At 40.8% G+C, this 70,363-nt stretch overlaps 5 protein-coding genes across 9 annotated transcripts; all 5 read right to left on the reverse strand.

The window, feature by feature from the left end:
* Window positions 1-8,967: 8,967 nt before the first annotated feature.
* On the reverse strand, window positions 8,968-23,241 carry stk40 (serine/threonine kinase 40). 2 transcript variants are annotated; one of them, XM_080470997.1, is made up of 12 exons: window positions 23,015-23,241; window positions 22,311-22,398; window positions 19,522-19,648; window positions 18,956-19,041; window positions 18,188-18,331; window positions 16,977-17,201; window positions 16,606-16,658; window positions 12,069-12,184; window positions 10,612-10,756; window positions 10,173-10,292; window positions 9,920-10,004; window positions 8,968-9,710 (listed from the first exon to the last, which is right to left on the reverse strand). In XM_080470997.1, exons 2-12 carry the CDS (start codon window positions 22,335-22,337, stop codon window positions 9,492-9,494), a joined length of 1,347 nt encoding a protein of 448 aa, XP_080327123.1. In that variant the 5' UTR covers window positions 22,338-22,398; window positions 23,015-23,241; the 3' UTR covers window positions 8,968-9,491. The 2 variants fall into 2 exon arrangements, with proteins under 2 accessions (XP_080327123.1, XP_080327124.1); XM_080470998.1 differs by lacking the exon at window positions 22,311-22,398.
* A 2,765-nt stretch (window positions 23,242-26,006) lies between these two features.
* Window positions 26,007-32,577, reverse strand: oscp1b (organic solute carrier partner 1b). 2 transcript variants are annotated; one of them, XM_080472265.1, is made up of 11 exons: window positions 32,299-32,519; window positions 31,923-31,964; window positions 31,011-31,165; window positions 30,321-30,488; window positions 29,162-29,242; window positions 28,953-29,056; window positions 28,488-28,616; window positions 28,160-28,229; window positions 27,934-28,073; window positions 27,781-27,844; window positions 26,007-27,111 (listed from the first exon to the last, which is right to left on the reverse strand). In XM_080472265.1, the coding sequence occupies exons 1-11, from the start codon at window positions 32,408-32,410 to the stop codon at window positions 26,992-26,994; spliced, it is 1,185 nt and encodes a 394-aa protein (XP_080328391.1). In that variant the 5' UTR covers window positions 32,411-32,519; the 3' UTR covers window positions 26,007-26,991. The 2 variants fall into 2 exon arrangements, with proteins under 2 accessions (XP_080328391.1, XP_080328392.1); XM_080472266.1 differs by lacking the exon at window positions 31,923-31,964 and having other exon boundaries at window positions 26,014-27,111; window positions 32,299-32,577.
* A 655-nt stretch (window positions 32,578-33,232) lies between these two features.
* On the reverse strand, window positions 33,233-34,960 carry LOC308114983 (cornifelin homolog). Of its 2 annotated transcripts, none has more exons than XM_080472270.1 (4): window positions 34,839-34,960; window positions 34,100-34,254; window positions 33,873-34,009; window positions 33,233-33,611 (listed from the first exon to the last, which is right to left on the reverse strand). In XM_080472270.1, the coding sequence occupies exons 2-4, from the start codon at window positions 34,209-34,211 to the stop codon at window positions 33,507-33,509; spliced, it is 354 nt and encodes a 117-aa protein (XP_080328396.1). In that variant the 5' UTR covers window positions 34,212-34,254; window positions 34,839-34,960; the 3' UTR covers window positions 33,233-33,506. The 2 variants fall into 2 exon arrangements, with proteins under 2 accessions (XP_080328396.1, XP_080328397.1); XM_080472271.1 differs by lacking the exon at window positions 34,839-34,960 and adding an exon at window positions 34,441-34,464.
* Window positions 34,961-37,554: 2,594 nt separating this feature from the next.
* Window positions 37,555-41,518, reverse strand: mrps15 (mitochondrial ribosomal protein S15). The gene is made up of 8 exons (XM_080472272.1): window positions 41,254-41,518; window positions 39,591-39,653; window positions 39,429-39,504; window positions 39,266-39,314; window positions 39,045-39,129; window positions 38,889-38,947; window positions 38,145-38,336; window positions 37,555-37,884 (listed from the first exon to the last, which is right to left on the reverse strand). Exons 1-8 carry the CDS (start codon window positions 41,375-41,377, stop codon window positions 37,774-37,776), a joined length of 759 nt encoding a protein of 252 aa, XP_080328398.1. The 5' UTR covers window positions 41,378-41,518; the 3' UTR covers window positions 37,555-37,773.
* A 1,218-nt stretch (window positions 41,519-42,736) lies between these two features.
* csf3r (colony stimulating factor 3 receptor) lies at window positions 42,737-56,068 on the reverse strand. Of its 2 annotated transcripts, none has more exons than XM_080470773.1 (17): window positions 55,892-56,068; window positions 51,116-51,226; window positions 50,265-50,339; window positions 49,357-49,653; window positions 48,231-48,363; window positions 47,943-48,109; window positions 46,683-46,849; window positions 46,430-46,580; window positions 46,054-46,136; window positions 45,729-45,936; window positions 45,447-45,635; window positions 45,122-45,223; window positions 44,386-44,532; window positions 44,165-44,305; window positions 43,971-44,067; window positions 43,809-43,887; window positions 42,737-43,428 (listed from the first exon to the last, which is right to left on the reverse strand). In XM_080470773.1, the coding sequence occupies exons 3-17, from the start codon at window positions 50,326-50,328 to the stop codon at window positions 42,949-42,951; spliced, it is 2,505 nt and encodes an 834-aa protein (XP_080326899.1). In that variant the 5' UTR covers window positions 50,329-50,339; window positions 51,116-51,226; window positions 55,892-56,068; the 3' UTR covers window positions 42,737-42,948. The 2 variants fall into 2 exon arrangements, with proteins under 2 accessions (XP_080326899.1, XP_080326900.1); XM_080470774.1 differs by having other exon boundaries at window positions 51,116-51,221; window positions 55,892-56,048.
* Between the last annotated feature and the right edge of the window lie 14,295 nt (window positions 56,069-70,363).

Consider the following 70,363-nt stretch of genomic DNA (forward strand, 5'->3'; position numbering starts at 1 on the left):
CAGTAAAGTGCTAAACAAATTCCTCTTAAGCTGAACATACCTGGAAACAGCAAAATGTTGGATTTTTCTAAATTCTGGACTTTCTAAAATCATTTGCTGGTGTCCATTTAAAAACAACGTCAGGACATTACATGAAGGAACAAGCGCTTTAGCAGACAATTTGCTTGTGCGTAAGTCGGTAATCTAAGTCTCCTATTACTTTACAAGAAGAAATGCAAAAAGCGTTTTACTCTGAGGTGAGGAGGAGAGAGTACAGTTGAGGGAATTACAGTTGCTCCATCCAGAAGCCTACACATCCATGAATCTGAAGGAAGCCTGTTGGAGATCAATTCAGACGGAGCTGTGTCCCTGGACAGACCCACACAACACATGGCTCCTTGTTCACCTTGTGGCGGGGCGAGCGAGCAAGCGTTGACGGAGGAGACAAGAGCTCCCATTGACAGGGTCGCCCTCCTCACCGTGGGACCAGATGGTCAGAGTTAGCGGGCAGTTTGAAAATGACACAACTCGGCCTTGCAGCACGTCGGGATACCCACTCGGCTCCTGATGGAGGAAGTTAGGAGGCGAAGAAAAGTGAGACAGACAAGAGGAAACTCAAGGTTTGCTGAAGGCCAGTTGAAGACTTGTTTGTAAATGATGTAAAAAAAAAAAAAAAAAGAAAAAAAGCAGTTTGTAGGGATTCAAAAAGTTATTAAGATTAAAACAAAAAGAAAACGTGCCTCCCGTGTGGATGGCCGACCAGAGCGTCGCAAGCCTTCTGCTTCACGTCAAACTCCGACACAAGTCCCAAGACGTTGTCCTAAAAGAGACAAGAAACAGAGGTTTTGCTCTCAGAAACCGGGACGAGGTCACACAGAGAGACACAGCAGCTGTAAACAATCTTCAGGGCTCGCTGGTGGGTTTCAGATGATTATGAGTAAGAGGGCTGGTGCCCCGGGACCTCATGAAGCTTCAGTAATGACACCTCCTTTTAGCATTTAGACCCGCGTTGAATCCCAAACTGCTGCGTTGTGAATCACACAAGAATATTCATTTAAAGTGTGAAATTTAAAGCTAACTATTTCAGCTACTCAATACAAATAAATGAATCAAAGATATAAATTATTTCAGTCGTGATTTTAAAACTTTTTATAGTATAGATCTATTACCAGCAGATATTTGTTTCGCTTGGCATCAAACATCCTTATTGGTGCTTTTACTCTGGCGGTAACTTTGAATTTCACTGATCGAAATATATGTTTGCACATTGAAAGACTGAATAAAAACTTATCATATCATGTCATTTCAGATGAAATTGAAAATTAAGAGACTAATTATTTTTCTTAAAACACACTTTTCTTCGCAAATGTATTATAAATGTAACAGCGAACAATTGAAATCATTAAATAACCTTTTGTTTAAAAGACAAAGAAGGGCAAAGGCTTGATATTTCATATAGTTATGCTTTGGACCCCTAAAGGCCCTAACATTGACAGTATATGTTGAATTATAGTTTAATAAAAAATTTTATTAGTTTTGAAAAAAATCAGACATTCCACTATAAATTGGGAGTCCTGATCTGAAAACCTAAGAATCAATACAATGTGGGTCGCTTGTTTATTACATACCAAGAAATAAAAAACAAACAAACACCTAATATATCACTGGTTGACTGGGGATCAAGTTATATGAGCTGTGAGCTTAAGTTCTCATTTAAAAACTACCAGTCGTCTGGTTTAATTCTCAGAAGAGTGAGTCAACATGTTTCCCAAAAGTTTAAGAACCGCTTTGATTGAGAACTTCAATATTGTCAAACTTTATGGTCTCTAGTAAAACCAGTGAAGCCATTCTGTGTAGAAATTCGCTTGAAAAGCGGACAGGTTCAGTGCTCCAATCGTTACTGTCGTTTTTACTAACGTTCTGGAAAGTCGAGAAAGAAATAAATTGGTTCATCCTCGGAAACAAACGCTTTCTCCTCATTAGATGTGCCGGGAGTGTCTCCGGTCACATGGCTGTCCCATGAGTCTCCAGCCACAACAAGGTTTTCTCCTGCTGGCTCCAGCGTGTGCAGCCACATCCAAGTCGCTGTCTGCGACTGAATTAGGTGGCTCGCTTTCTTGTGGCGGAAATATTAGAAGTAGCGGTTTTGTTACCTCGTTTGTTTTATTGTGCTCCAATGAATGTTACATTAAAAGACCTCTTCCAGCGAAAATACGCCATGAGGCATGATTTGAAAGTCACATGACTCACTGCGGAGTGACGGAAAAACAAGAAAAGAGTGACAACGGGAAGGCTCCTCTGACAATTAAATTGTTTTTTTGTGTGGCCCCTTGCGGCAGTGTGCTGTATGTAAATAGGTTTGTCATGTTCTCTCATCTGTTTTGAGGCCAAACAAGATTGAAGATAATAATAATTAAGGGGAAAAACCTCTTTCAGATGTTTCATATGGGGACCGTATGCACTCACTGCTTTCAACGGCTTCAGCTCCCGAGTTATCCATGGATCGAAGTCTGCTTATCTTCCCGCCTCCATGAAGAGGCAGAAGAATCAGCTGGAAAGAAATGTTGACGTTTACTGGTCTGCAAAATGGATGGATCTTATTTTTATATGACAAATATAACACACCGTCATCAGGGTAAAGGGAATGCGCCTCACAACAGTCCAGCTCATGAGCTCTATTAGTGAGTGAACAGTCCCCAAATTTTCTACACAGCTTTATTTCATTCAGGGTCATCGGTGCTGAAGCTGAGTGTAGGTAAAGACATACACCTTTGGACAGGTCAGCAGTCCACAGCAGGCCTGAAACAGAAAGACTCCCATTCACATCAATAAGGAAGTTTGAGTCACCATTTGGCCTCAAATGGGAGGTTTTGGACTATTGTGTGAAAATGACTTTGGTAACTGTAAAAGTACTGAATTTCCTTTGTATACATTTAAAGGAATGCAGGTGAGGAAAATGCTTAAAAGACAGATACAAACTAAACAAAATTGTCTTTATTTAGTGATGCACGATTACTTTTTGAAGGCATTTTGGAACTTTGTTTGGCGAACGCAAAGACAAAAGAAATACAACAGTAGAAAACACTGTAAGGTCAATATAATCTATATTTCAATTCCATGAAGACTTGTTAAAGTTCAAGATAGAATATTGAAATTCTACCTTCATCTGTGTGCCCTTCCTGTATATTGAACATTATTTATTTCTCATGTCTAAAAATAAACCCTACAGAGTGGATTATAACATATCTGCCGTGATGCTGCTGATGTTTAATTTTTCATTGAATACCAATGAATTTGTTCTCTAGATCACGGAATTGTTCACTTTTAAACATAATTACTCAAAAGGAACAGTTGTGTAAGAGAAATAGCCATGTATGTAGACGACAAGCTATTGGGCAATAGTTATATATTTAACAACATTTGCATTAAAGAGTGCTTTTTAGTGACCTGGTTAAACATTAATCACTCACTTTTGTTATAATATAACAATATCACTGAATGATAAAAAAAATAAAAATCTATTATAGAAACAAATTGACTTGCCACCTCTGGTGGAAAAAGTGCCAGACGAGACGTTTGCAGATATTTGCAGGGTTGCAAATATCCACCAGACATCCTTCGCATGACTCTGAGTCGTGATTTATCAGGTTGTTGTAGGTCTAGGTGGCCTTTTTCACGAGGTTGTTACTCAATGTTGTAAAGTCACACGTTCTGTTATTAACAGGGATGTATCATAAATTGGATTTTGTGTGTGTGTGTCTGGGCTGGATCGGCCGTAAAGCCTCAAAATACCCGATGCAGCTGGAGTCCTACGTTCACACGTTCCAACAGACATAAACACATGAGTTATTGCTGCGATACTGATGCAGCTGTGCACTTCAATCTGTCCAATTCCTAATACATTTATTTTTTTTTTACCTACTAAATACAAAGCTACCAGTGAAATACACACAACCACACACACAGCCATAACAATAGAGCTGTGAAACACACACACACACACACACACACACACACACACACACACACACACACACACACACACACACACACACACACACACACACACACACGGACACACACATCTGGAAAAGTGGATCCCTGTTTATCCCTGTTATCCATGTCCAGCTGCCTTAATCCTGCTCGTTTCTTGTGAAACGGAATACGTAATACTCTCCAAGGTAATTAGGCAAGAGCATCGCAGATGTCTGACGTAGCCCTTAATGAACACTTGTTTGTTTGAAACACACAAGAATGCAGGATGGACCTCCTCGAGGCCAGCTGGTTGTAGTTTATGAGGACAAAGCATCAGTGGAACTTTGACCCCTGAAAATTTTTGCGGACTTTTTCCTCCCAGCTTGAGTGATGTTCTAGAAAAGAGGGGGTCCACGATCCAAGGGAACGAGAAGGGAGTGAAGGGTAACAATTTCCCTGAGTCAGTAGATGTTTTTTTTTTTTTTTTTAAAGGCTTTGATGAGTTTTCTTGTGCTTCTGTGCTCTTAATCAGTCCCTGTGAAATGCAAACACTCTGAACACTGCGTTAACACTGCAGAGCTGCCAACTCTTGAAATGGTTGCAAACTATGGGAATAATGGAGCGTTCGTCGACAAAACCAAACGGTTTCAAATGTTTTGGTGCAAAGTGGTAAGAAGAATACATCACTGAGATTTTATATCTCAGAACAAAAGCTTGAAAAATGAAAGAAATATGTGCCATTAGAACAGTATGCTATTTTTAGATCTGTCGTCTGGTGCAGAAAACCAAAAACAAAAACAAAAAACAAATCCAAGACAAAAAACTGCAGACACCCGCCCCTAAAAAAAAAGACAAGTCATTCATTTGTTGCATTTCTTTCAGCAGCATGTTTTGCACAACTTCATTCTACAGCTCTGGTGTTAATAGGACTTTGTCCACAGCTTTCACTACTGTATCACTGAACCACATCAACTGTCTGCTCCCTTCCTAAAACACAGCAATCACTGGTAAATAATTGACGTAAAACTATCTGTGATCAGCAATTAATAATGATGATTGTAATATCAATAATAACGGATAATGGTAATAATTATTGTTACCGTTTTTAGATTTTTGGATGACCCCCATAGTTATTATATTTATGTGTTTTTGGTTTTATGTGTTCTTTTGACAGATATGATTTATTTGGTTTCACAGTGTGTGTGACTTTGTATGTAATATTGTAACTAAAAAAAGGAGACCCCAGGCAGAATAGCTCCTGCAATAAGTCAGAAGCTGATAAAATGAACCCCATATTGTCTACACTCATGGTTATGAATTAAGCCCATTTCATAGTTTTCAGCTCGTTCTTGTTGCATTTAAAAAAACGATGTTTTATAGATACATTTTAGCTCAGTTTTGCATATAAAACTTATTCAACAAGTTTCTTTATCAAAAAATGAGTCATTCAACATCAGAATCACAAGAAAACACAAATGTCACTCTCAGCAAATCAGAAGTTGGCAGCAATTCTAACAAACTGGTTAAAGGGCCGATTCATGTTTCATGCAGCTCTTTTACATATCATATTCCCAAATTTAATCCGACGCGTCTGTGATGTGTGTTTTCTGGCCCGTTCAACATTATTTCTAATGGAGTCAATGCTTCGCTCAGGTGGTCATGCGTGCGTTTAAAGACCTGTGGTGAGGTGAGGTGGGGGCAGCACTGCTGTCAGAGTCAACAGGAGACTTCCTGTCTGAGCATGTCCACCTCAGCCAGGTCCAAAACCAAGCTGGCCACAAGAGTGAGGCAGCATAGACGCACAAAGACTCGCTTATTCTGTCCATCCCTCATAGCAGCACACACATGCGGAGGGCTGGCACAGATGTGAGGCTGGTTATTCACATCTGGTGGAGGAGTTAGTCCAATACAGAGAAAAATTCGTCTTGTGTTAAAAAAAGAAAAAAAAAGTCATCATTAAATATTCCAGTTGGCTTTTTAAAGAAAGTGCTCCACCTAGTGGGGGAAGCATTGAAACTCAAGACGTGACAAAGTTGAACTGTTTCCATATCAAAGTTTATTGCTGACATGCATGTAGAGATCTGATGAAGTAGAAAAATATGTTTTTTTTATACAAACGTGTTTTGTCATCTGTACAATTACGCAGTTAATTATTTTTTTTTTTTACTGTATTTAGATGCCCATGTCCAACCAAGCAGCTTACAACACATTGCCCCATTGGGTTTAAACTACACCACATTTCACATCCTACACCAAGTTTCCAGTTGAAACAGTCAGCAATATATCAGTTATATACTGACAAGTTTAAGTTCTGAGTGAAAAATCAAGAAGAAAAAAAACAAACAAACAAACAAACAAAAACAAAATAAACAACTAAAACTACTGATCCAGTAGGGGGGATAACTTATTCTTAATTTAGTTTGACCTTTTTTAGGACCCGAAGAGGCAATCATTCTTCAATTGTTATTATTATTTTGTAGCTCTGACACATCTTGCAAGTTCAAAATCATGCAACAGTCACATGTTTTACACAGAGTTTCACCTCACACTATATCCATGCTTTTCAGTCCACAATGCAGTCTACCAATACAACTCTGTAAAACAAACATTGAATGTGGTACAATCCACTAGCTAGGAAGTGAAACACTTTTATTTATTTATTTTTGATTAGTGGGGACAGATAACATCTACGTTAGAACTTCTAGTTTCTAATCTGTGGCTGTGTCTCGTAGTTGACGGTGCTCGACACTTCCCACAAACGATCACTTTGATGTCAGCGTTCGGCTACGGCGCTCAAGGACACCCTCCTCTGATGAACCTAAGACTACTACAATACTGCTGTATACCCATGGAATTCACATTGAGGTGGGAGAGAGCCTGTGGCTCTCTTTACATATTATTTTAGCCTCCAGAGGTGGTGGTTGATGGCCAACGTGGCCTAAAATACACGTCAATCGGCAGGTGTTGAAAACGAGTCGGTGTCTCACTGGGTGGACCTACGTACAATATGACTGGCGCAGTCACGATGGTAGATTATTTACATACTGACCAGAGAGTGCAGCCTTGTGTGGGGGCTCTGACAAAATAACAAAGACAAACTACAAAAACCCTCCCCATATAATCAAGTCCGCGTGCGAGTATCTTTTTATTTTTCGTTTATCTTTAAAAAATAGAACTATGCAAAAGTCAGTCTTGTTATTAGTGTAGCTTAAGGTGACCACAGATCTTGTGGCACAATGGCAAGAAGATAATCGAATAACTCCTACGAGGGGCGGGGGATGCTACTCGTTCACAAACGTGACTGAGGAGGATCAGAACCAGATGGCTAGAGTAGAACCATTGTTGGAATTAACAACACTTAAAGCTGAGAGCAGAGAGAGTTGGGGCTTGTTTCACTGGCAAAAGTTACACCAAGACACTTTCAGGGACATTTTTTTAACTGTCTACAATCAATGTCTGTGACACAAGCCCCAGTGGTTTGGGAGAAAAGGAAAAAGTCTACACAAGTGAATAAATAAATCAACATGAAATCACAAAAGGAACAACGACAACAACAAAAATTAGGAACATATTCCCGAGCCTATGTCCATGCAATCAGTTTGGATATAAATAGGAAGAAGTCTAAAGAGCTGAAAGCAGGTACCAATACGCAAAGGCAAGTTGCAGTATACAGATGCCTAACAGTCACTGGTTAGTAGCTTCGCCATGGTTTGAAGAAACACTTTGATAACAGAGAAGAACGTATCAAGAGCGGCAAGAAAACCCATCGACTTAACTTAAAAACGGGAGTATTATCATTGTTCTATGAAATATTACAGTATTGATTACCAGCCACCGGGCTACTGCGGAGCCTGCGCGGTGAGATAATACAAGCATGTACAAGTTGAGCTGAAGAAAGGGCTTGAGAATGACAGATGTGACTTTTGTTTCTTCCCATCTTAAAGCATTTGAGTCATCCCCTGAAACACTTGCTCAAGCCCCGTCTCAGCAAAGCCTGCTCTTGTTTTCACAGTGTCTGCCACCGAGGCAGGCCAGATAACAGAACACGATGATTGGAGGATAGCTTACGGGTGGGGGGTGGGGTGGGGGTCTGAGGATGTCGATGGGTTAACAGCTCGACAGCTCTGCAGACCCATTTTGCCTGGCCCGAAAAGACACGACATGCACCCGTGTGGATACTGCTGGAGTATCGAAGCGTAGAATGACAGTTCACATTCACACTGAAAAACACTTGTCCCAGGATCTGTCTTAATGAGGAGAAACAGGGAAGTTGGAGTACCTGGAAGCCATGTGATTCTGAATGAGCCTGTGGGTACCAGTTTCCTTGGCTGAGAGTGAATTTAAGACAAGATTTTTGGCAAGAGAAACATGACAGTGCCTGATCTTCACTATAGTGGCACCGAGGGAAGCGTTACCATCAACATGCCTTGGCAGGGGGGGATCCAACAGGTTTTCTCCATTCAGTTCTTGGCATTGTGACTTCCAGGTACCTCACACTAGCTGCCTAGATGCTAAAAATAGATTTTCCACAGGGAAGAGCGAAAGCAGGAGACGATGCATTCCACAAATATCAAAGATTGCCTGTACACACACTTTGATATTCAGGTATTTCTTCAATGCAAATATAGGGATAAAATGCTACTTATTAAGGTAAATATGATAAAAAAGCTTATTCAGATTTCTTTTTTTTTTTTTTCGAAACCACCAAAAAGGTTTCAAAGCATGATCACTCTGACAGAAAACATTAATGCTTTATGTCACTGGTGGCATCAAGACTCAATTGTTACAATCCCTTGTCTCAGAACAGTGAGCATGGTTTACCAACAGAGAAGAGAGACAGAGAGGTAGATTGATTTGAAGTCAGAGTAACAAACAGGACCAGGATTATTCTCAATAGAAGAAAACGGTGGAGAGGAAAAGGGAGGAGTGACAGGAGGAGAGTGGAATGGAGGTGGAGGTATACAGGAGTGACATCTGTGATCAAGCGATCTGACTTGAGGCAATACCAATCACTACAAAGGGAAGGGGGGGGGTGCTACATGACTCTGGTCCTGTATTGCTCAAAGGACCTAGAACTGACAGGGGGAAGTGTTACACCAGGGAAATCTTAAAGGAGGAGGAGGGGGGTTTCCAATAGTTTCTTCAACACTGCAGGCTATGCCTCGTGTTAGCGCTGCGAGTGCCTGTGCCATCAGGTTTGCTGCACAGTGAGATCCGACGGCGGCCGACCAGAGGGCGAGGAACCTTTGGTTCAGGTCTTCCTGCAGGCCGATCCATCTTTCACCAGAGGATCCAGACATGAAGAGTCAAGTTCTGGGTTGACCGTGTGTCATTGTGCCCACCTCGTGTCTGATCCACCGCCTACAACCCACCTACATATGGGGGCATCTGCAGCCCAGCTCGAGCTGGACCTCATGTATGCAAGTTCAGGTTTGGGGCTTATACTGGCGAGCCCTCTCTGGACTCTGCAGGGTTTTGTTTTTTTGTTGTTTGAACATCCTGGGGAGGCCAGAGAGGCTGGCATTGGTGGCTGGGGACTACTTCCGGAGAAATCGCTGTGCCAGTATGGCAGCATCTAGCGGGCTGACAGGCTGGGCATCATGGCCCAGACGCCTTACAGGTGGGAGGCTGCCAAACTGGCGCTTGGTGAAAAAGCTCTTGGCTTCATGGATAGTGTTCTTCTCTTCAGCCAGCAGCAGCTGCTGGCGCATGTAGTTCTCAAACTCGTACTGTGAAGACTCTTCTATCACTTTGGCCTGGGGAAAGAAAACATATTCAATTCAATGTGCTGCAGTTATTGTGTTAACAAAATAAAATTGAGTTGGAAAAGTAAGAAGTCAACGCTAAGCACTAGAATAAATTATTTTGAAGTCACCATTATCCATTTGAAACTGCATTAATAGATAATATGGTGCACAAGAGCAGATGTAACATGTCATTTCTCCGTCTCTCTCCATGACCTTACCTCTTGCAAATGTTCTGGATGATTGACCTGATCATCAATATCCGGAACTACCTGCAGAGGGCCACTCATCGATGAAACCGACTGCCTGTAAATACACAAACACAAGTTAAAATGGTGTGCAAATATGTTGTGACCAACAGAGGAATAAAAACAAGGTTGACAACGTTCATTTTTTTTAATTATCTCACAAAATAACAGTCTGCACAACATATTTGTTGCAGTTTTTCAGACAACCAGCAGGGGGAGGAATTACCATGAAGCAATGATGGCGCTGAGGGACTCCAGCACCTCTCCTGCAGTCAGTCTCTGCTGAGGGTCGAGCACCAGCAGCTTTCGAATGAGACACACCGTGTTTTCTGACACACGGCCATCCCTGTGAGAAGGTGAGGGACACACAGGTTTAATTCAGAAAATCGGTGCCACAATTGTTCCAAGTGTATTCTGGTAGATGAGATAGATCTGTTAAAGCGTACAGGAAAAAACCCAAAGAAATGCAACCGACACTGCAAATGATTAATTTTGTGTAAAGGAAGCTTGCCATCAGAATAGCAACAGCTACAATTATTTCCACTTAGTGTTACAAATTTAGACTGAAAGAACAGACTGTAAGCCATGCCCTTTGGATTTGTTGTGACGTCAGAGCAGTGCGATTCCACTTCTTTGATTCAATCACCAGCAGGACAAAGACTCACTCGGGGATGGAGTACTCAGCAGCTTTTATCTTGCGGAAGAGTTCTTGAGGTATGCTGTCATAAAAGGGGAACTGGCCGTAGAGCATGGTGAACAGGACCACACCGAGAGCCCACATGTCACTGGGTTTACCGCGATACGGTCGACCTACAGGGGGAACGGAGAGGGAGAGTCAGGATGTGTGTTTGACACAAGTAGATGGCTGCATAGTGGAGTTCAGCAGTGGCAGAGTTCACCCTGTGTGACTCAATTGATCAACCCTTGAACATGCTCAGTTCCTGTTGAGCCGCCGTGTCGAATGATTAACAACATGAGAAAACACAAACACGCAATGACTCCTCAAGCCATTGGATTTCCTAGGAAATCTCGTCACATGCCCAAAATTTGTCTCGGTAGAACTGCTTTAAAAAAAAAAAAAAAGTAATAAAAATGTAACCCCGTCCCAGTAAATGGAGGAGGATTTGGTGAGGGTGGAGCATCACGGCTGTGCATGACCATGGGCGGTGTTGTTACAGCCACGGAGGCAGCAGCAACAGCAGCAGGCAATTACGTTAAAGCTTGTCACACACACACACGCACGCACGCACACACACACGCGCGCGCACACACACACACGCGCACGCGGGGGATGGGAGGGGAAGGGGTAGATGGGAGTAGTTTCCCTCCAGTGAGTCATCAGTGCATGAGTCACTGAAGCTCTGTTTAATTGTGTGCCTGTCACGTTATGCTGATATACACACTGTGCTTCTATCTACAGCTTTCGCCTGCTCGGCGGTGAAATATTTTCCATTTCTTTTCCATCTCTCGCTTGTTGCTTTGGAAATCACTGTTTACACGGATGAGTCAATGTTCGAGCTTTAATATTACCGGGGTGCATTGCTCAGGTGAAAATGAATAACATCAAAGAATGTGTGTGTTTTCTTCAGACAAAGACAATGTTTCACAAAGGGGGAAGCAGATTCCTGTGCAAACACGTTGCGTATATGACAAAATGCAACATCACTGCGATTACAACAAGAAAAGCAGAAAGAAAGAATAAAAAAGAGAGCCATTTCTTGCTGTTGCTAGTCCGAGATTGCAACATTGCCTCTTTCAGGTTGCTTAATAACTGGGAAATCAAACAAGACCGACGGCTGAACGTTACGCAACACAATTACGAGAATCTCAGGATCCTGTCTGGAATCCAGCCCAGATCCAGGATCCCTCTTCTCACCAAATCCCTGACATTGTTTTGTTTTGTTTTTTTAAGATACATCAGGCATCTGTGCAGTTAATACATTGTACAATCGGGCTGTGCTCTTAACAGCGGGTAGTGATAAATCCAAAGCCATGTTGCTGGTTTGTATACCTGTGTGCACATGGACAGCCACTGAGAAAAGCTGAAGCAAAAGTGTGACTGCTGGAGTTACTCCATTGAAGTGACAAAAAAAACCACTTGATAACACATGTTTTCACTCACCACTCAATACATCGGGGCTGATGTAGGCCGGACTGCCTCTCTGGTCTTTGAGCAGGTCGTCTTCGCTCACCAGGTGCTTTCCCAGGCAGAAGTTGGTGATGGTGATTCGATGCGTCCTGAACACACACGAATACATATCTCATAATTCTGATCCAAATCCCTCAAAAATATTAGATAAAACTCTGGTCCAGTTTTTTTGAAAGCATTCTGTTCCTTTTTCTTTTTTTTTTTGAAAGAGTCTTTAAAGCAATGTGTAAAGACAGGCGAGGTTCAGAAAAGATTTATTTGATTTATCTATAATTTTTTAAATAAGCTTCACATCAAGTGTGAAAAGATGAAAACTACAAAAGCAGACAGACTGGAAAATGATAACAGAAGCCAACAATGTTTCTGATTTGGAAAAAGCCATCCGTTACGCACTTGAATACCTCCACAACTAAAAAACACACCAAATAATATTTCTCCACTTTCACTGGATCCAGCAGTCTGGCTCATCATACAAAAATCTAAGCAGAGAATGTGAAACACTGCAGCGCACACTCGCAGCTGAAAGCATGAAGTAAATACAGACTGACAGAGACAGGGGGAACGGGCTAGTGTGCCTTGTTGTTTTAATAACCGTATGGTTCAGTCAGCCTTAAAAATATGTATTGTTATCTCATAACAACCAGATGCAAAACAGAGCGTGCACACATCGTCTCGTTACACTTCCCCCATCCACTTTCATCAAGGTTGAGTTGTTCAGTAGATCATATGTGTAAATTATATTATTGCAGTGAGATTAAAGACTCCTTCACACAACGTTCCTAGATACAGGTAAAGTTGCTTTCATTTTGTAGAACTTTCTCCCTCATCTAGTACAATGTTTCAGTGGCAGCTGGCAAACAAGCAAGGAAGTTCCACTTTAAAACACTACCGTTTGTCAATTAGTACTAGAGAAAGTCAATTTTCGTTAACTTTGAAATTTGTATAAGCTTCATGAGTCAAATTCTAACAATGATGGTGTTAGGAAGCCTCTGTGGTCAACGTACAGACATTACATTTTCTGCCATCAATCCTGTGTCCCTAGTCCATCACAGGGCAAACAGAGTGACAAACATTCACATGTGAAGAAATTCAGAGTCACCAATTAAACACAAAGATGTGTTGTCGGACTGTGGGAGGAAACTGAAGTACCTGGAAGAACACCACTCATGCAAAGAGAAAACCTGCAAAGTCAACACGTTCAAACTGGAGATATACTTGCTGTAATGCAAGTGTGTTAACCAGTACAACATTGTACGGCCTAACATATTAATAGTTTGATTTTCAGAGATTGTACTGAAATGCAATCATGCTTTTATTTCCAACCAGAGGTTTTTTTGGATTTGTTTTACATGAGGACCATTAAACCTCTGAAGTTTCTGTGCAAAAAGCCTATTGTATTATATATAGCTGTTTTAAATATCTCAATTGGCAATAATTTCATTAGAAGCCCCTCAGGTTTGTATTTCCTCATCCATTGTATTATATTTCTGCACAATAAAACTAAACAAAAAAAAAACAACTATGCAAATCAACACCCAGGTTTCGTGGCCTGCAAATACCATGAGAAGACCAGGTGCTTCCAAACATGAAACCTGCTACTTTCAGGAGTGGCTTTTGATTATTTAGTTTCGGTGTAAATATGCTTTAAAAGTCAATATGATAAATTTAGTTTGCTTATGACGGAGTGAAACTTAACTGTACTGAAGCTGGGGGTCTATGGACGGAGTTCTCGTGGGGAAGTAAGACAAAGAGAAAAGCCACACTCTGACAAACATATGAGTCAACCTGTGGCTTAGGATAATTGCCTCGATGACTAATGCCTGCATGGCGACGGGCTGGCAAATGAATATATGAAGCACAGGAAGATTTAAAATATGTACACAAATGCGAAACTTCAAGAGCGCCCACACGATCACGCAACCTACCCAGCAGAAGCACATGCACTATGAGAAAAAAAGGAAAAAAAAAAAAAAAACTGCAGCCATGGTCCACAGCCTGGATCCTCTTTGGATCATGCTCTTCACCCACATCCGCTTTTTAAAAGGCCTGAGGTCAACAGCTTCCCCTATTCTTTCTCACTTTCACACCCTGCTCCATCACACACACACACACACACACACTTACTGCTCCCATTAGAGTGTCTGGAGCCAATTCCTCCTAAACACTCAATTTTCAACCAAAAGCTCTAATCTCGAGCTGACTCTGAGTACATTCACTCCACATAATTTCCAGCTTCTTATGTGATCCGACCTCCTCACCAGCTTTTGTCACTCAAGTCTCTATAAGCATACGGGGGCCTTGTGATATGCACAAGGATGGACGAGAGGAACAGAGCGTGATGCTTCAAGGACCCTCGACATAAAAGCTTCCTTTATGGAGGAGTCTGTTCCTTTGTCCATGTGCATCACGACCCAGGATTTCTATTCTTGCACCGGAGATTGGCTAAATGAAATTTCATGTTTGCCTCGTGAGGCAAGGATCCCCGAGGACTGAAGAGAGACCGCGCCATCGCTGCTTCCTGGTCATGTGACTGCCGGCAAAGTCAGGAAACCAGAAACCTAAACACCCCCCCCCCCCCCCCCCCCCCCCCCCCCCGTGACTTGTTCCCACCCCGCAGATGATGAGAAAGGAGGTTAAATACAGGGCAACTTCTGCATAGACCAGCCATTTCAATTTCCCAGAACTGTGAAGAACCAACAATTCAAGGGCTTTTAATAACCATTAGTATGGTTGATGCTTTATGGCATATTATGCTTACTACATGTGTGAACCATTTTTATATGCTATAATAGATCATTCCAACATCAATTATTAAACAGAATATGAAAAAAATAACTGCACTGAGTGTCCCTGTGATTGCTTTACATGCCTTATAAATGAAGATGAATTGGATTGGTACAATGTTATGAAGTGCACATCCATGTGTGGTCTTTAACCTTTGGGATACTGTTGTGTTGAGGAAGTCAATGCATCTCTCACATATGTCGTCAGTGACCCTGCAGATTGATTTATGACATCCTGGCTTTTATAACTGGTTCTGTCTCCGCAAGAGGAAATTGCATCGTTCTTGCATAAACTGCTGAGCTGTTTGAGGCTATCGGAGCATTTTCCCAGAATGACGGCAAGTAACAAGGGAGGAAAGGGGATTTTAGAATTGGTCTGCCTCGAAATGAACCATTTTCTTCCCACTCAGGCAGTGGATTTGTACACATAAAGGGTGAGGCTGTGAGGAAGTGCGTGAGAAGGTGAGTATGATGCATGCAACAGAGGATCAAAGTGCAACAAGAAAAATAAAAGGATATGACAAATGGGATGCATCAGAAAGAATATAGAAGCAGGAAAAGATTACAGTATTAAAGAAAACAGCAAAAAAAAAAAAGAAGCAGTGTATAAGGTAAATAACTACCGAGTGGGCACGTGTAAGTGTATGTGTGTGAAGTGTATTGTGGTGTGAGTCAGCTCAGAGCTATGGGGCCTTTGGCAGGCCTCTCTTTTGTCTCCAGCTGGGACGGAGTGTTCCGCTCGTCTGCTTCTCCACTCGCTACCCTCCTCCCCTGGTCCAAACACTCCTGTTTCATCACCACCACCACCACCACTACCTCTGCTGCTCGTGCAACTGGGAGTTATGGGCACAAGATGCAGAGTACCCAATGAGGTAGAGAACATAAGTCTGGGACATCTCAGTGCACACACTCCAAACATTGTGACAAGACAGTCCGTGGGTCATCTGATGTTTCTCACTTGTGCACGACGCAAGCATTCTCCATGTTTGGGTGTAAAGGTGCAAGAGCAAGTGAGTGTTGGAACATAGAGCCAATAGGCCAGCTTTAGTCATTCAGCCCTTCTCGATAAATTTGTGAGACATTCTCCAGAAGTGCACTTTTGTTAGGAGTAAAACTGATGCCAGCTCTCTCCATTTCTAAATTATTCAGTTTTGAAGAGAAATGAATGGGCTTTCGCTTCACTAAATGCATAAAGTGGTAAGAAGGTTCATAAAAGAATTTGTTTTTATTCTGCTTGACCCATCTGAACTGCAGCGCTTTGACCTGAGGTGCACTCAAACAGGGTCCTGTGCGCGCCGTAACATTGCTCATACACCCCCTAGTCCTGAACACAGTCCTGCTGAGAACAAAGCATTGGGACACTGTTGTTTTTTTCTCTCAACGGTGTCATTTGCCCTCCAATCCAAAAGTCCAACCACAGGGAATGAATCATCAGCCTTTACTTAACACACACACACACACAAAGCCAGAGTCAGGCACAAAAGAGCGGTGCTTCAACTTCCTGAGACTGATCTCACTCTTCGTCTAAGAATGTGACCTCCGCTTGGGTTTAAAGCTAAATGTACACTGGATACAGGCTGCTGGGGCCGGCTGAAGCCTCTAACACGTGTGCGCTGAGACAGAATGACTTGCTGGGAGAATAAAATGAGTGACTCTGTATAATGAGTGAGCTTATTGCCTCGCTAACTGACTAACAAGGCCTCATAAATGACTGAGAAATGTCTTACCGTTTATTCAGCACCATGTTTCCCAGCTTTAGGTCTCTGTGCACAATGTTTTTCTGCAGGCAGAAATAACAGGAGAAAAAAAAGCTTGGTCATGTTGTGCTTAGTGAATCATTTGTATCATAACAATCAGTTTGTCTCTGGGAGTGGCACACGGGCACGGGGAAATGAGTAATCAGAAGGATGTGCAACTCGCAAGAAATGGCAAAACAAATTCTCCTTCTGTTGACAGAAACTTCGTAGTACTATTTCAGAATTGATGAATGTGTGGAGCGCATTTTTCTGTGTTTTGCAAGTACGCTGTAGGGTTGTAAAAAAGAGAAAACATTCTTTCAAGACATTCTGCTTCTCATTAAGCTTAGTTCTGGACTCACCTTATGAAGGGCCTCCACCACACGCACCACATCGTAGAAGATGACAATGGCCTCACGTTCACTCAGCCGCTTCTCCTTGATAACATAATGCTGGAGGTTTATTAGATCTGCGGTTTTGTCACTGAAGTCGTGTGCACACAGGCAGTCCAGCACGAGGCAGATCCGCTTCTTCATCTTGCGCACTTTGTTTGCCTCCATGTCCTCCACGATTTCATAAGCTCGATCCTTGACAAGAATACCACAAAAGAGTGTGAGACGCGACTTTTTAAGTGGGGAGGCATTTGTGTTTAAGTGGACAAACTTTCAGAAGCATGCAATATAAATACTAGTTGAAGTAGTCACACATGCATCAAACAGAATGAATTTCTTTGCAGAGTTCATGCAGACCAATTTAAGGAGCCCATCAATCAACAGCCGGCATGGAGCCGATAGGACACTCCACACCAGGTGGTGGAGGACGAATGACAAAAGGTCATTCCTCTCCATTCAGATCCAGCCTACAGAGTCACCACTTCATGTTTATTGATTTCTGTATCAGATAAGTCATGTTTCTATTTCTTTCTTTCTTTAGAGGCAGTCAGCAGCTCAGGAAGAGCACATTATTAACTGGTTCTCTCACAGTGGATATGCACTATAACAATCCAATCAATATTGCAGGCCTAAATGAATCAGAGTACATGGTTCAATGTTGCTATTCTGAGAACACCGGCAGGCTGGAAAGAGAGACAAAGAAGGAAAACAGAGTGCGAGAGGGCAGATGGAACAATAAAGTTAGAGGAGGAGGCAGACGGGAAGACAGGTGAGGGGGGAGGGGTTCATTGTGAATGGATGAGGCTGTGAAAAGAAAACGACTGTAGGTAAATATAGCTTTTATTGGTACTCCCACTTCTCTATTGAAACAACCTTGATAAGAAAAGAACGAGCAGCTGGCTGGACTAATGATGAGCTCACTGCTGCTATTACCAAGCTGATAAGAGCGGCTCGTTTCTTGTGCTCGCATGGTGAAACCATATTCTAAACTGAACGCGAAGCGACAAACAGCAGTGTCACCATGGAGAAGTTTCTATCGAACACAATTATACAAAGCGGTCGCCCACACAGTGCTGAGCCACAGACCATAAATATGCAATGGTTTTCTTTCTCGTCAATTATATCAATTGGTTGGAGAGAAATCGATCAGAAAGAGAGGATCTCCGGAGGTGGCAGTGTACCTGGAAGAGGCCATGGTGGTGAACCACACCATCCTGGTTATGCAGCAGAGAAAGTAGGGAATATTCTGTGTGAAGAAGCATCTTCCCTTGCCTCTCCTCCTGAGTCTCCCCAGCGGAGTCCACTCGTTCCTCCAGCGTCAGGATCTATCGGGACCACAGACGAGGACAAAGCAAACGTTAGAGGTCACAAGACAACAGCTCCCAAAAGTGAACAGGCTAGTACAAGACAAAAGTGCACTTCTGATTCTGCATTAACTTGAATATTCATAGACTTGAACAAGGAGTTCTATTCTGTCACATAGGTGACTGAGCGGGACGGCAGTTTGTAACAGTTTCATGTCCTTCTGTGACGTAAACAAGCTGTGCAGTAGACACCGAGGTGCTGCAAACACGAGCTTGAGGAGAGGGTCGATCGGCGACTCACTAACATGGTTCTGGGGGTTAAAAGTTGACATTCCAGGTGGAGAACTGCCTTCCTTTTTTTCCTTTATGCCATTCTAAAGCTCTATAGCCATCTCACTGGTTTAACAGGATAGCCCCCATTAAACAGACAGCTTGTCTGAGGTTTTGTTATTTGTGCTAGACTGAAATGGGGGCAATAAAACAAACACCAACAATGAAGGGTCAAAGGTTCGGAGGTCTATACTGACATCCTAGCTATGTTTTGAATAATATAATCAAGTTTCCTCTGACCTTGAGTTAAAAAAAATTCACATAAAGCAAATGTTTCTTGTTTTTTTTTTAAATCGTGAACGGTGACAGACTTACTTTGAGTTGATAAAAATCATCGGTGCCGTCTTTCCTGGCCAGACATTGCACTATGCTTGGCACGGGTGAGTTGCCCAGGCGAGGCCCTGTCAAGTTCAGAAAAGTAACAGCTGCATGACCAAAAGGCAGGCTACATGCTGGAGTGTGTGCTCTCACTGCAACTCATTAAAGGCTGCATGTGCATCTACCCATTAACACCCCGAGTGTAATGTTTTCTTTGGCACACTGCATGGCAAACGATGGAAGGGTTGCATAGCAGAAAACACTGATGTTTCTGAGTATGGGAAACAAATAACCTGGCTCATACGCAGACTCAGACCTTTCTGACAAATGTCATGGGGATCAGCAAAATTCTTCACATTCTTGTCTCAGGCCGGCGTACACTTAGACATTGTACATCTCACTCTCACACACACACACACAATACTTTCCCTTAATTTCCTGAACTCACACAGGTTACACATGCTCACAATGTACATTCAAGCGATTCCTCGAAACAGATGTTTTTTGGACAGACTTTCATTTTCAAATGTTTAGAGTTCAGCAAACATTGGTAGCTTCCTTACCAAGGATGAAGGGCCCAGCTCTCTTGGCATTACTGCCGGATATCCCAGGACATTGGAGCTTGCTGGCCCTGCCTGATGTCTCTCCAGCCCCCCTCTCCGACGACCGCCGCTTGGACATACTGGAGCTCTATGGGGGCATAAATCTGATTAGTACAAGGGATAAAGATAGCCAAATTAAAGGGAAAGTGCATGTGTTGCAAGATGCAAACACTCAATCGATGTCAATAAATAACATCAGTAATTGGCCACCCACACCAACACAGTATAAATAGACATTAACAGGACTTATAATAAAGACTACCCAGAGCTTTAGCAGTGGTCCTGCAGGGTGATTAAGAGCACACTGATTAGTGAAGAGGTGGAGGAAAGTTGACTTCAGGATAGCTCTGCCTCCGGCCAGCCTGTTTTAAATACGCCTCCGTCACCTCAGTGTGAATGTGAGGCCATTACAAGTCCATTCAGAATAATGACTGCTGGTGTCAGGAGTAACACCTCCGATTCAATCTTCCCAACAGGCAACATGCATGTGCCACAATCTGCAATTTATGGCCCGCACTTCCATACAAATGCATAGCACTCGGCAGCACAAGACTTTTCAAACAGGAGAATTTATATTTAATTCAGTAATCTTTAGCTTTTCCTGTTGCAGTGGCCATGGGTTGAGAAAATCCTTCCGCACTTAATCTGCACATTTCATCTCAGAATCTGTATAGCCAGCTTATCTGGCTAGACCTTCCTCTGAAGGGACATACATGTTCGAACAAGGCTGAAAGAAACAACAAAAAACAAAACAAGATCTTACACTATGATAAGAAACTAGATTTACATGCCAGTGAAACCAGTGATACAGTGTGACACATCGTCATTAAACAACCTGCTCCAACTGCCATGACAGAGCAAATCTAACTCCCAGAATTCACAGAGCAAGAGGTATGCCTTGTTTACCGAGTTCCTATGTGCTGAAACCCCATCTGTTTCCCGTAACAGGGAAGTAGTGCCCTGAACCGAGAGTGATTCACCCTGCTGTCGTCCCGAGTTTCCAATGGGCAGATATCCTTAAATGTCCAGGTGATGACACCGATAAGAAAGTGGCCCCAAGGCTCTTACATGTGCATCATACCAACCAATAGAACACAGCCCTCAGGAAGCTATGCATGACAGACCGAGCCATGCAAAGTGACATATATCACAGATAGTTTTGCTGTGTATATTTCAGCCAACGACACAAGAGAAGTGAGTCAGACTAATGAAATCCAAAGCGCCTCATAAACTGCAAACTAGAGGCTGAGCTGAGAGCTGACAAACAACACAAACTCTTCAGAATATATAATCAGTCTTGAGGGAGCAACTAACCCCAGATAATGTGTTTCTTTATTTATCTATTTTTTTAAATGAATTGGGAAATTCTCCTATTAGAAAAACTAATTGTATGTCGCTCGCCAGTTGGCGTTTTTGGGCAGAGTGGAGGCAGGACAGTTGGCAGTCAGTATGGGCTGGTATGAATTCTCACTTCCATGAGGCTTTTTGTGATCCCAGACAGCAGACAGTGTCATCATCATGTCTCTCGCCCATCTGTCTCCATCTCCACTAGTCATCACCCACTGAGTCTGATGAGCTGAGGTTTTCTGACAGCATTTATGGCACAAGCCAGAGTGACACCAAGTGACGCTGCCAATAGTAAGAGAGCATCTTACTCCAGAGGATGGCAAAAGATGATCAGCAATTCATGAAACTCCTGGGTGGAAAATTATTTAACTTTTATAATCATCCAGCCACCAAAGCAAAGTGAACAACGTGCAAAGAGTTCCCATTGCTGTACAACAAATGTATTTTAAGCCACTGTAAATGCTACAAAAGCTGCAAGATGGAGTTGAATAAGCAGATTGAGCTAGAAGTTGCAGGCACTGTGCCTCATGTGCATTTATTTTTGTCTACATATTCATTTTACAAAAACAGGGCAATCCACACACCTTGGGCTTGCAACACTAAACTGAGTCATTGACAAAAACTGCCACACAACGCACGGCAAAAGGACTAAAGGCAATTCATCTAACTACCAAGAAAAAAAAAAAAAACAGCTGCAGTGCTGTGGAGCCAACCTTTGACACATTTAAAATGCAAAGGTCAATGTAACCAACTAATGCAGACTGACCTAAATGACATCAGCGTGATGACAGCACACAGCTATCCTTTTCTGACAGTGCTGTGCCTCTCTGCACAGCCAGCGATCTGGCAAGCAAGGCTGCCTCTGCCTGTGACTGTACCAGAGGGAGGACAAGAACAGATACAACCTCTGAATCATATCACACAAAAGGAGGAGAGACACGCTGCCTGTGCCCACGAGAAATGTGGGCTCCTTAAATAGTATCAGAACAAAACAACCATGTAGGTGTCTCAAGATCAACCCACCCAGACTCCATGCTACTTGTCTGGCTCTGCAAGACAAGCTGCTTGACAGCAAATCTCCCTCCCCCCCAAAAAAAAAACAACAAAAAAAAACAAAACTAGTATAAATGTGGACAAAAAAAAATCTAAATGGCTTTAGAGCAGGTAGTAAACACAAATGCCATGGAGATGGTGTGATCCATAACAATGAATTCAACCAAGAGACCGAAGGTAAAAGTCAACGGGCGGGAGGTAAACTCGAAGGTCATCCACATCGCAATCCCTCTGCTTTAATGAAATTCCACGTATGTGAGCTCACATCCCGTCGTTAACGCCACACTACAAGACTGTGGACACAAGGTCACGCTGGATATCACTCCACCAAAACAATTACAAATGCTCACCGACTGTTGCACGTTGTTTGGTGCCATTTTGCGACCACAAGGTCCTGGACAGTGTTGAGATTTTAGCAGCAGGGAACGTGAAAGGGACCTGTCCATGGATAACGACAACCTGATTTTAATTTTTTAAAAAAAAAAGAGCCACTCCACAGGCAGCTCACAACTTCTGCAGCCACACGACAATGTCTTTCACCCTCTACGTTAACTGACCGGCAGGCTTAAGGCATTTAATAACACGCATTAGTTTTCACTGGACGGCGTGCGTCAATATCAGAGTGGGGTGGCTATTTAAACAGGGACGACTTCACGTGATAATTCACGATGTTTATCTGTGGAAAGGAGCTTGTGTGCGCACACAAACTCGGTTTAACTGGAGGGGAAGCGTGATTAAATCCCCCGGCTGGACGCCCTGCTCCGGCTCGGGGCTCGCCGGCCACACAAAGAGGCGCACAGCAGTAACAGGGAGTTGGGCTTTCGGTGCAAAACTACACACAGACCAGCTGTTAGCCCGGCTGCGACCTCTTCAGCCCCGACCCTCGCGTACCAAAGCGGTTTAAATATGGTTGCTGGCAAGCGGCTGTCGCTTAACGACAAGCCGGGGGGGGCTTCGGAGCAGCCGGAAGGCCATTTAAACAAAGTAGGTAACATTACAGCTGGCTAGCAGAGCCAGGGAGCTAGATAGCAACGCAGTCCGCCACCTCGCTTACCTCGAGCCGAAACCGCCGGGTTTTAGTCTGCGCTGTCTCCTCAACACACGGACATTTTCTCCGGGTGAAGGCTGCGGTGGGTGCGCGGAGCCTCTCGCTCTGCCGGGAGAGACCGCAGAGGTCTGGTTTCGGGTTGTTTAGCCTCTGTTACTGAAATGAGCAATTAAGGAAAAGCCTCCGCTCCTCGCTGATCGCATCTTTCCACAGCGACAGCGCCACCTGACAACGGAAATGACGCACACGCCATGTTTGATTGACAGCAGTCGTCGGCCAATCACAGCGGCGCTCCGCCGGTGAACGGCTGCAGTGCACGGTGATGATGAAATTCCCTGCATAATAAAAGTTTCAAAATGAGACGCATTACATCATAGTTGTCTGCAAGTTTATCAGAGTGAAATGCAACTGACTGAGCAATCACAAACTTGTTAGCTGCCACGGTTGAATGCAAAGAAACCCCCATTAGGATATTGTAAAATACAATTCTACATTTGTGTGTATGCAATGTACAATTGTACATTGCATAAACACATTATTATCCACAGACTCAACAAAGAATGCTCAGCCATCTTTATTTTTTATTTTTTTTACTAAAGCACATGTTCAGAAATCAGAAACAAAATAATAAATTGTTCCTGCCACAGCATATCAACTGGTATTTCATGAAAAGTAAAATACTTGTGCTGTCCATAATCAGTTTAAAATACAATTGAAAATAAACTGATATTTAACAAAACATCAGTGATGTCTTCTAAAAAAAAGAAAAAGTCATCACGCATCAGGATTCAGGAATTAAACCCATAAAATGTTTTCATCTAAAACAAAAGCACTTAAAGAATATTATTGCGTGATTCCTCACCATGGGCTGCATGATGCGGCAGTGATTAGTGGTCTCACCTCACAGCAAGAAGGTCATCAGTTCAAATATTGGCTGGGGCCTTTCTGTGTGGAGTTTGCACGTTGCACTCCAGCTTCCTCCCACAGACCAAAAGCATGTGATTTAATCAGGGAGCCTAAATTTCCTTTATGTGAGATTGTGTGTGGTTGTTTGTCTTATGATAGACTGGTGACCTGTCCAGGGTTTACCTTGCCATCACCCATGGATAGCTTTGATCCCCTCCAGCACTTCGCTACGATGCACAGAATAAAGCAGTATATAAAATGGATGGATTCCTCACAAGAACAAGCCTTTTTTTTTCTGTGATGGGCTCATTGATCATGTTGGCAAAGTTTAGCATATTGCAATGTTGCTTCAGCTGTGTCTACACTCTATATATTAATGAGAGAAATGTGTGCTGTTAGCATTTTGTCAAGAATCTATATCGTGATTGCTGCAGTGGTTATCACTCTCACCAAAAGATTAGAGTATCTTTAGTTTGAATCGGTGCTAGGGCAGTTTTCTGTGGGTTTGCCCAGTGATGCTTGCAAAGTGTGGCAAATGTGCAATTCCACAAGGTTTTAAATTAATTGATACAACAAGCTCCAAAAAGAGTCAGTATCACTCATTCACTCAGCAAGCACAGTTCTGAATGACACTGACATTTAGGGGAGTGCATCTATGTTCCCAAATTAGATTCACTGATTAATCTTAAATCCCACCTACACCTACCAGTTTCAAACTCATGGGCCGATGTGACAGTCACCGAGAGGGAAACCTAAATGGCAAAGCACAGTTTGAGTTGCACAAGTTTTCCTGCTTTGACTCAGCTTAGCATATGCCCCCAGCCACATGAAACACATGTCAGTCTCTAGGTTTACAGTGTCCTGCCCACAGTTTCTAAAGAGGAAACTGAATCACAACTGGAATGCGGGGTGTGTGAGAGAAACGCATTTTAGAGGTTCCGTCACCAAGCCTCTCAAGTGTGGAATACACGTTATTGTATTTTACACTTTAATTTCTTTTGCAAACAATATATTCGAATGGATCATTAATCACAATTTGTTTTTCTTAATTGTGGATTGTGCATACAAATATAGATATTGTAAAATCGACGTACTCGAGGAAATTTTGCAGTGTCAATGGCTGTTGAGTAGCAAGCTCTGCTGTCTCCATTGACTGGCATGAAGCTCTCGTGTCTGTTTTGTAAGGAGGCTGTATCCTCGGGGCGCGTAGTGTTTCTTGTCTCTCTTTTGGCCAAGATAATTGGGAAGACCTCGCCAGAATTCTCCTCCCCAAGATCAATTCAGAGAATTGTCTGAGCATGTTTGCCTGCATGGTATGTGCTGTGCTTGAGTATGTGTGTGAGTGTGTCAGACAGGAGTGCAGATCACCAGCCCCACTTTGTCTGCAGGCAGGCTGCTCACAGACATCATATGCACTATAAAATGCTGTTGCCATAGTAATTATATTTTTAATTATCGTCTGGAAGAGGGGAGTCTCTTTGTAGATCACACTGAGACACAACGCTTCAGATGTTCCACTCAGGTAGTTTAGTGTCTTCTGTGAATATAATCATGATGAATGAGAAATGTTTTTAAATGCATACTTCACCCCCTGCTACCGTTTTGCTAAATAAATAAACTAAGTAGAACAGAACATATTGTTGCAACACGAGGCATTCAGTCAACTACATCATGTTGACTAAGGTGGACTAGCACCACCTACTGTTAGATGTTATAAATTACAATAGGCTGTAAAAAAGGCTCATGCTATTACCAACACTGTGTTGCATCAGTAATATCGACCCTTCTATACAGTTCAGGGTTTCGGGTGGCTGGAGTGGACACCCTGGACAGCCCGTCCATCACAGGGCGAACACAGAGACAGTCACGCCACAGCCACATTAAAACTTTAGTTTCGATTATCAACTCAATGCATGTTCATGGACTGTGGGAGAAACACTACATTAACACAGTAAGAACATGCAAACTTAATGTTTGAATATTCCCCAGTGAGACTTGAACCAGTTATTCTGACTGTGAGGCAAGAAGGCCATAACCATTACATCACCATGCAGCCCTGCAAGCACACTATGCTCATTCAATAAGGCGTGCACAGATTTTCACCATCTATTTATTAAAAATACTACATTGCACATTCAACACTTGCAGCAATGTGAAATATGCTATACAGATAACATTATACATTCAATAAATAAAATAATGCAAGAAACATATTTACATATTGCATTGTTGTATATCGGAACATAGTCAGGAGGGAGCACATTTCTGGGTCTTTCGCAACATTCAGAGACATCACAAAGTAGTGGAATACATTTTACAGGTTGCGCCTCATATGCTTTTAAAGGTACAAGAGCACAATGTCAGGTAGTTGATTACCAAAATAAAGATCTGGGGGATTGGTAATCACAGTAGCAAGAGCACTTAGGTGTCTTACAATTCATCCACAATATCACTGAATCACTATTTTATTTTTTTTTTTAAGAATACAGGAGAGGGTAACAAAGTACCTTTTCATAAACATTGTATAAATATAAGGTGTTTGTAATAAAATAAACAACCATGACTAGGAGTGGTATAACAATTATGGGCTGCACTTCTGAAAATAAACTACACTTGTAACACAACTGTAACTGATATTTTAGGTTAGGTGAAATTAAAGGAACGTGCTTTACACACTGCTCGTTTCTAAAAAAAGGAACATGTCAACCCCCTGTAAACATGTGCTAGTATAACAGACCTCGGTATAGGCCTACTGTATTTATATGGAATTTTGTTGCCCTGAAACTTTTGTCATTCTATAGCAAACATACTATTATAGCATGCTACGCCATAAAGTTGCTCTCACCACAGACTCTTCGATGGTAAATGTAAATATGCAGGCAGTAATGAGAAAACTGAGGGAAACAATGGCTCGCAGCTGCATTAGAAAACCCCCTAAGAAGAAAGTCTTGAGGCTGTATGAGAGGTTGCTGTAGTTTAATTTTAAGGTATAGACAGCGGACAGGTCTTCGGGAGTACTACGCTGTTGACAAAGCGTTGTGCTCCACCATTGAGGTATGTCTTTTAGCGTGGGCGTGTCACAGGCTGTCCATCATGGCCAGAAGGTCGTCTCCTTTGCTGCTGGTACTGGGAGACTGGTCCCCAGGCTCACTGAACTCTCCCATGATCTTAGCCAGCTCCGCGTTGGCCTGCTTGTCCTGAAAGACAACGTTATCCGCTGATCACAGTGCACGAGTGGGCATCATAGGAACTTATAGCTCCTTACAGTAAATCCAGTTAGACTGGCAAAGCACAGACATCCCAGATCATTGACGGAATGACTCTAAGCTTATTACTGAGATAAGCAACATTTGGCATTTAGTTCACTCGTGTGGTTAAAACAGCCCATCAGTAATGGAGTTTGGCAAGTGCAGACAGCAAGGATTTACTTATGCAAAAACAAATTGAGGGAAAAAAGCCTACAGTTCGAAAGAAATCTGTGTTTGTGTCTGTCACGAAACAAGATCAAGATGAGCACGCAGCACTGTGGGCCTGTCCAGATCCTATATTTGATTTGTAGAGTACCTTAGGGAAATTGGAAAGTATTCAATTAAAGAGCAAAAGGGGATCTGAAAAAGGACATTAGAAACTAACCCTAAATTAAATTGAAGAAAAAAAAAATAGACCATATCAGGCATGTAAAAATTAATTTTCATATCTGAGATCATGCGAGGCAAGTAGTATAAGACTCCTGCGAGACCTTTAGACTCCAGCTATCTGCGCTAAGATGAAATATGCGAGATCTTTACCTCAATAAATGTGGTGTGAAATCATTGAACAAGGACTTGATCTCTTTAAAAGTCTCAAGATTAACAGCCATAATTTACCTTTGTTGCTTGGATGTTTATGACGCCATAAGAGAGCTCATCGGGCCTCGATATCAATGCCTCTCTGTGTCGAAGAAGAATCAAAATATTAGTTTTGGTCTTTACAAGTGCGGTTATGTTTTCACATCAGAGGGTTAATGAGAGCATGCTCACTCTTCTTCTTCGTCTGTAGCAAACAGATTAACTCTGAAGCCACTGTCTGGGTTTCCTGCCTTCTGAACTTCTAACCCTCCCATCAACCTGGCCAGCAGGTTCAGTTCCTCCTTGGCCAGCGGGTTGGGGGCAGTGTTGACCTGTTGACACGTAATAGCTTGATTACCACAGTGTATTTACACCAAGCCTATTGTTTAGGGTGCGTTCTATTCCACTGCAGTGTCACCTTTGTGTGCTGAGCAGAGCTTTTAGATGTGCCAGACATATGAGTCTCCACTGGGCGGCTCACACTGTACCTGAATGAGAAAATATTATATAGAGAATAACCATACAGCTCCTTTTACTTGCTAAGATGCTTTGCAATTGTTAGATACGATATACAAGACTTTGAAACCTGGCAGATATACTGGTCATGATTAAAATGACAAAATAAAATGCATCAGTCTTTTGTCCTTAGCCATTTGACCATTTGTTATCAACAATAATAATAATAATAATAATAATAATAATTTTGTTTGGGAGTTTACGTCATAACTTGACACTCATTGTCTTACATGTTTGTGCCTAGTTTGGTGATTCTGTCTCCACAGATGTCAAAGCATCCTTCTCGTAGCGCAGAAGAGTAATTCCCTCCATTGGTGAATTGCAGCCTGTTCAGCTCCTCGCCGGCGCAGCTGAACGTCCTGACGATTAGAAACAAGAGCGCATTCAGAACCTTTTCCATACAAAATGTCTCAAGTCACAAGTCTGCACTCAGATTATTCAGTGACAAAAAAATAAATTAAAAAAAATACTGGAGAAGAATTGACCCAAGAAAAACACAGTCTAAAATTAGAAGGCAAATGCTCGTTCAACAAAACCTCTGTAATGCAATTAGCTGCAGAGAGGCCTTCTTAACATACGATTAGTGTCTGCAGTGATCTTTAATGCTTGCCTTTTGGTTTTGCCACTCAAAGTTCTCAGATTTCCAAAGTGAAGAGTGTTTGAGTCTAATGGACAAGAGCGGTGTACTGCTGTACCTTATCAAGCCAGGGACTTGTGTTCCGTGAGGCACAGGACCGCTGGTGGGCAGTACAAAACGACCGTTTGAGTTCTGCACTTTGTCTTTGAGAAAAATGGACACCTAATAGACAGAAACGCAGAGAGAGACAGAAAATTAACATAAACAAAACAAAGCTGAATATACTCCAATTCATAATTCAAAAAAATAAGAAATCAATCGACTTACCCTTATATGCATGTCTTGAAAGAAGATGAGAAGTGTTTGTCTAATCAGCTGGAATTCACCACTGGATAAAGGCGTATACATCTGATAAGTAGAAAGAAAAATAGTGAGGGAAATAGAAATTGGTGAAAAAGAAGATATGGTACAACTTTTATAGTTGAAAGTTGTCTAACTGAATAAGATAAAACAGGCTTACATGGGTGTTACAACATAATACGCTGATAAACATATAAACATGACATATAAACATACACAGATAAACATGACAGGCAAAGTTTTTCTTGAAAACATTTGAGCTATATCTTTAAAAAAACCAAAAAAAAACAGGTGCGCTTCAGTGAAATATTAAATGCTAGATAGAAAATATAAATTTTCAGTTTTTACTACGCAAATTGCCTTAATGAGTCATATTATAAGGAAAACAAAAGTGATACAGCTTGTTAATCAGAGATCAATTTTATGTGAGTATGACCACTTCAATCAATAACATTTCTGACAACAAAAGGAATCTGTAGGAGTCTTCACTCCTTGTTGTATAGATACATCCGTGGATGCTCTGGGACACATCATCAGTGATGTTTCCTGAAATCATTGGGTGCTTCGGGTCTCTCAACATCAGACACCCTCCTTCAGGCGACCCAGCCGAGGCTGATCAGGCCCCGGCTTGAGTCCAAGCAGCATTGGCCCACTTCTCTGACCTTTTAATGCCGCCGACACTGTATTTTACACATAACTAATAATTAATTGTTGTGGTAATCAGTGAGCCTGTTACTTGAAATGCTTTTACTAAAATATGTTATCGTTACTTTGGATTGGTTTCTCAGTCATTTTAAGGGTTTAGATATTGACTTATAAGACTGTAACACTGTCAGTTTTCTTTCCAGCGAAGACACTGGATGCAGGTTTTTAAAGTTGAGGAGGAGTAAAAGAAATAGCTAGTAATGACAGTAAAAAAACAACAACAAGGTGATACTAAACAACTAGTCAAAAGCAAATAAAGATAGTTGTGAGTGTAATGTGAGTATTTATCGACTGCTTCTTTCATTCCAGATCATTCGATTTAATAAAAATAAAAACAAAAACAAAGCACCAACATCTTGGTTGAAATATCCTCAGCAGTTCCTGTTCCCATGTGAAGCGAGTGAGATTTATCATGCTGTACCTCTATGAGCTGTTGGTAAGTCTCGTCAACCTGAGCAAGAATGCTGGGACTCTCTCTTGCAAAGTCTTTAATTGCATCCATGTGGTTGAAGGAGACAAGGAGGATGTCTTTAGGTCGGGGACAAAGAAGCACCTGATACTTGAAAGCCATGGTCATCAAGTCGTAGAGCTGTGAAAAAGAAGGCATGCTCAGTGCTGCTGCTATTCAGTTAATGAAAAACACAAGCATGACGTAGTTGTAGAATAAACAGCAGAGGGAGCCACATACAGTATGGCCACAAAGTAATATGGAAAATTGATTACATTTTATAGTGTGGATTTATTCAAAAGTAGGCACATCCTTTTATTGAGCCATTTTAAGAAGTATAAGGAAGAGGCTGTCTAAGACATCTCTGTGCAGTTTAACTCAGCACATCATTTCTGAAAGATATTTGAATCAGCATATTTATAGTTATTTGGTAAAAGAAAACTCTAATGTGGAGGTCTGCTGAGTACGCGTGCTGCCAGATTGAGCTGATAAGTGAAGCATTGCATTTCTTTTGGATGCAGACCTTACAAACACCCTCAAGTGCAAAATGAGCCATCAGATATTTGACACAGGGCATACAAGAAGGAAAGGGAAATTATGGATTATGAGCTATGATTTGTTGACATTAGTCATTTGTTTTTGTGGATTTTCTTCCACACTCACCTTGTCCATGCTTGCTTGATTGAGTCTCATTATGGAGGCATGAGCCAACCTGTCGAACACAGTCCGCAGGGTCTTCTTAGAATAAAGCTCCTGTGGCTTGAAAAGCTCCTCCAGGAACTTCTTGTGGAACATAGTGGTGATGATGTCATTCATAACTAATCAGGCAAAGAGTACAACAGAAAAGTGCACAAAAATGTCATTAGGGTTAGTCAACTACTCTAGTGAAATAGTCATCCCAGAAGCAAGCAGATCAGCATTCTACTCTATAGGCTGGCCAAAATGAATCCATCCCGAGCTAACTTAATCCCAAAAGGTCCAAACTAGGCAGCAGCATTGCAAGCAAACAGCAAGTTGTCATATTTGCAAGCAGGTCACTTACCACATTAGAAATAATTTGGTTTGAAAATACTATTCTGGATCAAAGCTCTAAGTCACTTTATTCAATTAAAAATCAAAATTACCCTCTTAAAGTTTGTAAGATTGTTGTCATCCTTACTTACCAATAATGCAATCCAAAATACAAGTCACAAAAAATGAGTTAATGAGAAATAAAGATTCCTGGTATTGTGAGCAAGAGAGATAGGGTAATCCTCAACAAGATTATCATATGTACATGCATGAACAGATGGAATCACAATGGTTCATAGAATGACAAGTGATGCAGTTAATTTTTCATAGAATTCTGGTTAAGAGCCTCCTGGGTAGTTTGTGGCTCACATGTGACCCTGTGAGTGCCCTGACCTCCTGTATGATGTCCATGTACTACTCTGTCATGAATATGTACACACACAGCCTCATTTTTTTTTTTTTTTTATCCAGTTTTTTGCAGTGCATGGGTTCCGGCTAGGCAAAAGCAGAGCAAAGAGCGACTAATGCATTGGTGCATGATTACATCAGATCTTGTAATGATACCTCTCTTTCTGTCGTTCTCTATCCAGCCAGGTATTGTGGAAACTTCATGAATTAAAAGCAGATAGATAAATAAAGGTGTATTCTGGAAAAATGACATCGCTGAATTACATCAGAAGACTAAAGACTTGGATGTAATCCACATATCCATAGGAACTGTGTAGCATTCAATAACATCTAGGGGAATTTAGGTTGTGTCTGACAGAGTTAAAAAGATTATTTTTCCCTCACAACCACCAAAACTCACCAGTGTAATAGCTACCAAGCAAACATATGAAAATAACCAACAGAGTGTGCAGTATTCGGGGGAAACCTAACCTCTTATAATAAAGTTTTTTTTACAGAGGAGCGTTTAATGGTCGGCTGCTAAGCTAGCTACCTTTCTTAGCTTTGTCGGCAGGGATATTCTGAGCTCGAAGTCTCTGGTCCAGGATGTACAGCATCTCCCCGCCGAGATTAATAAAGAGCAGGGGCAAAGTCCTCGAAGACATGATGTTATCGAGGCGGCAGGGCTTATTCTTGGAAACGAAGCAGGCCAGCAACAGGAGCTAGCTGGAGTCTTTGCTGATGGGAGTCCGTCTGTGTAATAAAGCCTCTTCTGGTTGCCAGGCCACGGAGACACAGCCAATCACAGCAACGTACCGCTATGATGTAATGCAAAGGGCGGGGCCAGATTGTGACGTAATTTAAAGGGACACGATCTTTACATTTGCAGCAGACTATAACAAACCAGTTGATTAGTTTTATGGCAGATAATGCAAATATTCTCGATTTTGTATTTGTCAAAAATGTCAATAACCTTTAAGTAATAAATGAAAATAACTCCCTTTTTAATCACTTACTATTAATGTCTATGCAGATGCAATTAGCTGAATGACAAAAGAACTGAAGTGTACGTATAGCAAAAATATTATTAACATTGTTATACAACAGCTTTGGATCCAGCCAACATATACTTACTGGTTTGTTTAATGACATCCTATGCAATCTATTGTCGATCAGGGGCATCAAACACATTTTAGTTCAGGAGTCAAACAGCCCAATTTCATCTTGTGTGGGCTGGACGAGACCAAATTAGAGGCTCTTATGGGCTGATTTTGGCCCACGGGCCTTGTCTTTGACATACTGATATGTGCTTAAGGAAGAGTGTCAATCGCCAAAATCTGCTTATGCCCTGAACACTTTCATAACAGCATGGAAACAGAGTACTAACCATGTCTTCTAAATATTTAAATTATAAGGTAGAGAAAAAATATATTAACCCCCCCCCCCCCCAAAAAAAACCCAAAAAATGACATCAAACAGTACAACAGTTTGCAATGTAGATGTATAGTATATTAAATGACATAAACTGAAATAAGATTTTGAAGTACAGATATGACAGGCATTCAGAATTGCTTTGATGCAATTGGTCACATAATTAATGCATGATAATAATCAATTTATTTACAGTAATGTAGATATGGTCCATTGAATTGACATCCAAGCAAATTACACTTTCTTTGTTGTCTCTTTCTTTGTTGTCTACATGTAAGCTGCTCAAAACAACTTCATTTCACAATATGAGAACATAATCAGAAACTCTTGTTACAGGGTTATCTCTCCACTCCTGATGCGGATTTCTCTTGCCATCCTGCACAGGTCGCACAGTCCACAGAAGCAGGACATCAGGGCATCATTACAAATTGTTCCCTGTAATTGAAGGAAAGGAGCAACAAAATTACATGTGGATAAGTTAACCGTTTGTGTGGTAATGTGCTGCAATTCTGGTTCCCCAAATGTTGAGAAAACCCAACATTTTGCAAGTTTACGAAATCTCTGTCTCTCGTAAGAGTTAAGATCAGTTTTCTACTACTTGAGATCCCAATAATCATCCAAGGCATGAAAAGCATTCTTTTGAAATTTTTTTAGCTTGCAACATGTCAATTGCAGTGATTTATGCGAGCAATATACCTGTATGCCATAGGTCAGCCTCATGTGAGTTCGCATGGCTGTCAAGCCTCCTGGCACACAACCCAAACAGCAGTTCTCCCCATACTTGTTTGCAGTGTAGCAGCTCAGTGCCAGTGGGCATATGCAGCCAAGGGCACCTAAAATAAAATTGGTTGTTGAGATTTTCTGACAAAGAGAAAACATCTGTCTGATACTTTGCATGTGCAAGTGATGTAAATTGTACTCACAGATCAGCAAGTCACTGCAACACGAGCATAAGCCTGTGCTCCACTCTCCTGTTTGGACATTTGTCCCGTAGCCGCCAGTACCAGGTTGATGGGTGACCACTGGGTTCGACATTATGATGTCTGGATCTATTTGTTCCAAAACAAACTTCAGCTACCTAGATGAAAACATGGTCAACTATTAGAATTTGTAAACAGAAATCAGAGAGGTAATCTAATTTGATTTGTGTGTGACAATCATTTTCACATTTAATCCTGTAAATACATCGATTTGACATTTATTTCTAGAGTAGAAGAGGGTTATGAATCGGAAAATGACATAGAATGGAAGCTCTTCATCATACCCTGCTCAATCAGCAGTCATGAAAGCGCCCACAAATGAGTCATGAACTCTTGAAAAAAAAAAAAAAAAAAAAAACCTTATGAGAGTCTGTGAATTGCAGGCTGATATAACTTAATCAGAATAGTGTTTGGGTACTTGTTTCAGGTAGGAAATATCTAATGTTAAATTAAAAAAAAGTTAAATGTGATGGAGCTATGAATACACGCTTCAACAGAAGACAAAAAACAAAGAAATGATTGCACTGATGACATAAATAAGTGAAGAACTATGTCATATTGTTACACTTTAAGCACACAAAACATTAAAGAGTTGCAAACATTTTTCAGAAAACAGTTTAACCAAACCAAATATACCATTTTGAGTTACTGTGAGAAAGGGGAAAAAAAAGTTGTGACTTACCAGAAGATTCTGTGCAAACTGAACTCTTCCTGATCAATCTGACGACCTGCACACACCACACAGGAAGCTGTGACGAAGTTGAGCTGTGAAATGCTGGTTTGCAACAAACGGTTGGTTCTGCGGATGACAAAGATCTGTGGCAATACAACGTCAAACCTGGCCCATCAAAGAAGACAGCTGCTTTGCTTTGAGGCTAATAGTGGTGACAATCAGCAACAGTTGCAGGTCACTGACAAATGAAAAGAAAAAAAAAAAACTAACTGATTTATATCGTGTTTCGACATACACATTAGATAAGGGAAGTCATGACACCCACAAAAGTATCAGATCACAGTTCATATAGTCTGAGGTTTCCATCAAAAACCATTGCAGCTCAGCAGGTTTTAAAACAAGGAATGGATTTAGCAGAATATTTAAATCTGCATTAAACAGTACATAGGTTGAAAAGCGTGTCCTAAGATTAAAAGGTGTTCTACATTTCATAATCATGCATTATCAGCCCATCTGAACTTTCTGTACATTTCTATTGGAAAATGCACATTTGGAAATAGGAAACATAATCTTAGCTACATAACAAAAAAAAAAAAGGTTTCCATTGAAAAGGAGATTGCCAGATATCATATTCTAACCAAAATGTGACTGAGGAACCTATGCAATGATTAGACTGATATGCAAGTTAGGTCAAAAATCGACTCAACTGCCCTTTACATTATGAACAAGACAAGATAGAATATGAGTGTTTAAAATTATCGACATAACAAAGTTTTGTTATTTTGTTTTGACTTCCAAAAGAATCACAACAAAGAATTTCCACCACAATAAGGTTTTTGTTATACTGACTATATTGTAACTATTACCTCATTGTGTTGTGTACATACAATGATAATTTGTCAGATGATGTTCTTTTAACCCATTCATATTCTATACCACCTTTATTCAGAAAAATGAGGTCATCAGACACAAATACACCTATTAAGATACACAGATTCCCCTAACTCAGACCTAGGACCAACGGAATGGGATCAGGCTGGTGACACACCTTGATTGACAAAAATAGAATTTAAAGGATCAAAAGCATTCTCTTTTGTGTCACTTTTTTTTTTTAACTTCAATGTTCAAAGTGGGACTCCTATGGACATGTTTTGTTCAACAGAATTTGTAATAAGGTCATTTCAGTTGTGAAAGATATAGTGAGCCACTACAGAGGAACCAGAGAGGTAGATTTTCAGACTGACCGAAGATGCATGTGTTTAAAATAGTAAGGAAGAGCAGAGTACTCTAATCCCATGTACACACAGACACACAGGGAGAACTCTGATCAAAGGCCTCAAGTCAGAATATTCTCATTATTAGGCAAGAGTTTTGAATCACTCGCTTCAATTCCACCTTGCTGTTGACTCCAAAAGCTAAATCTGCATGATGGTGACAATCCTGAACAACACACTCCACGTATGTTTGGCACAAGTTACTGTTTGATGCTCTGGTTTGTCGTGGTGCTCTTCAAAATCGTGTGATGCCGTATGAAAAGCGTTTAAATGACAAATGTGCCCCTTAAACCTTTTTATCGTCACCAACAAACGTTGGGTGCGAAGGTTGTTTTTGTCTGCGTGCATTTATTTATTGGTTTGTACGTATGTATGTATGTTACCAACTTTTCGCAAAATATACTGACCTAAATTGCATGAAATCTTTAGGAATGATTTGTTATCATCCAAGGACCAATCCATTAGATTTTGGGATCAAACGGCTCCGGGGGAGGTAAGATATTTCCTCCGTTGTGGACACCACTGGAGGTCCACGGTGAGCCGTCATGGCTGCTGCCGTTAGCGGCCTGCTGCTAGCACACTGCTAACTCTGCTCCAGAGCTAATATCTCGGTTCGGCAAGTATCCAGAATCAGTGGTGTGAGCACATTGACTTTGGTAGTGGATTATCTGTGTGCTCCTGCTCAGTGTTTCGCACAGCGATGTTGCTATCTGACGGACTCGTTAGCATCGGTACGACCTAACGTGCTCGCAACGGTAACTGGGTTACGCAAAAAATGTGGCGTTGGCGAAGGTATGCACTCCACTGAGTGCATGTTCTAGTTTACAAAGTGGTGCTGTGTATGTCCCATCAACACGGCAAAAAAATCTGGAGTAGATTCATCACACTGAATTATTTTTTTACGACAGCATTAAAACGGCAGCTTGCTTCAAAAACTTAAACACACAAAGAAAGTTTGTTCCACTTTGAAATATGGTGAGACGCTCCGGAAATGGAAGTTGTGCAGAAACGTGAACTTCGGACCACTGCATGAATCCTGCGACGTTTGAAGCGTTAGTGAAACAGGGATGGGCTCAAACGTGTGATTGCAAAATATACGAAGATAGGCAAGACTTTGCAGGAAAGAGGAACGCTATCAATACCCAAGCGAAAATACTGATGAGATTGAGAATGCGATCAGAGAAGTGACAGGGTCGGGCCACAGACAGCAACAGTATTGCTGTCTGTGGCCCGACCCTGTCACTTCTCTGATCGCATTCTCAATCAGAGAAGTGACAGGGTCGGGCCACAGACAGCAACAGTATTGTAGATCTATTTTAAAAGAAATGTGTTATCCACAGAAAATTGGCTTTAAAGACCATCAGACCTGAATTGGGAATTAAATACCGAAAGGTAATTAATTCCTAATTTAAAATGGCAATTTATCGTGTTAACAAATGTTGCGTTTTTTTCCACTTCAGCAAATAACTTTTAACAGATTTTGCAGGGGACCGTTTATTTCCATTCAATTTCAACAATTTTCAGACAATTCTGACATCATCCAGAAACCAAATGAAGTATTGTAGAACGGTATGATGAAGTTGCGTGTCATATTCATACACGTAAAGGCATAAAAGTAAAGATGTGGGCCAAGATGAGTATATAGCATGAATCATATGGTTTATTGTCTTTCATTGGGTCTCGGTTGCTTTCGACTCGGCCACTTGTGCTCCAGTGGAGCTCAACTCTTGCTTCATTTTCAGCTTCTGCTCTGCTTTCTGCTTCTGCACTGCTTTGAAGACCTGCGAGGAGAGACGCCCATTACTAAGTGTTAGTGGTGACACCAAGCAACACCTTCAACATGTTAGCGTGAGATAACCTCCACAACGTTTGAGAAAATCAGTTAGACACTTGATGCCGTTCCACTCGTACACAATGAGCATTTGAAAAGTGCCTTAACGGGAATCGTCATCATGCAGTGAACAGCAAAAAAAAAAAAAATACCAAAAGAACATTTGGGAAATGGAAAAAAATCTAATGAATAGATTTAGTAGTTTGTTACCTTGATACAGAATTCCTTCTTGGCCAACCAGCGACGGGTGGCCCGTCTGTAGTACTCTGGGGGAAAGGTGTAGGTGATGCTGAGTTGCTCACACACTTTCTCGAAGGCGTCGTATCGAACCAATCGAAGATTTTTCAAAAGCTTTTTCCTCCTGTCGATGGCCATGAGCATCCGCCTCTTGTTAGCTTTGTCCTGCAGAGAAAACAACGACACACACTGAACTAACTCGCAGACGGTAAACAAAAAGGGAAGAGAATGAAAACGTGGTGAAAAGACCAACTTTGAAAGTAAAAACGTCAATTAATTTACTGCAAGTGGCCTTCAACATTAGTGTGTTTTCACCGCTTTACACTATTAGTACTTGACTTCCATTGGGAACAACCCGGACTCCAATGTCTTGCTCAAAGGACACATTGATACGCGATCAGGGCGAAACAAGGAATCGACCCCGCAAACCTTGGGATCTCAACTGAGCCACAGCCGCTCCACTGCAGCGGCCTAAAAAAAAAAAACTTTCACATGTGATGCAAGACGGAAACTTCAGAGTGTGGCCACACTACGCATGTTTGCAATTAATGTGGTGGCGAATGAGCAAACAGGATATCCTGTAGCACATACTTCACACCAGAAGAAACGAGGAGATGTGAGGAGATATATTAAGGCATATAAAACGGCCATTTAACATTCACCCCACTACCCTTACCAAAAAAACACCCAACAAATGAGCTTCTCTCCTTCGCTCACCTTGTGGTGTTTTTGGAGATGCTCCTGAAGATTTCGGATTCTTGCGGTCAGAATAGCCACTGAGAGGATTTAAAAGACCAATTTACTCATCATAAAAGACACATAAGCGGCATCTTAACCACGTTCACGTGTGAAAACGAACGAAAGGCCTCTGACCTTGAACCTCCACCGAGTGGTGATCGCTCTCATCCCTCTGAACTTTTGCAATCAGTTGTTCCGTTTTCAGCTGAAGCTTTTCAGTCTGGTGACAGGAATAGTTAGTGCGATTGCTGCAGGAGACACTTTCTCACCACTCTACTTTTGGAATGACATTTACACGAGATTCAATCTGTCCGAAAACTACAGAAAAAGTGACGCGGCGATTCGTGAAGACTCACATGACTCGCCAACTCCAGCGAAAGCAGTCGTTTGACAACGTCATCCGTTCTGCACAGCAGCAAGAGAAACATAGATGTAGATGCGGATGGGTAAACATTCTGTGATTCATCGAGAAAAGAAATGCGACTTCCATTTGCAGAGTATACATGATGTGGGTTTTACGTTTGAGCAAGAGGGACAGCTGCGTAATCCTTCTTCAGTAACGTTGGTGGGAGGTCACTGAGCTGGCTTTCAGGGCCTGGAAAAGAATATCTCGTTGAAAACAGGGGGGCTTTTGAAAAATATTGGAATATAACCCGACCTTCACACTGGCCAATGAAGTACCTGGCTTCTTCTTCTTTGCAACTCGAGCGTAATGCCTCACTGGTGGTGGAATGGCGAAGCTCCCTGCAACGTAAAAAAAAAAAAAATAGTGCATAGTTTCATATTTGCAAGACCGAAAGACAAAAACAAATAACTATTCAACGTAAAAAGGGCATTTTTTAATTGTACCCTCGAATATCCAAACTATCCTACCAACACAACTGTACAGATATACAAAGCTGCTTCAAAAATACATGCCCCTGCTCAATTCTTATGTAACTGTTATTAAATCTAAGCATCTTGCATATTACATTTCACAGACTGTAATGAGCTCTATAATACAAAGACTGTGAGGTTTGTTGGCGAGATGGAAGACAATCATTTTCCTCTCGAGTCCTCACTATTTTGACTACCTATCCATTAGTTTCCTCTACGTCTTTATCCAAATCGGTACCGTTACAGTCAATTTAGAATGACCAATTCTTCTTAAATGCATGTCTTGGACTATGGGTGGAAACTCAAATACACAGAGAAAACTCTCACATACACAGGGACAACAAGCAAACTCAACACATAAAGGCCTCGGAGCCCAACGCCTCATGTTCCTGAAGAAAACTCTTGTGTCAAACAAACCTTAAAATGTTTAAACAAGCTTTATATTTATGCAGGGTGAGAGGATGGTGGTTTTGACTATCACGAAATCAATGTATGATATCACTTCCTCAAGACAAAATGGCTGTATATTTCCCAGCACAAGTCAAGCCAGATGGTTCAGTATAGATACACATGAAATCAACTCATGCTCAGTATTCTATGTGAAACGGATCAAGTTATTTAATAATACCCCTAATATCTTGAATATTTAAAGATGTCAGGATTTTCCTCTGGTCAAATGCAAAATTCATTCTACACAATATATTTGATGTTGTAAGAATAGAAAAAAAAACATGTTATGACAGTACATTGATGATAAGTTCATGACTTTAAAACTCAGTTTTCAGCATTTGTGGTGGGGCTTTTAAAAGAAATGGTCAGAAGGCCCGAGCTTTCTGGATGAGCTGCAGTTTTCTAAACAGATATTTTACTGAGACCTGGACACACAGACGTTGCAATAATCCAGACTACTGAAACTAAATGCATAAACACGTTTCTCTGAATCGTGTACAGTAGGATATCATTTAATTCTTGATATTCCTCATGTGGTAGCAAGCTTTTTTGTTGTTGTTGTCTTAATGTGGTTGTTGAATTTCAGGTCTGAGTGTACTTCAAATGGAAAGTTTTCAGACGGTGATGATATGATAAACTTGAAGACAGATGAAGGTTCAGATTAAGTAGAAGAAGGAAGCTTAAACCACACGCACACAGAACAAATCAGCAGCATGTTTACGTATGAGCCAGTTTATCAAACCGCAGATCGCAGTTATCAGAAACAAACGCAGCTATTGACGTCGTCACGAAGAGGTTGAACAGATCTTTTCGTTGTCACGGCAACAATTCTTATCACTGCTACATTGCGGCTGTTTGTGCCATATAATTCACCAACAGTGCCCACTGGTGTTAGTGTCAGCTAACTGACAACACTCAACAGATACCGGGTGTCAGCGGGACATTGGCGGGCCCTGTGGAGAAGGTTACGGTGGTATTTAGCTCACGGAGCTTCACATTGTGTCCTCCTCACACTCACCGCGGCTCACCGACGGCCCGGTCAGCAGAGGTTGGACTGACCACGCCGAGCTCACCGCGGAGCTCTCCCGCAGCACACAGCACGACGACCGCAGGGCCGTCCTCAGGCCTATGCTGGCGAACATGGCGCACGGGTTTAAATAGCACAGAAGCGATTAAAAGAGCTGAAAATATGACAGACGATCACACACGACCCCTACAGGAGGGACGCCATTTTGACCAGACCAAGCTAGTTGAGGAAGGAGCGACAGGGACTTCCCAGGACTGATCAAACGATCTCAGAGTACATCGATGAGACCAATAAAACAAGACTTTAGTTTTTTTTTCATCATGCACTTTGAGCGAATTTCCGCACATAAAGAGTGAAGGTATTTGTTTAGACAGCAACTTTATTCACCTTCATGTCTTTAATCTGTATCTTAGCTCTTACTCCCGTTTTATCGAAATCTTGCTACACTTTATTGACTTTATTTCCGTTTTTTTATAGTATAAAGCAATTTGTAATCTTTATCTGTGAAAGGTTTTATATGGATACATTTTTTCTTTCTTTCTTTCTGTGTTTCTTTCTTTCTTTCTTTCCGTCTTATAGGTGACCTTTTTTGTTCTCAGCCTGAACCTCTAGAATGTTTAGTGTGTATCCTGTCCCAGGTAAACTGGCCTTCACCCGCTCCTAGAAAAGGTGGAGGCTCTGGGAGAGCACACAGTTTTTGGTCCCAAATATACAAAGCAACAAACCACAATAACAACATGACTTTTATTGGATTTTATCTTTGCATTTGGGAAACTTGCAATTTTGAGAGATAGGAATAACCAGGTTTTAGGTGACGGTTTTACTGATGAGAGAGGGAGAAGGGGGAAACTTTAGTCATGAAACTCAAACTTTGATGGATGTGATCATGTGTTGATTTTATAGCTGATCACACAGCGTGCAAACCTTCTGTTCTGCTTGTATGATGTGTGTTTTCTCAACCTTTCTATTGGTCATTATTGAGAATGGGAATTTTGTTACCTAGATCTACTAAAGATATTTAACTTATAAGGGAGAAGGAATCCCGGGAAATATGAATCTGTTTCTCAAATCAATTCTTTTTTTTCTCTTTTAGAGGTAACAAAACACATACACCTTAACTAAATGTTTCCTAGCCAGCAGATTTATTTTGGGCAATTTGATTTCTTGAATCATAAACCAGCTTTCTTCATACACTCAACTGACAGAATCACAGATAACTCCTTTAACATCGAACTCAATTATAGAATTGAGAGTATTTTTGTGAAAAGGCCCAAAGTTATCACAAAACAATAACAACACTACAATTTCCATTTGAAATTTTCTTAATTATCTCAAGATGAGATTGCAGAGGCAGGATTTGTTTCTTGAATTCCTTTGGTCTGTGTTTACTTAATTTATTCATAGAAATGGCATTACTTCTGACATGAATGTTCACTCAAACAAAAACAAAATAGAATCTTGTTGTCAAAACAAATCTGTTGGAAAAAAAAACTTTATTTTCTAAAAATATGACATATCTACAATTTGTGGTACAGACAAAGCATAGCTATCATAGAGATTAAATGTCAAAGTGATTTCAGTGCTTAATCTGGCTTACATTTACAGCGATAGGCTTCATATCATCAGAGTAAACTCATCACATAAACACCACGTAAAGCAGATGCTCTCATAATCAACGAAGAACTTTCAATCATTTTGAATATCATTCATGGCTAATGCTCGTAGAAAAGGAAAGTCATCCCAAAGAATGAAGGGATCTGCTCCTTCCTCAGGTCCACATTCATGGCTTGGTCCAAAAAAACACTGCTCCACCGACATGCCATCGGTCACCATATTCTGGTAACACTTTGGACTGAAGGATTCTTGTCTATCTAAGAGAGGCTGTGTGGATTCAGAGCGCAGGTACACGTGAGGCTCTTTGGGTGATGGGCTGTTGCTCGGACCGGAGAAGATCACCGTGGCATAAGGGACGGAGTCGCTGTTTGAACCAGAGTATCCAGGAATGAACGGGGAACCACAGATAGACTCTCCCAGGTCGCTGGTGTCCTCTGCATTGTTCGACCAAAGGTCCTCCTCTTTGTTTAGCTTCATAGGAAGATCCAGAAAACTGAGGTGGGACAAGTAGACTAAGTTGGGCTCCTTATTGTCATCGTCAAGATAGGTGTTCTGGAAAACAAAAGAAACGTTTTTAATAAATCACATTCTTTGACTTTGGTAGTAAATGTACAGTATGCTCTGCTTCATTAATTCATCATTAGATCACTTTGGTAAAGTGGGATGTTGAGTAAACATCTAATATAAACAAAGTATTGCTGATTCCTTATTTTTAATTGGCAAAAGCAAAACCTATTTTACTTGTTGCCCTACATTGGGTCTCTTGCTACCTTGGTTTTGTAATTCATTAGCTCCTGAAAATAGCTGCTTCTATCTTTGTCAAATCCTTTCAAACTTCCATCTGATAGGTTTTAACTTTGTGTCAGATTTCCTGAGATTGAACTAAAACAACGAGGGACTGAGATGTACATCTGAAATGGATGTTTGCAAACCTGCGTTGAGTCCGATGTCCATCGTGTGATGCTGCTGTTTGCTGGGTCTGGAACATTTGGCCACAAATGCCTCTTCAACCTTGAAGTAAAATAATAGAAAACATCTTGAGAAGGATCAACATTAAAGCCGCTCACCTTTAGACAGCGTGGTCATAATTTTACCTTTTGTGTTTAGAGAAACAACTCAGGACGAAGAAAATGACCAGCAAAGAGAGGCCAACGCCTACTGCAGTTACACTCATAACAATGGTAACTGCATCTGAGAAAAAAAAAACAGCATTGAGAGAATGTCATATCTGATAGGAGGATACAGTCTGAATAATAACAACAAAAGTAATGATTAAATTCATACTAACCAAAGGGTTCTGTTTTAAAATGAATTGTTGATCCATTCATGCTCCCACCAAGCGTGTCAACCATCATGAAAGCTTCATACAGTGACACGGTGTCAAGGTCCTGAAGGACGACCTTCCTCTCAGCAGGATCCACATTTACAACTTCAAGAAGAGGGAGACATTAAAGAACATAAAGTACATCAAAGTGGTTCAGTAGAATAAAATCTGGTTATTTAACATACTATTAATGGGTCCTTTTTCATTCCAGTAGAAGATTCTGTAACTCTGGATGATCCCATTCCTTTGGTCCAGTGGTATTTCATCCCATGTAAGCTCAATGTGTGACCCCCATGTCTTCATTATTTGTACTTCAGGAACCATTGATGGCGCTTTATTAAGGAAAAGACCACACAAATTGATCATTACAATTACACAGAAGTATAAAATGACAATATACAAGGTCATCTCATAGGATTATGGTACAATGGAAAGGTTTTCTCATTATTCCATCCATATTGTGAAACTTCTATATCTCGTGTTGTATTTTAAATCTATAATATCTAAACTAAGATACTTAAATCATTTTTTGTTTGATCTTTATTGGAGCCTAAAAGTCATGAAAATCCAAAATAGGATACAGTAAGACACAATTGTAACCTTACAAATATTTAATCTTTCTAATGAATGTATAAATAACAGACCAGAAGGGACATTTTCAATGCTATTCTTATTTTTATAGATGCAGCTATGGAATCCAGCTCATGTCTTCTGACCTCCAGTTGACAAAAAAACAACATATATTCCTTCCACAAGAGGGCATCATTCCATCACGTTTCAGCTGCTTCCTGGTAGTTTGCACGGTATATTTCTTGAGCTCCTGTTCCAAATCTCTTCTCACTTCTTTAAAGTTAAGGCAGCCTGACTCTCACACCTCTGCTTGCTCTTTGTGTGATCCTCCTCTTGTCTTTGGTGACTTACCCTTTTGTCTCAAGTAGGCATTAACAGTCTGAGGAAGGCCTATCCCATCCTTAAACCTAGGATATACTGAGATCCCGTAGGGCTTGTAGAGCTCAAAGCTGCCTATTGATGAGAGTGAAGAGGTTAGAGTGGATCAGGGCCCACAAGCTCCAAACAGTGTGTACTAGAGGGTTGTGCGCAGGAAACAGACATTGTTGCACGAAGGCGACTGTTTGAATTTCTGTTGTAAGGGCTGATGAGACGATTTGGGAAAACCAAATAAAATATAAAGAAGTAAGAAGTGCACAGATCTTAAATTATGTAATACAAATACCGGACAACACACCTGTTAAGAGAAGGCTGGATTGGTTTTTGTCAGCGGTCTCAAACCGGATGTGGGAGAGGCCTGTTTCCAGCAAAGGTCTCCATTCAACGACGTAGCCTATGAGATCAGGAGTAACTGCAGTTTTCCACCGGACCTGTAATGAGCTGTCATCCTGAGGAACAGCTGCGAGATGTAATATTGCCTCACGATCTGCAGACACCAAAGCACATTGTGCATGTTTATCAGTACTCTATATTAAATACTCTTAGAAGTTTGGAAACTACTTCACTGATGTCGCTTTACCTTTATGATGGAGAATCCGTACTTCAGTGGGGGAGGATTTTCCTGCTGAATTCACCGCAGTCAGATATACTCTCTTTACTCTCCTGGGAAGCTGCAGTGTACAGTGATTTCCTCTTGTAAAGCACACCTTTCCCTTTTCAGCCCACTGTTTTTGTACTGAGACGATATATGACACACTTTGGCCGTTGGCACGGAATTGTTTTGATGGCTAAAACAGTGGAGGGAGAACAAAGAAATGTGAGAAGGCAGACCTCACACACTCCACCGCAGAGCTACAAGAGGAAGTACATCAGTGTATGACAGGTGTCAAACAACGCGTGCGTACCTTCCAAAAGAAGTGAATGTTGAGTTGTTTGGGCATGTTTTCTCTCGATACCTTCATCCATGAGTCAAGGCGTCCAGTGGGTGCTGAAAAAAAAAGAAAAGAGATGGGTGTCAGCATGGCAGCTTGTCAAGCGCCTGCACTTCTCACTCTTCACAAAGTAAAACTTTTCTATACAAGATAGGTCTATGGATTCACTGCCAGAGTGCACGGCAAAACCCAATACATCAATTCAGCCGGCGCTATAGAGCAAAGCAATGGGAGATGCAGAACATGACATTAGCATATATTGAAAAGACCAGGAAATGGAAGAGAAGGCAATAGATTGGAAAATGTTAGAGTGACTGATTGTGTCACTTTTAATTGATCTGGGCCCTACCGCTCTCCAAGGTGACTCCAGACTGGCTGCTGCTCCACTCACTCCAGGGACTCTGCTGGTATCGGACTCTAATCTGAGCAAAATACTGTGTCCAGTGAAGGAGTCGACACTGGTCCACAGGTCTTGATGGTCTGACATTATTCACGGCGATCTAACACAAACAGTATGAATCTGAATCAATATACGACACGTTCACTCCGTAAATTTTAGTTCCTGATACACAACATTAGGCAGGGGAATGACTTGAACTCACCGCTTCACTCCACTCGCTGCTGTCAGCAGTCTTCAGTCGGACTTCAATGTTCAGACGATGACCGTGCATCCAGACCTGGTGCCGGGACAAACGCCAGCTCAGCCTCAGGCAGCCGTACCTTTTAGGCACCACTTGGATCTTCATAATCTCGGGTGGGTCAAACTTGGCTGAAATAAAACCATCAAAATAAAACAAGGCTCAGTAATCGAGGATTTGATAAGATTGTTTTTGTCTGTTATATACAACAAACAGAAGATATGATCATATCTAATGTTAGATCCTGTATTAATTATAACTGTGATACTCATCAGAGTCGTTGTTGGAGCCATTTCTATTGGGGTGCATTGGTCAACGAGAACAGGGGTTATTTAACATACCGAGTTGCTCAGCAGGTATATGCACAAATAATATTTTGTTGTTGTGTATATAAAAGTAAAATAAATTGCTATGCATACCCAATTGAAGTTTTGGCTTGACATTCCTTTATTAGTGGGTTCGTAGAAGCACATCAAGCAAATAATGTACACACTATAGATGCGCTTTTTTTATTCTTTTTTCTAAGTGATAGTCATCATCATCTTAGGAGGAGAAAACGCTTTTGTCAAAGTCAACAATTCCCACAATTCCACAGGACTCTTCCCACTTTCTTACTTTTATAAAAGTATAAAAGATGTGTGACCTACTTTAAACTTGTTCCACCAATCCCAACAACGGGGAGCTATAAAATACATATGTATCCATTTATTTGTAATTTACCGTGTAAATTAAATTAATTAACAGTTTCACACATGAGGGCCTGGTGTCACACATCTGACTGTCTCTGTGTTTGACCTGTGATGGGGCGTTTGCGCAGAGTCAGCTGGGATCGGCTGCATTAAACTTGAGTTACAGAAAGTGGCACAGATGAGTAGTTTCACACGTTTATGTTGTTTTCTGGGTAGCTGTGAAGTACAGTAAATTAGTTTGAATAGTTAGTTTCTTTCTTCCTGTTTTCCAAAACCACACAAAAAGGTTATTAAATTTCCATAAATGATTCAACAGTTTTTGTAGAGCCTAAATATATTCCTCCAAAATAGCACCAAATGTTGATGAGTCAGAGTCTGAATAATCTGTTACTTGTTCAAAAGCACGATGATCAGCCCCGTGACAAAGTATTAGGGTCAAACTGAGCCATGAAAGCATAAGAAAACACTAAATGATCCGGAATTGTTCATTTAACGACCAAACGAATGTCAACAGAAACAATAATTGATGTCTCACCTGCGCTAATAGGCTCCAAAGTAATCGGTGATGAGGTTGCCTCCCCAAGGTCATTCACACACCTGACATATATACTCATTTCAAAGAAGAAGACAAAGTCTGAGCGAGGGATGTTGAGGCGGTGGACTCCTGCTGGCAGTTCGTATGTATAGTTCTTGTTTGAATCCCTGAAATGATGAAATCACAGTGCGGGGAACACAGTTTTGCAACTTGACAGACATATTTTGTAAATGACACTTCTCACACAGACATGATGTTATTGCAACTGTTTCCCAGTTGCAGTATTACCATATCTCCGTGTGGAGGGTGTATTTGGTGAGCAGATGTGTTTCCCGTTGCCCGGCATCCCAGCTACAGCTCAGGGTGTTGGGAGTGGTGAGGTTCGTCTGACAGCTGAGGTTTTGTGGTGCTTCTGGTTGATCTCATGATATAAAAAAAACAACACGGTTTATTTTTCCCAATGTATCATTTTCTTGAATATTCAAGAGACTTTATACTGCACAGTATTTGGGAATTGATTGAAAATTATATGAATGATTGCAATTAATATATGTAGTGAATTTGGATTTCATAAGTATTGATACAAGTTGACAAATCTGGTTCAACAGAGGTCACCTCTTTATATCAGTGGCATCTAAAAGTGTGAGAAATTAATCAAACAGCTTAAAGAAAGAGTAATATAAGTAATAGTAATAGTAAGAGAAATTACGTGGATCATGGTAATGCCTTTTCCTAGCATTGTTTTGTCTTTTTCCTTTTAACGTTTGAGAAGAAGCCACAATTTATTTCGAAACACACATAGTTTGAACAGAGGTTATTGTTATTGTCATGGACAACAATTCCAATGATAAATTAAGCTTTGGTGTACAATTGTAAATATCACAGTTTCAACTGTATAAGACTAAGATATACTGGATTTTTGAGCATCCAACTAGCGCATGGAGAGTTATGTCTCTCATTGTTCTTATGGATCTCAACAGCCGTTAATATGGTATCATTTTTAAAATCATCAACCAAAATTGTTTCTTAGCTTGAGACAAAGTATCTGCTCTGCAAACTGTAAGCTTTAGTTACACAATCATCAAATATTTGTGATAAAACTAAGCTCATGTGATACAATTGTCCATAGATTTCTACATTTGGACAATGAAAGTGAAAAAGTAGATTATTCTTTTTTAATATGTTACTTTTAGAGTACATTAGAGCTCTCATTCTAGCTCATATATGTTACTATTTTACTTAATAACTTTTGACCAGTTTGTACACATCTGGATATTTTAAATCAAAATACATATACAGTATATAAACATTTTAACACAGTATAATTATTGTCAACAACTGTCATTGTTGATTGACAATTTGTTGTTTTTTACTGAACAGGCAAACATGCAGTAGGACTTGAAATGGTTCTCACATCCAGCTCGGATCTCAACACCAGCGACCACTTGAGGAGGAGAGCCCCGGATGCTGCAGGTGAGGAAAGCCCTGGTGTGATTGAAGCTCGATATAACAGCCTCGGACACCCTGCCGCTCGTATTGGCCACAGGGCTGCTGGGAACTAAGCGATCACCGAGGTGCCACTCTGTATGGACAGCTTGTCCAATGGCCAGAGGGCAATCCTCACTAATGAAACAGGTGGCTGTGACAGGTGATCCAATGCGCACCACTGAGCTGGACGTCTGGAGCTCTGCACATGGCCGTATGGTATTCTCTGTAAAAGCATGAATGAATGAATGAATGAATGAATGAATGAATGGACGAACGAATACATGAACAAACAAATAAAAAGTGGTTCAGAATTTACCCGACGGGCACCACTGTTAAATAATGAAAATAAATCTTCATAGAAATGAAATAAACTGAAAAATAAAACCTGACAATTATTTTCCACTAAAAGCCAGTTTCTAGTTTAAGTGTGCTAGAAACCAACCTAGAATATAAACCAGATGTTATTTCAAAAGTTATGGACTATACATACAAAGACTTCCTTAAAATCTCATATCAGAAGCATTAAACTCGCACGATAAAGGTTATGCTATTTGTTGACGATCGAGCACGACACCTTTAATGAACAATAATACCTTGTAGTGTGAAAACCTTCACAAGTTTGGCATTGAACCATTTAAAAAGTTCCTGCTTGGGCTCATCCTCCTACACCTTGAAATCCCCTGAAATAGACACGTTTTGGAGAGGGTCCTAAATTTGTGTGAACAAATTTGTCATTTTCCCCGACGTCTTCAATACAAAAGAAACAAAGGTGTAACGAGGACCGCGCAGGTATTTCCATCAGTGTCATGACTTCTTCCCGAGAGCAACACTCACCACTCTCTGCTCCGTTCACAAAGATCCCCAGCGCGACGATCACAGGCACCCACGAGGATATCATGATGACACAACCTGTTCGACAGTCAAAAACAAGCGGTTTCATTCCAAAATTACAAACATTGATGCACAATCAGGACATTTGGATTGCCATTCGTTTCCAAGAAATATAACAGCTTCGTGCGAGGGCGGAATTTAGAATTATGATGTCTGTCGCTTCAAAGGACATCCTCAGCGTGGTTGTTTCAAGTGTCTGGATGAGGTCTACATAATATTTCAGGATGAACCGTTCGCATTTGATGCTTCCTGGAAGACTAACAGGGAAACTTGTAGCGCTGTCTGTGTTTGAAGAGTACAGGGAGAACAAATCCCAAAACTGACACTGGACACACTCAGGAATAATCAATCTATAGCAGCTCAGGTCCCTATTTTATGCAGCAAGACCACGCAGAGGGATGTGTCAGCACACAGCAATGCAAGCTGATGGAAAATGAAAGAGAATTCTCGTTAGACAGACCATAATCAGGTGTTTTGTTTTTCTTTTTGCATTTTTTTCAATTAGTAGACGAGAACTCCTCTGAGGAGGCGGGAAAATTGCAGTTGCCAGTTGTTTGACGGCAACTAGCCTTGCTGGGCATGCGCTTCATCGTTGATTGGCCACGTATAATGAGCAGCGGATGGGAGCTCATGGGCCTAACAGATGGAAGCAATTCTCAGACATATTGTACTTCTGATATTAAGTCAACAACCTGCTACTTAAATTTCAGACTCAATCGGGATTTCACATTACCGGCACAGGTGTGAGGGAACTTGAAATGGGCTTTGAAAGCTGGGGTTTGGAAAATACTCACCATTACACGAGCACGGGAGTTTAAAATTCACCGAATTCAGGCCGCTCACTCCCAAAGCACCATTCGACGAAATGTTGACATGCCTTCGGAGCAGGACTGCGTCTCCCTGTGCTGTGTGGAAACAAAGACCGTTTAAAAGATGTTGAAACAATTGATTTGCTGAGTAACAGTATAAAATGAGAGTCGTGTACGATAAAGCACTTGAAACAAAGAGGCCCCCTGTATAACCGCACAAAGCATTAAAAATGCCATTTTGCTCTTTTAGCACTTGTCCTGGGGGTACTTTGACTTTTGTGCTGACCAGAATATTTTCCCAGCAACTTAAATAAAGTGGGTGTAGAAGAAAGTAATATACATTTTATATGGAACATATTTGAGGGTTGGGGATGGAGTGGCATTTACCCAAATGAGCTATTCTTTATAATTCTTTCATAAGGGATCATAAGAAAACTGTGGAGTGCTGTAGTGATGTAGTGGTTAGCACCCTCGCCTCACTGTGAGAATGTCCCTGGTAACTGGTGACTATAAGTTAGTGTACTTGTGAATATCAGTTATTTTTGTGTTGGATGAGATCAGGCTCCATCCCACTGCGACTCTAAAATGGATGCAGCTGTATAAAAGATGGCTGGGTGATACAAATGGAATTAGTGGAGTGTTTCAGAAAAGCTTGTGATTGGAAGCTGGACGTTTGATGGACATCCTGCTTCAAACTTGTGCCAAGTCAAACGTGGATCATGATACAATGAGGGATAACAAGGGTAGTAGACGTAATGAACTTTACATTTACATATCAATAAATAGTGATTAAAAAAAAAAAAAAAAACTCAACTCTACAGTCTGTGGTGCTCTCAGATGGCCTGGAAGTGAATTTTACAAAAAGCAGGACCGGCCTCCCCTGGAGATGAGTTCAGTCCTATCGATGTGCAGGTGAGATGGGTTGTTTGAACAGAGGGAGTGTGTTGTGTTATGTAGAGTAAGCAACTCCTTCAGATAAGGAGGAATATTTCCATGGAGCCACTAATGGGCGATGAGACAGATTTTGTCCAGTATTTTGGCAGGAACTGAAAGTGGGGGGAACGCGGGATGGATGTGATGTGGTTATGTTTTCGAACTACCCCTGAAAAGAGCTGCTGAAAGATGATGACGACCATAATCACAGTGATAAAATGACCTGTGGTACGAAACCATGCATGTAAAAGATCCAACAGTTTGGGATAAAGACATATCTGAACAACATGAAACCTCTAGCGGCGTACACGCTGTTCATTCTATTCACTATAGATCCTAACAGCTGTGAATAGTTTTTTTTTATTTTTTTTTTATTGTGGAAACACAAAAGCCTAATTGTGTGTGGCATGTGAGTTTAGAATGAACTAGTTGAGTTTCACTCTCGATGCATGAGGATTGGAAGCCCCATTTTACTTCATTTTTACAATGTGTTGTCTGCTGGCGGTGAAAGCTTGAGATGCATTTTAGGTAAACATTGAGGTTCTTTCCTACCATTCTCCAAACACGCTATACACTATGCATGTACGCCTCGTGAAGCAGCAACTCACATACCTGTGATCTTTACAGACCACACTGATATTTCCCCTGTGAAAATATATGAGACACATGCACTCTCCCCTTTGTCTAAAGTTAACCAGGATCAAGCTCCCTGCAACCTTAACATGAATAAATCCATGTAGAGAAGGTGGATTGATGGATGTCATGTGACATATTTCATATACAACTCATTTGCATGTACAGGTGCAGCTACACATTGCAGAACAACATTAAATAGTCACATAAATGACACCTGGCTACATAATTGGGATGCACACCAGTGTTTAGCACTTCATTGGATCCATTTCATAATATATACAGTAGTAGTTTACTGGCGAGGTGATAATAAAAAAAAAAAGGTAGTTGTTAGCCACTTTGGTCCCTAGTATATGTATAGTTTCTAAATGTATACGAGGTGGTTTGTCCTTCCATAAGAATTTTGATAAACAAGATTCAAGAGTGTTAAACCAGGTTTTTGGGAGGTTTTGTTGGGATCGTTAAGAGGATGTAATGAATTTAGGGTAAGACCATTTTCTTCTAAACCATTTTAGAAGATGGATGATTGCACATTTGACTTTTAAACCGCTGTTAAACAATTAAGAGACATCCCGCTTCTCCACCAATATTTTAACCTTCCACATTGCACTTCACGACAGCAACTTATCAACAAACAAAGAGCAGGAATAATACCTCACAATCCACCGGCAATTAGATGCATCAAGTATTATAAATCTCCTCTTTCTCACCACGGCAGATCAATCTCACCGATTCATTACTTTGTGACACCAATAACTCTTAACAGATAACATCATTAAAGGCTAAATGTATAATCATTAAACGCGACTAAAAACTCAACAGGGAGGATCGCTCGCATGCGTTATCTGACAGAGTGGGAGATGACCCTTATTGATTTCTCCATCAGAGATACATTTCACACGGCCACATTGACTCACACACACACACACACGCACATAGGTCACACCCACACGTACACATAGAAGCACACGCACTGGAATAAGCAAGTGAGACCACAGCATTGAGAAACTTCCTGTGGTGTGGGTAAAATTCCGTCTTCAACAAATCTATTGTTCGTCAGATTTCTACAGATATTGTCAACACATCCCTGTCTGTGCTTCAGCTTATTGTTTTGGCTAAAAAGACATAGATTTAAATGTTTTTAAATGAGATTTTTCATGGTCCGGTCTGCGGTCGATTAAAAATTTCACCTACGGGCAGAAAATTAAGGTCTGGACTGACAAATTGCAATAGCCTCCAAAGACGAGGAAGTATTTCTTATAATTTGAATAATTTGCAACTATCACTCAAACTGTCAGATCCTTGTCCTCAGTCCACAAAACTGCCTATTTGGTGAAGTCTGTGTTTTTTAATGAGACAGAGAAATGGAATTTCTCCCCGTTTCTTATCAGCTATGTGCAAAAAGGCCTCCATTTCCCCGGCTTTCCTTTTTAGACTTTCTGCTTACAACTAATAGGTAATTGCCAGTGGCTCTGACAAAAGGCTACTGAGGGGAGGGGGAAAAAAAGAGAAAAGGGAGAACAGGAAAGAGAATGAAACTTGGAGTGTATTTTGTCAACAAACGCAATGTGACATACTTAAAATGACGACAACACGGACTAAGTTTGGTTTGTCTTTGTCGATTGCTCAATTATATTCCTGAGACGCAGATGTAAATATGCTCGCTGGAATCATTTGTTAGTATTGTGTCTCAGTGAGTCATGCCACCATGTGTAAGGAAATGTTTTTGCTCCAGATGCTGGTACATTTCCTTTCCCGTTGCTGTTGGGGTTACAAAACGTCCCCCTTTCAGGATTTGGCAATATCCTTCACACACAATGTAGTGACACACTTACCACGGTTTCCCCTTTTTTTTCGGCTCTCACACCAAGAATTTAGCTTTAAGTCAAATATTTTAATCGAAGTTACATTTTTTTGTCCTCTTTTCTACCTGGACTTTTAAATCATGCAAATAGTTCCCTATAACTCAGACACACTGACATTTTGTGTCAGCACTAATAAAACTTCCAAAATCCAAAAAAGACAAGTGCAACCAGTTTCATATCCTCTTTTCCATCGTCAGAACATGAACTGTTTTTCCACAACTTCTTCAGTGATGCTTTCACTGAAATAATGTCATAAAGACTTGATCATTTCTTCCAAATGGGTCATTTACAAATGAAAAACAGTAGAATTCATGTGGGTTTTTTTTTTCAGGTACATTTTTAGGCAACGTTTTCTGGGTTCCAATCAGATTACCTACATTACATGCATTCTTTGTTCTCTGAACTAACAATGGCAAAATGAAAGTAAATACTAGAAGATAGGAAACATGCTGAGCTATATATTGAAATATGTTTTATTTTGTGATATAGACACTGTCGAGTTTATAAGAAACACTATTTATTAAAAATGTATTTTTGATAAGTTAGTTCATGTTTGATAATCTTGGGGAAAAAAAGGAAACCTGGGAAAAACTATGCTTGAACATGCATACTGTACACAGAAAACAACTGCAAATGAAGCATTTATATTATAAAAAAAATACACCAATAATGTCTAGTCAGCCATATTTAGTGGTCATTTGTAAATAAGAAATGGCATTATTGATCTGTAGTTACTTGGTAATGAACTAAAGCCCATTTCAAGACTTCTTTTACTGAAAATGTTGAAAAATATGTATGATTTTGTTTAATTCAATATCATTTTACAAGACATTCCATATTATTGTTGGCATGTAATTGTTGACTTCAAAGTTTTCAAGTATAGCAATCTCCTTCAAAAAGTTTGTTATAGTTTCCCATTTTAGTGAGTGTTCTATAAATGGTTAAAGTGACTATTTTTGAATTTTGAATCCCTCCATGGATGTTTAATAGAACATGAAATAAGCTGTATCGATTCATTGCTTTGTTGAAAAAAAATTAAAGAATTGCAATATAAAACAGGACAAATGACATGCTCGTGATAAGCAGTGGTCATAACAACCACATGATGTCTATGTTTTAATAGAATTATAAGGGCTCGGTCCCTCATACAAGGATGCATCTATCTAACTTGAATTGGTGTCATTCAGAAAGGGAAAGAAAAAAAACCCCAAAACAAAAGAAACTTTTGTGAAGTTTTCCTCTTCAATCTGGCACAAGTATCGAAATGAAAGGAGTAGCAAATCGCTTGATGTGAAGATAAAGGAGAGCCATCAGAGAGGCTGCCACTCACCGCACAGCAGCTGCAGCAGACCTAGAAAGACAAGAGGCTCTCATCGGCCCTGATAGTGCCAGATGAAACAGTGTGGCTCAAAGCAGCTCAGATTGGAGGACTCATGCGTGCGTTAGCCAAGCAGCAGCAGCAGCAGCAGCAGTAACATCCTTGTTCTGGATTTGTAAAACTTCACTCATTTTCAGGAAGAAACACATGACTGATGGGGCCCTATTATGGGAGGGAAACAGGGGACTGTTAGAATTCAGAGTAGGGTTTTTTTTGTTTTTACTTTGCAATATAATTGAATAGTTGAATTAAATGTGAAATTCTGGAAAACAAATCACGATAAAATACATTGTGATTTCTGACGTAGTACAAGACAGAGGTTAAAATGACACAGTACATTTGCACTTAAGTGAAACGACTCTGGCTTTGGCCTGAATTGCACTCAATCACAAGAGAATTTTACATTGTTATCCTACAAAGTTCATTTTAAAGTGCAATATCAAGCATATGACTCAGTTTACCTGTATAAAATCTACCGGTGTGGCTGGGTTAGGCTGGCAGTCCATTACTGTTACCACTACTACTGTTTATAGTCACCAAATACGTGCAAACATATGTTTTTGCATCGTGGTAGGAAAACAAAGTACCTGGAGAAAGCTCCCGCGGGCATGGGGAGAATATACAAATTCTACAAAATAAAAACGAATTACTATTTCAATTATTTTGAACGCTTCCCTCAGTTCAGCTGAACTTGAACCGAGGGACCTTCTCACTAAGTAAGAGTGCTAACCAATACACCAATATGTGCCTTTCTCCGCATGAAATATCTAGTCATCTCTTGGACAAACATATGGAAGCATAACACTGGAATTTGGTGTAAATTCTACTTACGCATGACGGCAATAATATATTTGTAGGTAAAAAAAGAATCAAGAATTTACCTAAAAAATATTGTGTACGTGCATTAATGTGTTTCCGATTTGTTTCTTCTACTCATGATAATAATGAGGAGTGTGAAGGTATCAGTCCTATTTACCGGTTTCGCCACAAAGAGTCATCATAGCAGCTGTCAAATACCTGACAATGTGACTCCATTGATCCTTTTTTTTCCCCCCATAAGAATGAGATGATTCCTGCTCATGTTGACCCCATCCTGCGTTGAATATGACCTCTCAAGTAGCAAATCTGCTGATCTGCCGTATCACCAAGGCTGCTTGAGAGATTCTTCATATCCCTCCCTGAGCCTGTCTAAGCCTTTGTCAGCATGGTAATAGAACAAGCACTTAAATGGGATTGTAAACCGTGTCTCGACCCCCCCAAGGGCACTCAAAACTAGTTGCTATATCACGTTTATTAGCTTATCAAATCGTGAGACGATTCTGCGGCCGAGGCCTTGTTTCAGCTGGTGTGGGAGGCGAGCCAGTGAGCTCACCCACTCGACTTTTAATCTAACGTCTGCATCCCTGCTCGGTCACTCTGCCGCCCTCAAAAGCATAATGGAAGCTAACTGTTAATCAAGAGGCCGCTGGAGGAGGAATTAAATGTACGCAGTGGTGGGTTTTTGAATGGGAATCAGCAGGAGAAAAGAAAAGCTGGCACTAATTAAAAATGCATTAACTGGTTATCATGAGTTGACATATTTTGCTTGATCTTTTTTTCCTAATCAGCAGTAATGAACGAAACATTCTCCATCCACTGGGTATTACATGCTACGTTTCAGTGAGCAGTAAAATTAGCTGGGAGCCCTGAAGCTAAGTCAAACCGATGAAGCTTTGCTGGGTTTGATTGCGCTTCTTGTACTGTACTTAATAGAACGCTGTCTCCGCTTTAGATTTTTATTCACATTAGAGATGTGACGAACCTCAAATTAGTCACCGCTGGATATATGGCCTCGTATCTCTCTGCTGCTATACAGAGGATCTCTGTGGTTAACTGCAGTCAAACATGCTGCTGTCGTGGCTGTTCACGTTCGGGTCCAGAACGTTGAGCTTCCCTCCCCTGCTGTCTCTCTCCGTCCAAAGAATCAAAAATCAATACAGCATACTTAGGATTAAATACTTAAGGAAAATACTAAGTGGATTTCTACTTTACTTAAAACAGAACTGAATGCAAGACCAAAACAAGAATTTACCTTTAGATAGATTAAAAAAAAGAAAAAGAAGAAGAAGAAAGGTCAAGCCTTTTGGAAATAATATGCTCTAGATGAATAAATCAAAGATAAAAGTTGTGTGGCTACAGTAGATTTGCTTGGCACTGACTAAAGGAGTGATTTCACGAGAAGAACCTCACATCAACTGCGAGGCAGCAACTGTGAAGCATGACAGAGGAAATGTTATGGTTGGGAGTTGCTTCACTGCCTCGGGGCCGGGCAGCTTGCACCCACTGAGTCAACTCAGAATTCAGCGTCCAACTCAAGGAGCTCTAGAAGATAAGGCCATCCGTTGAAATGTTGAACAAGAGGAGGACCCTTCAATGGGATAAGGATCCCGGGCACATGAGAAAATATACTGAGAAATGGCAGGAAAAAAAAAAAAAAAGAAGAGGTGGAAGGGTTATGTAATGGCCCAGTCAAAGCCTGGATTTTAATTAAAATTTGGTAGGGGGGCAAAAACTGGCAATGCATGCAAGAGAAAAGCCCGTAGCATCTTTGTAACTGTGAAGGAATTTTGCTAAAAATTTAAAAAAGCCAATGTCAGAGACTGGTGGCTGATTATGTAAGACGCCTACAAGAAGTTATTTTTATTAAAGAGGGCAATAATAGCTTCAGAGGCCATGGATAATTCTATGCATTGATATCTTTTTAATAACTGATTTTCTTTTCCTTGTGGTGTATGAGTGTACATACAGGCAAACTCACCTCAAAAGTATATTCTAGAACAGAATTACACGAAGGAAACTCTATTACATTCAGGTAGAAAATGCAAACATTGCACAGAAAGCCCCCCCGAAGCCTAGACCTGAATCAGGGGAGTTCATGCTGCAAGGAGAAGTCTTTGAAAGCAGCTCTCCTTTTAAATACAAGATCTCACCGTGTCCACGTGCCTTTGGAAAAAAAACACAATACCCCCAATGGTGTTGGAGCATCTTGCACGGAAGCCATCACCACGAGTGTGTGAGTGAATGGGTGAAATGAAAGCGTGAGCCTGTTGAAACAGTGAAATTGTGCTATGTAAGAAAAGACATTCATCATTTGCCAGTTGTACCGCCTCCGTTTGATTAAAACGGTGCAATCCCTGGTGAGAAAATTAGGAGCATCCATCTTCTTTTCTTTCTTCAGCAGAAAGTTCTGGAGTCTCTGTACTTACTAGAACACAATAACTAGATACTCAGGAAAGTCACTCACGTGTTACTTTGAATTGACGCTCTCTTCTACACGAGGTGCACATAATGTGGGACAGTAACTGTGCAATCATCTGTTGGTGGATCTGTCTCATAAGAGATTTATTAAAATCAGCTGCATTATTCAAATTAGTTAGCTGGAAGTCAAATTGTGGATATTTTTGTCTTTTTTAGTCTCTACTGAGATCTGATATGCGACAGGTCTCAACCTGACCTGTCGCCTCAAATGGGGTGTCCAATTTCCAGCAGCCATGCAAAGCACCTGTATTCTATTCCAACAGATTTATGAGGGATTGATGACACCAAAAAGCAGCAACAAAACAGCTGGGATAAACTCCAGATGATGATCCATCTCTGAAACTGATCAATTACTTGCACGTTGCTGCAAAGACTATTGGCGTTACAGTAATGTGTTATTTTAGAATGGTATATTCCCAGGTATGAGGATGCATATTACTGTTGGAAAACCATTAGAAGATGAATTTAGCATAATATGGCCCCTTTAATATATTGAGGGTGTTTGCCATCTGTATTGAGAGGAAATTCATTTATATAAGAATATATTCATCTCACCTTCATCTAATTCAAATGGGCTTCTCAGAAAAGACTCAACAATCAACATGCTTTATTATTTCTAAAATAAACCCTCTTCCACAACCAAAATTCGGAGTAATCAATTACCGCAGGGAGAACATATAAGTTCCACACAGATTAAAACCTATGTTAACCCTACATTACCATGTGGTGTTGAATATTGATAGGAACAAACTCATTCTTTTACAGTCTACAACTAACATCGCGGGTCTTGCTGACTGAACTGAAGAACAAGCACTGATTGGCTGGCTGAAAGCAATGTCACAAATACAGTGGCTCGGAAGTGACAAACAATCAAACGGTCTACAAAGCTACACTTTGTCTCTCATTTGGAGAACTATTCACCGTGTGCCGTACTTAACATAGGCATAGCAGTATACTTAGCGGACTCAGCAACAGACAGGTAGAGTCAAAGCATCCAGGTTAATGGATGCCTCTGATTTGCTATTCCTGATTCAGTACAGAGTCAACTCATGAAGCCAGGTGATTCAGCAAATGACCGGCTCTTTCTGTTCTCCACTGACTGTGAACACAGTAAAGCCGCTCACAGCGCAGCCATGCAGTAAAGTAACTTAGTATTCTGTACAAAACAAAGGTGACCCTTACTACATAGATTGGACCCAGAGTAACTGTGCTGCATTAGCAAAACCTTGTTTCACCTTTGCATGTCTGTTGCATTTGTAAAATTGTTGTTTCTTCTAGTTAATTTGGTGTATAAATCCATTTATTATGGCGCTTCATCCTCCAACTAAAGAAATACTTGAAATCACACCTCAAACTGGTGGTGACAACTCCGCTGTGTCACAGCAACACACTCGCAGCTGGGTGCACATTATGGAGACAAGCTGAATTGAGGGAAGAATTCAAAATAATAGAAATAGTAATTCGTTTTCTTTATTTACAGTAGCTGGGGTCACATATTGCAAATTTCTCCACATGCGAGATAAATAAAGGGATATCTTATATCTTATATCTTATATCCACTACTCTTCGAAGAAATGATGGGTAGGTCACTGGAATCACTCAGTAATTTCCACTGACTTTAATGCTGTTAGTTGATCAGCAGTGAATTTTAACCCTGGCCAAATCCCTTCACTTTCAGACTGAATAATTCACTGAAATGATTACTTTCCATGTTCGTACTGAACAATTATATATGTAATTGTATATAAATAATTAACTAATAGATGCATTGGCAACCTATCCAGGGTGTACCCTGTCTCTGCTTTTAGTCAGCGGGACTTGAATCCAGCGTCCAGTGACCCTGAGTTGGATGAAGTAGTAGGGAAGATAGATGGGTGGATGGGCTACTAAAAATATCCCACCGGAAATGGCATATGTGGAAAAGTGACAAAACTGCAGGTTGGGCAGTGTTACTGTTGGATCCCGTGGATGATTCACTGTGTATTTCCCTCAGTGCACTAAAAGACTACTCAATAGATGCACAATTGTATTGATGTTGCCTAATGCATCTACATATCCCTAAGTTGTTGTACACTAAAGATCGTGGCCTATTGTGTTTCACTGCTGCGTCCACCAAGAGGATGAGGGTTGGTGGAGCTTGTGAAATGCTGTGTGCACAAGGGGTGGGGGGTGGGGGGGGGGGGGGGGGGGGGGGGAGAGAGAGAGAGAGAGAGACAACTTCTGACTCACGCTCCTGCTCCTTACATGCACCCAATCCACTCCTATCTAGTACCTGTCACACGCTGGCTACAAAATGGAATTGACTATTGATTTCCCCCTTACCACAGGTCAGCTGTGCTGGCAGGCTACAGCGGGCTCACTGGGAGCATCGTGTGGGACAACAAGAGGAGGGGGAAAGAAACACGAGAAGGAAATACATTACGAGCCACCGTATTCTCCAAGCGTTGTGTTAAAGGAACACGATCAGCACGGCTTTAAAAGGAAACTGTGTGCGACACCGCATGTGGTGTGACATTCTTGTGACCCAGGAGAACACGCTGGGATTAATTAGGCAGGATGAAGTCAAAACAAACTCACTGGAAGTCACATATTCATTTTGATTAACTGTAACCTGGGCGTGGACCACCATGGTTGTCAGGCCTGGAGAAGTGAAACTGAGCAGGATTTCATAAGAAGGCACAGTCAGGACATTTTAATCCCTGTAATCACTCAAAATATCTATTGTATATTCGACTGATTTTAAAAAAAAGCTTTTTTTTTGGGGGGGGGGGGGGGGGGGGTTATGGATTAAGAAAACATTTTCTGAAGAGCCATTTTATGTTTCAGTTTTTAATAATCATGAGAAACATCATTACCAATCACAACTGTGACGAATGGTCTGAAGAGCACGGGGTTTTTGTCCGAGGTTACAGGGCTAAAACAATGGAAATCAGTATTTGCAAATGAAGGCGTTTAAAGGGATTTAGAATGTTAGATAATTTCAAAGTAAAATTAATAATATAATAAAGACATCTGGGCTTCAGTAGAGTAGCTGATATAGTATTGCTATCTCAAGTATATCAGAGTGAGAATAATTCACCAATTCACCAGTACTGGAGACAAAAAAATAAAATACATTCACAAGTATTACTGTAATTGCGTTGTATTCTGTGGAACCTGCACCTCTATGAGTATCCATATATGTAATTTCACTCATTAATCCATATAATCTACATAACTACATTCAAAATCATGGGTTCCTTTTTAAGCAAGCGATGTATTGAAATTCAGTTCTTGCTCTTTAATCTGCATTTTGTAGCCAACTTTTCTTTTTTGTGTTACGTCAACCATATTGTAGCCAAAGAGTATTTTTTTAGTACTTTACTCAAAAAACATCTTTATAGTTATTTTATTTGAAAATTGCCTGTTATTAACAGTGAAATGAAATGCAGTTAAAAAGTAACCTGTACACCGAGAAGCTACTTTTACAGAAGTATTTATTAACAGCAATATTTTCAAGTACAAGTTAGACAATGTAGCAGAAGTTATACTTGACTACATCCTTTGAGTAGCTTACTCTTTCCACCTGAACCGTCAGTTTAATTCTAGACTTGCAGGTATGGAAGGTTTTCCATCCTGTGTGGTGCCCATGATGTATTTTGCCTATGATGCAAAAAAATATATAAATAAAAGATATACAGAAGAAAGATAATCCTTTATTGTTCCACACTGGGGAAAGCTTTAGTGTTGCAGCAGCAGAGGACAGTGATGAAGAATACAAACAATACTAATCAATATTAAAAACAGTGGCAGAAATATACAACGAGATAACAGTGACCATATTTTATGATAAAATATGGTGGTTATTAGGTTGAAAGTTATCAATTCAAGAGAATAAATAAATATATTGCACACAGAGCAGTATTGGACACCGAAAAGTTCAGTGTCTCAAATTGCCCAGGTTGGGGTTATGTGAGGGGTGGTGTTGCTGCGAGCGGTGCCGACTATAAAGTGACACAGCTGCAAAGAGGAAGGACTTGCGATACCACTCCTCCACACAGATGGGGTGAATGAGTCGGTCACTGAAGACGATCTCGAGTGACTCAGGGTGTCTCTCATGGGGTGGTGAGTCATTGTTCATGAGAGAAAACAGCTTAGCCGCCATTGGCCTCCCTCCCACCACATCCACCAGGTCGGAGGGGCAAACTCGCTGCACCGAGCTGGCCTCCTTGATGATCTCGTCCAGTCTCTTCTTTTCGGCAGTAGAGATGCTGCTTCCCGAGCAGAAAATGGCTGACACCAAAAAAGAAAGAAAGAAAAAAAGCAATCCAATAAACACATGAACATCTGTTTGTACCACAACAGAACGATACTCAAACTGGCATTTGCTTTCGGCTGTATCATCGCGCATCAACAATATGCATGAGTTAATAGTTCATATCCATACCTCAGGATTTTCTTTTTTTTTTAAAGACTTTTTTTGGAGAACACTTGTAAAGCTCCGTAGCCCAGAGCCAACAACATGAGCAGTAAAGTTGAGTTGTACAACTTTCCCTAAAGACTCGATAAACTTTTATGGCGTGTCAGTCTGTGGACCAGCTGAAATAAAAAAATGAAATGAGTCCTCTGACCATTTTGGTAGACTCGGATGAAGATGCCCACACAGAGGCAGTGCCATCGTGTGAAACCAGAGGACTTCAGTCAAATATAAAACAAAACGATCAACAGGACCCCAAGGGTAACAACTGCTCATGTGGCTCATGTTTGTGTAGTCGGCAGTGTTGTTTGCTGCTGCTCATTGCTAAATATGCCCAGGAGAAATGCTGCATTCATTACAGTTCCTCGTTTCATTTGCCACTTACAAAAAAAAACAAAAAAAAAACAAACCTCAAAACAAAACAATTTCCCACAAAAGATTGATGTTAAGGACAGTAAGGCAAAATGTTGTGCATCAATGAGTGCACATTTCATCTAGATTCCGCCGTTACCTCCAAAGCATGAATATTCTGCTTTGCAGACATAAACTCTTGCAGAATACACGATGGTAACCTGAAAGGCAAGATGAGTTCATTAGTGCAAATCAAGTGCGCACGCAAAAAACATTGTAGAGATGCAATACAAAAGTCCGACTGTCAGCTGTCGAGAATTTTAAAGCACGATATGTTTTAGTGCCCTTGACACTTGACATTGTCACAGTAATTAAACGGTCCAGCAAGTATAACTGTATCAGTGAAAGATCTGAAACAATGAAAATCATCGAAAATCATTAATGAAATGCCTGAAAAATCCTGTAGATTAACATGAATTATTCAGAGATTCTCTTTTCTGTGGGCATCTAAGACTAATACTCAGCAAATAAAGCTGCTAATGACATCTATCTTTCATATTTAGAGTATAATCTTATACTTTTCTTTGTAAAAGAGGCAATGGAAATATTATGTTGGAGTTGTTCACTTGGTAACATTGTCATCTTCAACATCTGCATCCTCACTGCAAAACATAAACTATTCAACACAATCCTGAATACTTGTTGGTTGTGGAAAAACAGAAGATATTCATGCATCATTTTAAATGTGACTAATATAGAGTAACCTCTAGAAACCTTGAAACCCAGGCCTTAAGTCAAGTACTACGGTACTTAGAAATTTGAAATTTATTTTTAAATAAATAAAGTAATATTTTGACAACTTTAATAAAATACATTTACAGAGATTTAGGGTTAAAATAAAACAATTCCCCCCCCCCTACTTTTCTCTATTAAAGTGACTGATGCTCACTTGTTTACGCACAGTTAATTTTACTACCTGCAATCACTTTTGTTCTCCTTTTTAAAACAGTGCAAGGGGGCCATTAAGCCATTGATTGAGGGTAAGGGGGCAAAGAAAGAGTATCACACGATGTGTGTAAAATAATTGGTAGAAAACTCATGGAATATCTGGATTGAATGTATTTTTTTTATTATTCACAGGATTACATCTCCCTTTGGCTTGTAAGTATGGCATGACAACTTTAAATCTGGATGTGGGCCTCAAACTCAATGCCACTGTGTATAAAAGGTCCTTTTTATGATGTACGGCATGGTTGCACTCCATCCTGCACCCTATAAATAGTTGATGGCTTTACTTTTGGTCTGTCATTTATTTCCTTATTCATGTTAAAGGAGCGCACGCATAAGCGACTTACTTTTGTGCTCCTGATTGATTGATTCATGGGTCGATCAGTGGAGAGTTCTGCCCGCCCACCATTTCGCACATTCAAAATCTCTTTCAGGCATGAAGTAAGAGCTTAATAGTAAAGGTTCATTTTAACCGGATGTAAAAGGCATACCTGTACTTATAGATTTCAGGAAAATGAATGTCAAATTTTTGCAGGCACAAATTCAAAATTTTAAAAACAGCATATTGACAACTAATTGGCTTTACTGCAAACGCCAAGAGTGCCAGTAAAACATGCAATTACTGAAGGAGCAAGGCTATTTGGAAAATAGCCACGAGCAGTACTTGCAAACAACAGATTGTAAACAGATTATGGGATTTGTCAAAAGCTGACCTTCTGTTAAGCAGCACCTGTGTAAGACAACGAGAGCCAAAAGGGTATCTTAGCAAAGGAACCAACAGATGGCAGTCTGGTAACATCCAGATCCTAGTTAGTTGTTCATGTTGAGGAGAGGGGAGAAAGAAAAAAAAAAAAAAAAAAAAAGAGAGGCACTGAGAAATTTAACCATTTCTGAAGTTTATGTTCAAGTGCAAATGCTTAGTGAGACTTCTTTTAAAGTTACAAGTGAGGATACAACAGTGCAAAAATCGTGTTCACAGATAAGTTACAACACTTCTTGCACCACATTCTTCTTGCCTGTTAACTTTTCAGAGGGACACAAATTGACAAAACAGCCTGAGCTCACCATGTTTTTCTAACTGGACCTGATTTCGGTTGAACCAGAGGTCTGAAAATAGGATTTCCTTGAGCAAAGGGTCTGACATTGAAGCTTCTTTGCAGATACTGAGCAGGATGAGACGGAAATCTGGGCCTTCCCCAACCACCTGGAGCTGGACCTTTCCCCATAGACCAGTGAGGCCCACCAAAGACAGAGACTTCTTCCCCCTGGCCGTACCCGGTTAGACCTCTCTGGTAAGTGTCATAATTACTACCCTGGGGCGCGGGAAGTTCTTTGAAAGTGGCGTCATGTATTTCTGGGTAAACAATGTGGCCATAATTATTGTACACAAATGACAGTGGCTTGCTGTGATCTTGAGGATTTGCATATACAAGATCATGTTGGCTGGGTACTGGGGTAGCGGTGTACGTACTATAATTCGGATTGTAAGGCCTTTGGTTTGGTAGGAATCTGTCAAATCTCCTCGCTTCGGCTTGGTCATGTATTTTGACGTCAAAAGGGCTTCTTCCTGGTTGATTTGGTCTGTAATAAGCCAGCTCAGAGGGACTGCTATCAACACGTTGATGGTTCATTCCATAATGAGTTGGTTCCAACAGATCAGGGGCTCCATGTACTCCAGGATAGTCCAAACCCATGGCAGCTGCACGAGCTGCAACAGAGCCACAATTAACAAATTGTAGCTGTGCACCGTTTGTTGTTGCATTGTTTTGAAATGTCAAATATACCTGCTAATTGGTAATTATGAGAAAGCAGTGTCATCAATTAAAGAACAGTACTTACCTCTTGCTGCTTTAGCACAATACACACCTCCAGCTGACACAGAGTGGAGCACAATAGTGCTGCAAAAGAAGTGGCAGAAAATAATAAGACTGTAAACCAAACAGCACAGCTGAGCAACAATTTTATTTATATATATATATATATATATATATATATAAAACTTTTTTTTTTTTTTAAACAACAGTTTTCAAATACCTGAGAAAAACCACTGGAAGTACACACATCTCTGCGGCCGTGTGAGCATAAACTTCACGGTATGACACTGACGTTCTTTCACAGCCGCTCGGACAGCAGACGAAGTGAAGAGTCAGTCCTCACTACGGCTTGATTCACTAATTGAAGACAGCTGGTTGTCATGGGAACCAAACCTCAGCCACTACTGAGTCCAGTCAGCCACTGGCAAATTGCTTCATTATAGGAAATTAGTTAAAAAGCTTGCTACCAGCAGGAAACAACAAAACAAGACATGTTAACAATTCTTTTTGCTTTTAAAGCAGCAAAACGCCTCTGAAGAGGGCAGTGTGAATCACAGTATCGTCTATATTGTTTTCTCAGTGTAGGTATATCATCACATTGATTAAAACACCATAATCAGCTGGACCCCAAACGATATGATGACGATACACAATTTATGAATGATTACCATAACTTTTTATTGGATGTCATTAAATTTGACCTCTGACATGAAAAGGTTCAAAGAATATAGGGAACAATGGTAAACCTGCAACATTAAAAGCAGACAGGCAAGCACATGTAGACGAAACTGAAGTGTTTTGTAGTCTGCCCCCCGCCACCCACCCCCCTTCCCCTTTTTTTAAGGTGAAAATTAAGGTTTTCAAGAAAAGAACACATCATACCCATTATGACGCTTTCACCTTTTTTATGCTTTGGGTTTGCTTTGCTGAGACGGGTATGAGGTGTATTAAATTTGTGTGGAGCACAGTGAAATCTTAAGAATATTAAGGCATCCTGGAGTGAAATGTACTGCCCGTTGTCACTAAGCTCAGTCTTTAGTCAGAGGTAATGCATTCACCAGCAGGTTGATTATCGAAAGACAGGTGGAAAGCATCCAAGAACAGCAAAGAACAAAACACCAGAGTCGAAAGTCTCTTCTTATGGGCCCTGATCTGAACCTTACAGAGCATTTCTAGCAACTGAAACATGCAATCTGGGGAAGTACTAAACCAAAAACAACTGGAGCAGTTTACTCAGCAGGAGTGGTCCAAATTAACTGTTTGGTATAATAATTCATTCATATTTTTTTATGAATAATTGAAGAAACATTGCCGTACATTTGTTCAAGTATTTTTTCCGGGAAAAATTGTGGCAGATTCTTTGTTTTCTCCTTTCTTGAAAACGAGTAGAAACAAAGTTATCCATGTTTGCATGTGTGTGGCCACAATGGAGCAGCTGAGTGCAGTTGAAGCGTTTAATAATTCACCCAAATTATTTCTGTCAGGGCTGACAAGCTCAACAGAGGCTTGATTTAATTCTGTAATTGCATGTTCACCTTTACCCTGAACCCCTAGTTTGGTAATTAATAGGCCTGAGCAATGGCATGGCAAGTAATGGAATTTGAATTGCAGGTGATGTGAAACCAAATGTGAGAATGCCTGCTTGGCCAAGGAGCTTGTGTGGGTTTTTTTGTTGTTGTTGTTGTTGTTGTTTTTTTTACAGTCTTACCCAGGGGAATGCAATGCCAAAAAGTGGCACCAACCTTCAATCCACCTACAGACCTGTCATTGCTCCTGCAATTTTAAGACCACCCGGTTGTTGTAAATTCGACCTGAACTTTGCTATTAGACTCTTGTACTCCTTTGCGACTGTAGATAAACACACAGACATGGATTGAAACAGCCTAATACACCCTGTGGTGACATTGCATGCCGGCTTAAGGCTGCGATGCACTGTGCCCGTTTTGACTGTTGCCAACCAAAGATAAATATCGTGACAGCATCATGGCGGAAGCATTTTTTCTCCAAACACATAAATGCCACAAGGGCGAGGCGCCGGTCATGCTTCACTAGTTTCTTTTTCGTGAATGGATGGCGCACACTTATGACATTTATTCTTGCGCATTCACGTCGACTCACATACGTCATAGGCATTTTCATCGTGCAATCTACACACAGCAAACTTTCATGCCGCACAGTGCAGCAAGCTGTGAACTTATAAGATAAATCATACAGTTTGCAGCCGGCCTTACATACCAAGGGACACTAAAGCTGCATTACATCTTGTGCAAATGAGGTTAAACGACTTGAAACCACCCCTCCAGAGGCAGGTGATAGAATACAAGGTCAGTGCTCCACCTCTCAATCTCAGGGCGATAGCGAGGACCCTCGCACGGCTGCCACCATTTCCTTGGGGGCTCATTTGCGAGTAGCGGGAGGTGTGCAGTCTCATTTCCACAAGATGTTGACACAGACAGAGCAGCGTCACCGGACTGCCAAGTGAACTCTGACCCCCTCACTGACAAAATGTCCCAGAGATGGTTGTTGCAACCAAACTGTGGCGTGTAATGCTCTGCAATTCCATTCATGACGAAATGGCTACATTTGTTTTGGGCTAATTTTCCAAAACTCGTGTAAATACGTATCAGAATCAATTAGGCCTAATAATATACAGTCCTCAGAGGATACACATCAAAGCACATAAGCACACAATCCAATTAAGAGTGTTTACTGTGTAGATTGAAATGCTCACTGTTCCGCTCTTAAACCCAATCCGCATATCAGTAAACAGTGCTTGCCAGAGTGTCTTTCCAGCGGTTTTGTGTGGGCGTTTGTGTGTGTGTGTGTGTGTGCGTGTGTGTGCGTGTGTGTGTGTGCTGAGGCTCACATGTACGAGTCAACCGAGAGATAAGAAATGAGAATATATGCAGGCTTGTAATCTTTAATATGGCTTTGTGCATTTATTTAGCATGTTAGTATATCTTCAAGTATCCATCCCCCACACCAAGGTGACGGACCACAACAAGACCAGTAGTCAGGAATTACAGACCTTTTTATTATTTTGGAATGTGTAATACTGTTACAGTGATTTCTTTTTTTTTTTTTTAAATGTATTTTTTCCTGTTGACAAAAATGGCTGAGGGCAAAGTAAGAGCATTAATATTAAAGTGTGTTTGTCATTCCTAACACGAGGGCACATCTTCTAAACAGCAACAGCTTTTCTTTTTTTTTTTGGACTTGCACAATTTTCTGAATTACATATTCTTTAACACGTGCAATATTCTGCTGATGGCTTCTCTGTAGCTCATTGTTCTTAAACACTCAGACTATACTCGATAAAGATCATATATAAATGAAACAGTGTCACGTTAGCACCGTCGGCACACTGCAAGAAGACCCTAGCATGGATGTTTGAATTGCTCACATAAGATTCTGATATTTTGAGCTCCATGTAATATTAAAGAAGAGTATCGTACAATGATTTTAATTCGAATCCTAGTAAACATGATTTGATCAAAT

This window comes from Lipophrys pholis (assembly GCF_963383615.2).
Source record: "Lipophrys pholis genome assembly, chromosome: 9".
In the NCBI taxonomy this organism is placed as follows: Eukaryota; Metazoa; Chordata; class Actinopteri; order Blenniiformes; family Blenniidae; genus Lipophrys; species Lipophrys pholis.

Excerpts from the sequence above, each read along its gene's own strand:
- mrps15 (XM_080472272.1), bottom strand. The coding sequence starts at position 41,377 with ATGTTCGCCAGCATAGGCCTGAGGACGGCCCTGCGGTCGTCGTGCTGT. Across the intron at positions 39,505-39,590 it reads TGCAAAGAAGAAGAAGCCAG|GCCCTGAAAGCCAGCTCAGT; the intron begins GTACTTCATTGG and ends ATTCTTTTCCAG. Across the intron at positions 38,337-38,888 it reads ATCTCCAAAAACACCACAAG|GACAAAGCTAACAAGAGGCG; the intron begins GTGAGCGAAGGA and ends TTTTCTCTGCAG.
- LOC308114983 (XM_080472270.1), bottom strand. The coding sequence starts at position 34,211 with ATGTCGAACCCAGTGGTCACCCATCAACCTGGTACTGGCGGCTACGGG. Across the intron at positions 34,010-34,099 it reads TTGCAGTGACTTGCTGATCT|GTGCCCTTGGCTGCATATGC; the intron begins GTGAGTACAATT and ends ATTTTATTTTAG. Across the intron at positions 33,612-33,872 it reads GGCTGACCTATGGCATACAG|GGAACAATTTGTAATGATGC; the intron begins GTATATTGCTCG and ends CTTCAATTACAG.
- oscp1b (XM_080472265.1), bottom strand. The coding sequence starts at position 32,410 with ATGTCTTCGAGGACTTTGCCCCTGCTCTTTATTAATCTCGGCGGGGAG. Across the intron at positions 31,965-32,298 it reads TGCCGACAAAGCTAAGAAAG|TTTCCACAATACCTGGCTGG; the intron begins GTAGCTAGCTTA and ends TAATTCATGAAG. Across the intron at positions 27,112-27,780 it reads TAAACATCCAAGCAACAAAG|GACAAGCAGGCCAACGCGGA; the intron begins GTAAATTATGGC and ends GTTGTCTTTCAG.
- stk40 (XM_080470997.1), bottom strand. The coding sequence starts at position 22,337 with ATGGCACCAAACAACGTGCAACAGTCG. Across the intron at positions 19,042-19,521 it reads AGCTGGGCCCTTCATCCTTG|GGCCTCGCCTGGGCAACTCA; the intron begins GTAAGGAAGCTA and ends TGAACTTGACAG. Across the intron at positions 12,185-16,605 it reads AACATGGTGCTGAATAAACG|GACGCATCGAATCACCATCA; the intron begins GTAAGACATTTC and ends GTGTGTGTTCAG.
- csf3r (XM_080470773.1), bottom strand. The coding sequence starts at position 50,328 with ATGATATCCTCGTGGGTGCCTGTGATCGTCGCGCTGGGGATCTTTGTG. Across the intron at positions 45,937-46,053 it reads ACATTCACTTCTTTTGGAAG|CCATCAAAACAATTCCGTGC; the intron begins GTACGCACGCGT and ends CCACTGTTTTAG. Across the intron at positions 44,533-45,121 it reads TGCCTACTTGAGACAAAAGG|CGCCATCAATGGTTCCTGAA; the intron begins GTAAGTCACCAA and ends TCCTTAATAAAG.